Raw genomic sequence first — 62,068 nt, 5'->3', positions numbered from 1 at the left:
CAGCTACACCTGACTTCCTCATACAGTACCACAGTTCCTCTCTTGGCACCCTATCATTCTAAACATCTCCATACCTCCACAGGTATGTCATCTGGACCAACTGCCTTTCCATTCTTCATCCTTTTTAAAGCTGCCCTCACTTCCACCTTACTAATTCTCTGCACTTTCTGATCCACTATCTCTCCCCCCGTTGTCCTCCTCTCTCTCTCGTTTTCCTCATTCACTAGTTCTTCAAAGTACTCCTTCCATCTACTCATCACTCTCTGTTCACTCACTAGTACATTTCCCTCTCTATCCTTTATCAGCCTAACCTGCTGTACATCCTTTCCAGCTCTATCTCTCTGTTTAGCCAAACGATACAAGTCCTTTACTCCTTCTTTACTGTCCAGCCTCTCATACAGCTCATAGGCCTGAGCCTTTGCCTTTGCCACCATTCTTTTCGCTATGCGACTAGCCTCACAGTACTCCTGCCTACTTCCTTCATCTCTCTGGTTATCCCACTTTTTCTTAGCTGCCTACTTCTTCTGAATACTCTCCTGGACTTCCTCATTCCACCACCAACTTTCCTTGTCTTCTTTCCTCTGACCAGACGAAACACCCAGCACATTTTTGCCAGTTTCTCTCACCACCTTAGCTGTAGTTTCCCAGTCCTCAGTTAGCTCCTCACTGCCCCCAAGGGCCTGTTGCAATTTTTCCCTGGACTGCCTGCAACCATCCTCCTCCTCAGCTTCCACCATCTAATCTTTAATTAAAATGAACAATTTTTGAAACTGAATTTTTTTTCACTTGCTGTTGCATATATCCAATCTCCAAATGTTGTGCTTCTTTAAAAGAGATCTTCTCTGTGCTTTCCAAGCACTTCCATCAGTATTCATTCCACACATTGTAACTGAACTTCATTGAGTGTGTTTACCCTAATGGATTCATGTTTTACCACTGCATTTCTAATGTAACTTTGAATGGTGTTAATGTGAGAAATGAAAGTCAATTAAACAAAAAAGGATCCTTACTAAATATTAAATAATAGCTACTCTCCTGCTTCTCAACATCCTCATTTGGCCCTGTAGAAAAGTTCAGGAAAAACTAAGGTTCTTCCAAACTCAGGCACTCAACTTAGGTCTGCCTTTCATATGTTCCTGTCAAAGAAATATTCAATAACTGTTTTATTATATGCTTTCAGAAATAACACTGGCGTTTCAAAGTAAAAATATCTTCTAAAAGGAAGCACATGGAGCTGTGGTCGTATTCTCTGTGTATTCCGGCCTGTTACGTACTTTATCTTACATTAACCACAGTGACAGAATGCTTGGATGAGAGGAAATAGACGTGCATGTGTGTTTGTCTCACCAGCATTCATCTGAATGTGTGTCTGCGTATGTATGCGTGTATAATTTGAGTTGTTCCAGGTTCTACTAACGCTGAAACAGAAAACATTCTGCCATTGTGTGTACCATAGCTAAGGAAAGATGAAGTGTGAAAGCATTCCTTGAAGCCAAACCAACTGTATGAGCATGTGTGTTGTCTGCACAAGTGAGTGCATGTGTCTTGTAAATCACAATGGAGGATGATCGTATAGTTCTTCCTCCTGCAGACAGCATCCATAACTCATTCCCCTCTGCTGAACATGGCCCCAAACACAAAAGACAGACTCCCACTGCAAAAAAGGCCCTTCAAATGTTGTCCTAAATATAGACTACTTTAAGATATCTTCAAAAGTTTTTTGCTGATAGCAAGACTAGCCCAGCTAGCACATAGCAACACAACTAAAACACTACACTTTTAAAAAATGTATCTTCACTGCCATAGTACTGTAAAAGTGAATGGTCAGTACTTGATCTTTGAAAAGAAAAAAAGAGGCTAAAATCATGTAAATAAATCAAATATATAATTGCTGTCAGAAAAAAAAATGTTATTTTTTCTTTTTCTTCTCTTTTGACATAATTTAATAATTCATCATGAAACTTTATATATAATGGAACAATGGAAATGCTCTGGATATTTTTTTTTTTGCCCAGCAATGGCAATATACTTTTTTTTAACACTGCTGCTGTTCATTTCACAGAAAAAGAATACAAATAAAATGCAAAAACCAGATTGACTTCACAGGCATTTGTGTTTATTTAATGTTTATTCCTGTTGTTACAGTACAATATTGTTTGTGAGAGTAACTAGTGAACTGTTCAATTACAGTAAAAGACAGCATTACTAAAACAGATCTTTACAGATTTTTACCATAATTGAGACAACATGCTTTGAGTCTTACTGGGTTTTTTATTCTGGCACTCAAATTTATACAGTTTTATACAGATTACAGTGTACATAAATATGAAAGGCACAAAGTTTTAATGTTAATTACTGAGCAAATTAGTTCCAATCCACATTATTATTAATTAAAATAGCTATAAAAACTAACATTAACTTCAGCTCACGCACAAATGTCTTAATCAGAAACTTATTGTTATAGTAAAGTGAGGAAAGAGTGTTTTCATTATATGGGACATCTATATCCTAAAACACTGATTACCTTTTTCTGTCCCAAAGGTGAAGATGATGTGGACTATACCTCTGAATACGACTAAAACAACTGTCATTTTTTTCACCTGAGAAGCTTTCAAACTAGCTGGAAGTTTAAATCTCTCATGCTGTTTTTATTGAAAAAAATGCATATGGTTTTAGCCTGAATTCTAAATCTCATTTTCACTCTGATGATAGTGACTTGTTCAGTTCTCAGATGGAGGTGAGTTTCTCAAATCGATGAACTTGCTAATAATTTTCTTTTTGTCTAAATGGCCTGTTCTTTGTAACTCATCTGCTGACTGGCTTGTTGGAGGATGTGGAAGGCGATCTCTCAGCTGTAAACAGTGCTGAGTGTTTTTAGTGTCCACAGGCCATCAGTCAGACCTGCAGACAAACAGACTAGCTACAGTTTCACCAAAGAGAGAGAGAGAGAGGTAAGTCCATTACCTCGACAGATTAATGACCTTTCCCTGGTGACCAGGAGCTGCTGTGCAGTGTGAAAAAACTCAGTGCTGGATAGTGAAAACAAACTCTGTCACACAGACAGAGTTGTGTTTTTGGTGATAATAACTGTTGTCAGGTCCATAAAACAACAACTCATTGTTCACAGAAAGACATGCAGAACAGACAGGTAAAGTTTACTCAGTCCGCAGTGGTCACTCTGGACTCAGAATGCACTCCTGTGTAGTACTATTACAGTACAAAGCCATCTATACTGAAACATGACTTATAACTTAGGGTTAAATGGGTGGGGCTAAACTGCTGTAGGTTGAACAGGTGGATATGTTTGTTTTTGTGACTTCACAAAAACAGCACTTTCAACAGGCTATATTTTCAACATAATTTCCTCATATCATAACAAAAAAAGTAGCAGTTTATGTTTTGATATCATTTGAATTATGTGGCTGTCCTTTACATTGTCTAAAAATAATGAATGGACCAATGGGATGCTCTAAAATCACTTATTATAAAACCACTTTACATAAGCTTTTTTCTTTGGATAGCAAAAATATAGACTGTGGACAGAAATTGTAATGCACCAAAATGAATTTTCTTGGTTGAAACTGAAACTGAAATTCAAGACACACTGGGTTGAAAACTATAACCAAAAAATCTTATTATGAATGAAAACAGCATGAAATGAACTAAAGAAAATTATTACAGTATGTAAGCTACAGTACATGCCTATTATTTGCATAGTGTTTGGCAAGTTAGTCTGAGCCTGTGCAACAAAATTTTTCAGTGGCCAAAATTTTGGTTAATGCTTAGAATAAATTAAATGTTTCTAAACTGTAGTATTCTTTTACTTCAAAAGTCAAGAAAAGTGTTTTCCAATGATATGGACTCTGCTGATAGAATAAGATACAAACCACAGTGATCCCAAATCAGTTTGCTCTCATTCTGTGCAGTAATGGTAAGGTAACTCTATATATATATATATATATATATATATATATATATATATATATATATATCAATCATCACAAAAGACCCAGAACTATGTCAGTTGGGTTGTAAACATAGATTTATATCCATCATCACTTGCTATCTCTCTCATCTCACACACAATCAGCCCTCACTGTTTGTGCTGGATGTTGGAGAGGAGCTCTTTATTGCTGCTGGAGACACTAGAACAGTATATGTGAGCCAAAGGCTATTTGCAGAGAGAGAGAGAGAGGGGGGGGGGGGGGGGGGGGTGAGAGAGAATAAGAGAGAGAATACTTCCTTTTGGATAAGAGAAATAAAAAATGGAATTCTGAATGAAATAATCAGGTTATTTCAGCTTCATTTTCCTCAAGGTCTCAAATTTGTATGAATGCAATTTTTACTAAAGAATGATTTTACAGGTTTATTTTCTAAATAGTTCAAAATACTTAAACACATGTAATTTCCACAGATTTCCCTCCTTTTGACAAGTGTGGTCGATCAGGCATGGTTATGGTGATTAGACATAGTTGTATAGGGTTTCCCACTAATAATGTAGTATCACTCTAATATTTGGCCTAAAATAGGCTCAAAATGAAATTGTCATCATTTGTGATCATAACAAATGTGATCGTAACACATTTATGTGCTTAACTAAAGATGAAATTACTACAGGCATATTGCTATATAGTAAAACATTTTGTGATAACTAAAAGTGGTCAAAAATGAAATGTGGGAACCTAGTGACTGAAAACCCAGGGACACTGTGGTGGGCCTCAGGTTAAAAATGCATTAAAGCGCAGTGTCTACCACCATTCCTACTGCGCCCCAATGGAAATCTGTAGTTGTCACAGCAGGACCAGGCGAACAGGGCAAGTCACAGCGAACCTTAGAGAAGATGAGAATAATTCAGAGTGAAATTCATTCCTCTTGTGGCCTGCAGACTCAGCCTGAAGCTTACATAAGCTGTGAAGGATATTTGGGGAAATATGGAACCATATTGTTCATCACTGTTACCTACTGCAACTTTCTCAGAATGACAAATGACGTTCGGAAGGAGGGAGAGAGAGAGAGAGAGAGAGAGAGAGAGAGGGAGAGAGAGAGAGAGAGAGAGAGAGAGAGGTGCTGAGAATGGGAAAGATCACTATGTGACATTATTCTCCGATAAATCAGACATAATGCAGAGCTCGCTGAGTAGTTCCGCGTGGAAAGGCTGCTGTTCATTACTAAAACTCCCCACACTAGCCTGAGACACGCAGCCTCAGTCTGGAGCTCGCAGCTCGCTTGAGTTGGAGTGGGGAACGGGCTGATTTGTGCCAGTCGGCCATGTGGATGTGACTGTAGCGTGCGATCATGTTTTCCTCGAGCTTCCCAAACTGGAACTTCAACGGTGCAGGCTGGCCGCGCTGGAGCGCGTTCGCGGGCGCGGAGGGCTGATCAGAGATGAGCGCTGTTAACAGGAGGGAATTCTGATTTATCTGACATCAGCAGCTCCAGCAGAGCAGCCCAACCGTCCGCATGAGGCTCTGGACTCTCAGCAGAGCCGCAGTGGCCTTTCTGCTCACGTTCTGTCCACACGTAAGTCCCTACAGTCGATTAACATTGTTTAAGTACTGAGATTATATTGGGCAGTTTTATATGTGATGCGCTGAGAGATCAGACCAAACTCGACTTAACTTACCGCGGACTCGCTTCGCGTCACAGTACGTGGAGACTAGTGGTGCTAATCAAGAGTTTAACTAGAGGTTGTGGAGTTTATAAACTCGCTGTTGGTCAGTGTTTGTATAATAACACTTTCTAGTGTTCTAGCTCTGAACTCCAGCTCTGAACTCCAGCTCTTCATAATTGGCAGCAGCTGTTCATTATAAGCAAAGTAAGGATTATATAACGACGTGCTGTTCTTAGGCGGTGTTGGTGGGGGGTCTACAGCATATTAAACTCATCTATCCACGAGAAGGCTGATTCCTTTTAGTACATTAAGTAAACTGGTCACTTTGTTCTAGAGTCAGTTGTATCTGTCAGTGCCTGTTCTCCAAACTCCTGCAAGTGAGCTATAGATGTTTGTATATGGATGTCTAGCACATGCTTATACTTTGAAATGTATTCCTGAGCTGTTCCAGTTACAATTTAGGATTTGTTTCACATTTGTGAAGTAGTTTTATTAGGTACACTGGAGAAGTAATACATTGAATGTACTTAATTCAAATATTGCTGCTGTACAAACAAATGAATAAAATACCCAAAATGGTAAATTCATAGGAAAGGGCAAGAATGTTATTCTGTTTTAATGTAAGTTAATGTGGATTTTTGTAGTGGAGTTATTTTGGACCTATTGGTGTCTGTGGTCCATTATTTATGTAATTCTGACACAATAAAGGGCAGCTGCTGTGCTCAAATTATTTAGAATAAAAAGAGATATCTTTGACAGTATGTGTGAAAATATACATAACTTCCAGATAAATAAAGTACACTACATTACCACATTGTTGTCTTTCAGTTTGTTCACTTGTGGCGATAATTATATTAATGCAATATAATTTATTCACGTGGAAATTTTTGTAGGCTTTACATTTGACTCAAGTAAATTCAGTGCATCATTTGTTCTCTGCTGAACGTCTCATTTCTTTCTTTGATGTAAACAGTTTATTCTGATGCCTGCTGTTTTTAGACTTTAGGAATCTGTTTGATGGACTATTTCTGATAGTTTACATTATGTTTTGTTTTTCCATTCTTGTAATGGCTTAAAGTGCTTCATGTGCCCTAGTGCTTTTTGGCTTTATGTTGTCATATAACAAACAGTCTTCAAGAACAATCAAAACATGCCATTAAGACCACTTGTATATGTATATAGTTCATGTGATGTCTGTCTTAATGTGAACTATACTGTGTATTTTGTCTTTGAGATAAACATGGTTTTCTAAATATATCATGGATATTGTCAGTACTAAAAGAACACTGACTGAGTGCATGTTTCATGTATGAAGAACAATATGTAAATGTGGACTAAAATCATTGTGTCCACACTAAAATCATTGTGTCATTGAGTTTTTCATACCTGATTTTAAATGTACCAGTAGTGCATTATGTCTGTGTCTGATTAGTAGTACACTGTGTCCTGTAGTACACTAGTAGTACAATGTGTCGTGATAATATTTAAGCATTATGAGATGATACATTTGCCATAATACCCACCCCATCTGATTAATCAAATCCAGAATCAGATTCTGCTGTACTCTGGTAACATCAACACAAATAGAAAAACAGCTGCAAAGATAATGTATGAAATAGCGTAAGAATGTCTAGACGTTTGGTTTAAAAGAGGCGAAAGCAAAGAGTTCATAGCAGTCTAACACAAATGTGTATGCACTGTAGGTAAAAGCCATTCCTTCAGAGTGTGATCCAGAGATCCAGTGGCTAAAGGAGGAGGAGAACTGCTACAGCATCATCCACCAAGACAACCTCACACACACTGACTCCACAGGCGAGATTCTTTCCCCCTTCTCTTCTCTTCTCTTCTCTTCTCTTCTCTTCTCTTCTCTTCTCTTCTCTTCTCTTCTCTTCTCTTCTCTTCTCTTCTCTGCCTATCTCTCTTCCTTAATACATATGCACAGAGTAGAACAGAAGGAGAAAGTGAAACATGAGGTTCAGAGCTAGGGCACATAGCCTCTGGTCATACACATTAGTGTCCACACCTGCACGCATAATGTGTTTTTGTACACTTATTATTTCTTAGTGTGTTTGTTTACGCAGTGAGCAGTCTTGATTATTAGCATTTATCTTGGCTCCTTTAGAAGCTGTAATGTGATATGATGGGGAAGTATGACAAATAGCGTCCATGACCTAGTGCTAGCATAAATCACACTGTTATCAGATCACACATGTAACCCCCCCACCTCAGTCAGTTCCCACACACAAAAGTGATACAGTGGTTTCTGCTGCCTTGGCCAATGAGAGCCACTTTGTGCCAGTGAATGGTACATGCTGTATTATTTAAAACCCAACCTGAAGTTATTTACAGGGGAATTCCACAGATTTTTTGAGATGCATAACTCCATAAGTAACATGTAAACAAAGTCAGGGTGGTTTGATGTGAATTTGTTCACTGTAGTAAACATACCAGCTCAGATTTCTTAACAGTGGTGGTGACAGGAACCAGAACCAGGGGTTGCAATGTGTACAACGCAAACATAGCCATTTTAATGAATTACCAGTGAACCTACACTTGTCTTCTGAGTTGTTTATGTGATGTTGATAATGGTAAGGTAAAATATCTGAAAAATATTTTTTTTGCCTTAAACACGGCATATACATCTCTGCCATGAATGGCATTTAAGAAATACATATTAGGCCAAAACCTGATGTCAGAATCTTGTGAAACATTGTCTCAGGCATTAGGTGGCATAACTTTTTGTGTCACTCTTAAAAGTATTAAAAGCTTTGGACATTTGATTCCAATTACCGTCACTGTGAACAATTCCAGTTTGCACAGTCTCTCCAGAATGGTGCATTTCACATCACATTACTCTGAATAACGTTGTTCACACTTTAACAGTTCAACTATGCAGAATTTTTGAAAGATTGAAGAATTCAAGACAAGCATGAATTCTTACCATGGCTGTCAGTTACACTGAGCTTGCACACACACACACACACACACACACACACACACACACACACACACACACACACACACGCACAACAACAATCAATACTGACCTGCCAGCACAAGCAGATCAAAATGACACTGATATGCAGCCAGAGAGCTCTCTCTTTTCCAGTCTGCTTTTTGGTCCTGTCATACTCTATCAGACCATTTTTCACCTGGGACACTGAGAGCCTGTGCGAAAGAAACTTACAATAACAAGACAACTATGCCTTCCTGCCATTCATCAGAAGTTAGAGAGGCAGGGAGAGCGAGAGAGAGAGAGAGAGTAATGCTTAAGAGGACAGAATTCATCAGGCAAGAGGAGCATCTCCTCTGTCTCCTGACTGACATTGCATGTGCGTATGAGTGTGCATGGCTCCTGATTTCTCCTGACTGATTATATCACAGACCTCCTGCTTCCTCGATTACAGTCAGAGAGAGCAGCCCATTAAGTTCACATTATCCATTATCACGTTATTTTCCATGAGTAGTCACATGGGTTGGAGCCTCTTGCTTCTGTTTTTAACGTGGGCACTGTTGTAAAATATTTTTAGCTTAAGTGGAGATTTCCTGTGAACGTTACACATATAAACATTATGCACTTTTCTTATCATTCATCCATAAACCTATAGGCTAGGGAACATTTTGACACATGCTGTAAGGAAGACTATTGATTTAACTTTATCTTCTTCTTTTTCTTCTTCTTCTTCTTATGGCTGCTCCCTTTAGGGGTCGCCACAGTGGATCTGCCTCCATCTTGCTCTATCCACTGCCTCCTCTACTTTTACACCAACCATCTCCATGTCCACCTTCACTACATCCATAAACCTTCTCTGAGGTCTACCTCTTCTCCTTCTACCCGGCAGCTCCATCTCATTCTTTGACCAATATATCCACTATTCCTCCTCAACACATGTCCAAACCATTTCAACCTGGCCTCTCTGGCTTTATCTCCAAACTGCTTCACCTTCACTGTCCCTCTGATCTGCTCATTTCTAATCTTGTCCTTCCTTGTCACTCCCAACGAAAATCTCAGCATCTTCATCTCTGCCACCTCCAACTCAGCCTCCTGTCTTTTAGACAGAGCCACAGTCTCCAAACCATACATCATAGCAGGACACACTACTGTCTTGTATACCTTCCCTTTCACTCTTGCTGCTATCCTTCTGTCACACATCATCCCTGACACCCGTCTCCACCCACTCCATCCTGCCTGCACCCTCTTCTTCACCTCTGTTCTACACTGTCCATTGCTCTGGATGGTTGACCCAAGATATTTGAAGTCATCCACCTTTACGACCTCTACTCCTTGCATCTTCACCTTTCCACCTGCCTCCCCCTCATTCACACACATGTATTCCGTCTTGTCTCTACTGACCTTCATTCCTCTCCTCTCCAGTGCAAACCTCCACCTCTCCAGATTCTCTTCCACCTGCTCTCTACTCTCACCACAGATTACAATGTCATCTGCAAACATCATGGTCCATGGAGCCTCCTGCCTGACCTCATCTGTCAACCTTTCCATCACCATTGCAAACAAGAAGGGGCTCAAAGCTGATCCCTGATGTAACCCTACCTTCACCTTGAAACCATTTGTCACTCCAACTGCACACCTCACCACTGTCTCACTATCCTCATACATGTCCTGCACCACCCTAACATACTTTTCAGCTACACCTGACTTCCTCATACAGTACCACAGTTCCTGTCTTGGCACCCTATCATATGCCTTCTCTAGATCCACAAAGACACAATGTAGCTCCTTCTGACCTTCTCTGTACTTCTCTACCAACACTCTCAATGCAAAAATTGCATCTGTGGTACTCTTTCTGGGCATGAAACCAAACTGCTGCTCACTGATCTGAACCTCTCGCCTTAGCCTTGCTTCAACAACTCTTTCCCATGCCTTCATGGTGTGGCTCATCAACTTTATACCTCTGTAGCTACTGCAGCTCTGCACATCACCTTTGTTCTTAAAAATGGGGACCAGTACATTACTTCTCCACTCATCAGGCATCCTCTCACTCTCCAGGATTTTGTTAAACAACCTGGTTAAAAAGTCCACTGCCTTCTCTCCTAAACAGGTATGTCATCTGGACCAACTGCCTTTCCATTCTTCATCCTTTTTAAAGCTGCCCTCACTTCCACCTTACTAATTCTCTGCATTTCCTGATCCACTATCTCTCCCCCTGTTGTCCTCCTCTCTCTCTCGTTTTCCTCATTCATTAGTTCTTCAAAGTACTCCTTCCATCTACTCATCACTCTCTGTTCACTCACTAGTACATTTCCCTCTCTATCCTTTATCGGCCTAACCTGCTGTACATCCTTTCCAGCTCTATCTCTCTGTTTAGCCAAATGATACAAGTCCTTTACTCCTTCTTTACTGTCCAGCCTCTCATACAGCTCATCATAGGCCTGAGCCTTTGCCTTTGCCACCATTCTTTTCGCTATGCCACTAGCCTCACAGTACTCCTGCCTACTTCCTTCATCTCTCTGGTTATCCCACTTTTTCTTAGCTGCCTTCTTCTTCTGAATACTCTCCTGGACTTCCTCATTCCACCACCAACTTTCCTTGTCTTCTTTTCTCTGACCAGACGAAACACCCAACACATTTTTGCCAGTTTCTCTCACCACCTTAGCTGTAGTTTCCCAGTCCTCAGGTAGCTCCTCACTGCCCCCAAGGGCCTGTTGCAGTTTTTCCCTGAACTGCCTGCAACCATCCTCCTCCTTCAGCTTCCACCATCTAATCTTTGGCTCTGTCTTCACTCTCTTCCTCTTCTTTGTTTCTAATCTCATTGTACAGACAACCACCCTATGCTGCCTTGCTACACTTTCCCCTGGTACCACTTTACAATCTCCATTCTCCTTTAGGTGGCATCTCCTGCTAAGGATATAATCCACCTGTGTGCACCTCCCTCCACTCTTGTATGTCACCCTTTGTTCTTCCACTTCTGAAAATACGTGTTGAACACAGCCTATTTATTTCTCTTTGCAAAATCTACAACCATCTGACCTTCCGCATTTCTGTCTTTCACACCATACATATCCAGCACCTCTTCATCCCCTCTGTTCCCTTCACCAACATGTCCATTGAAGTCTGCACCAATCACTAATCTCTCCTCTCTAGGGACACCATCTACCACTTCATCCATCTTACTCCAAAATTCCTCTTTCTCCTCTAACTGACAACCAACCTGTGGTGCATATGAACTGACCACATTCAAAATCACACCATCAACCTCCAACGTCAGGCTCATGATCCTGTCTGACACTCTCTTTGCATCCAGAACACTTTTCACTTTTCCATTTCTCTTCCTCTCTACACCATGATAGAACAGTTTTAATCCACCTCCAATATTCCTGGCCTTGCTTCCTTTCCACCTGGTCTCCTGGACACACTGAATATCTACCTTCCTTCTCTCCATCATGTCTGCAAGCTCTCTGCCTTTACCAGTCATTATCCCTATGTTCAGAGTCCCAACTCTAACCTCCACACTCCTGCCTTTCCTTCTCTCTCGCTGCCTTCTAACCCGCCTTCCTCCTCTCCTCTTTGATGGTCTTCGACCTACAGTAGTCCAATTTCCACCGGCACCCTGCTGGTCAATAGCACCAGAGACGGTCGTTGTTAACCCGGGCCTCGACCGATCCGGTATGGCAATCATATTTGTGATCCGCCTGATAGTTTTGGCACAAGTTTTACACCGGATGCCCTTCCTGACGCAACCCTCACCATTTATCCGGGCTTGGGACCGGCACCAGAAGTACACAAAGTACACCCCTAATGGCTGGTTTTTTATTTAACTTATAGTAAGTAAAGTAAAATATTATAAAGTAAGTAATCAGACTGCCTTAAAATTTTGAGTTAATTGAACTTAAGTGAATGCAACAGAAGTCTTTATTTAACGCTCATTGAACTCAAAATTTTAAGGCAGTCTGGTTACGTTTTTTAGGGAAACACTTTTTCTCATAACCTTTTTAGTGTAGAAAAAGAAGCAAAGGTCATGTCAGAGCGGTTACATCAACATTTTGTGACTTTCACTGTGTATATCATATTTGAGGAGGAGTTAGGATGTTGACATGATTTACCTTAAATCTTTACCACCTGCAGGCTGCAGTGTATTATGGGATCATCTGAACTGTTGGCCACATGCCCAATTGGGGGAAACCGTCTCCCAACCCTGCCCCACATTCCTCAGGGTCAAAGGTGAACATCTCATTGAGCTATCTAAGAACAAGCCACAGGCCTATACATAACGATTTTGTTAGCCCAAAGCCAAAAAGATTAAGTTAGTAATTTGTGGCCCATCGGCCAGAAGGTCAAAGCAGTAAGGGGGTCAGCAGAGAATGTTGATTGTACAAAGTATGTAAGGAGTTATGTAATGCTTGGAGAGATATGTTGTGTACAAGACTATGTTATGCAATGTTCCACAGAACTACTGAAAAAAGTAAAGAGCAACATATGTTCTCTCTGATATTCAAGGCCTGACATGTTGATGTGGTTGCTTGTCTTTTTGTCTATTTTTATGATTTATTTATGCAAATCTTTTATTGACTTATCCACAGGGGACGTGATGAGGAACTGTACAGAGGCTGGCTGGTCAGAGCCTTTCCCACCATACGAGTTGGCCTGTGGATACACACTGAATAACACACTGCACTTTCCCCCAGACATTGTATGATCTGTTCAGCCTCACATACAATGTTTTTATACATAAAAGATTTCCAAAAGTCTGTAGACACCTGCTCATCAAATGCTTCTTAAAGGATTTTCTTAAATATCTTAACTATCACTGATTTTCAATGCTTCTGAAATCTGTGATATTATAAGGGCATTGTTCCTCTCTTTCCTGTAGTAACAGCCTCTACTCTTTTAGTGAAGGCCTTAAACTAGATGTTTGAACTAGCATTGTCATAATGGAACCTGGTCTCGATCTTGTCTGTTTTTGAATCAGCCTTGTCTCATTAGCAGAGAAAGTCAGAAATTGTTCTAGAGACCAACTAAGTGCAACTGTAAACTGAAAAATCGTAATGGAATATCAAGAGAATCTTCAAAAATATAAGACATAATAATTAATTTTTCTTTTACGCTGCAGGTTGAGGAGCTAATTAATATTTTCCATTATGACATAACTGGATATTATTTGTGTGTTGATGTTCATTGGTTCCAAAAGCCACTCCCAGATCGACGGATTTTAGAGGAGAAGCGACAGAGAATAACCTTACCATTATTTGCCAGGTTGAGATGGTTTGGACATGTGTTGAGGAGGAATAGTGGATATATTGGTCAAAGAATGTTGGAGATGGAGCTACCGGGTAGAAGAAGAGGTAGACCTCAGAGAAGGTTTATGGATTTAGTGAAGGTGGACATGGAGATGGTTGGTGTAAAAGTAGAGGAGGCAGTGGATAGAGCAAGATGGAGGCAGATGATCCGCTGTGGCGACCCCTAAAGGGAGCAGCCGAAAGAAGAAAAAGAAGATAAAGTTAGATAAATAATCTTCCTTATAGCATGTGTCAAAATGTTCCCTAGCCTATAGGTTTATGTTATAATATTATGATATAATGTAATGATATAATGATATATGGTAATGATATAATAATAAGATATTATATTTTTAAAAATATTTTCTAAAATATAATATTATTTGTTAATACATACTATATAATAACTGATAATTAATGCACAATGAACTAGAAACAAAATTCACTTTAGGTTCTGCTACTCCAGAGCACCCCATTCTATTTACAATGCTTCCCTGTGGAGATTACACAAACTATTCACAATTAACACCTGTGTGAGCTATAGATGCACCTTAAATATGCTAAATTCACTAATTAGAAAGAGGCGCCTGGATACTTTTGGACATATAGTCTATCTGATTTTTCATAAATATACATTCAGTTCTGATTTTATGATGGTATGTAAAACTAAAATAATTATCACATGTTTGGATTTATAAAACCCCATGAAGAAATCACCATTAGCACCCATTGCTGTTCCTTCTGCTGACAAGACAACATGAGAACAGGCTAAAAGAAAAGATAGGCTGTGATGAAATTAACTTTAAATAATGTTATGTATGTTTGTGTGTGTGTGTGTGTGTGTGTGTGTGTGTGTGTGTGTGTGTGTGTGTGTGTGTGTGTGTATTTGTGCAGATGCTGATGTCACATGAGTATTTCATGTGGGTAAGGATCATGTACTCAGTGGGATACAGCATCTCACTGATCTCCCTCATCTTTGCTCTGATATTGCTGTACATGTTCAGGTATGGTCTTAAACATTACTGTGCAAAAGTCAGAGACCACCCTTAGCTATTAAGTACACACACACACACACATATATATATATATATATATATATATATATATATATATATATTAGATATTTCTGAGGAGATTCTATATAAGATAATCCATGAGTGAGAGTAAAAGTAGAATAAGTGAAAAAAAGGAAAAAAATCTAGAGTTTATTTTTATTTATTTTTTTGACAGTTTGTATCATTTCTTTTATTGAGGAGGATGGCTTTTGCAAGAAAAGTAGGATGTCATCTGCATGTAAGCTAATTTTATGTTGAGTGTTTAATGTCTGAATACCTTCAATATTGATATTTTGGCTAATTATTGCAGCTAATGGTTCTATAAATATAGCAAATAAGTGGGGATAGAGAGAGCACCCTTGTCTAGTGCCTCTGTGAATAGTGAAACGCTGAAATATTATGCTGTTAGTGGTTACAGTGGCCATGGGTGAGGTCTTAATCTTAATCCATTGGATAAATCACTCTCGAAGCTAAACCTACGTATTGTGGCAAACAGAAATTTCCAATTTACTTTGTCAAAGGCTTTTTCTGCATCAAGGGTTACAATTGCTGTTTGTGATTCCTGGGCAGCAGCATATTGGACATTGCTGAGTAGCCGGTGCATGTTAGAGGAAGAGTGTCTGCCTTTGATGAAACCTGTTTGGGTGGATAAGAGATGGAATAACTGTTTCTACTCTATTAGCTAATGCCTTACTTATGGTTTTTATATCTGTGTTGATGAGTGATAAAGGCCAATAACTGGTTGGTATGGTGGGATCTTTGTTGGGTTTGAGGTGGAGAGAAATTGTGGCTATATTCATATCAGTGGGACATCTCGAATTCTGTTTGATTTCCATTGTTAATTTAATGAAGAGTGGTGCTAATAGAAAGAAAACCATCAATACTGACCTGCCAGCACAAGCAGATCAAAATTACACTGACAAAAATGTTTATAAAACTCAGCTGGGAAACCATCTGGACCTAGTGCTTTATTGTTAGGCATTTGGTTTAGAGCTTTGTAAAATTCTTCTAATGATATTGGTTCTTCTAGTGACTGCTGCTGTTCTGTTAGTTTTGGTAGTTTAATATTTTTGAGAAAAGTATTTATATCTTCCGGTTTTGGGTCATGGTCTGATAAATAAAGTTTTTAATAATAGTCTCTGAATGTGTTATTAGTTTCATCTGGGGTCTACATAATCTTTCCTGTTGGGTCCTTGATGGCTGGAATTATTGTTTTTTTCTCTATTTCTTTTAATGAGATTTGCTAAGAATTTGCTAGATTTATTACTATATTTAAAGTTTTCATATCTTAGTCTTTGCAGTAAAACGTTTCTCATTTATCAGTTCATTCAGCTGGAATTTATAATGCCTTAATTCTTTATATATTTCTTCTGTAGGTTTATTTACTATTGTATTTTTTAATTCTTTAATTTTTTGCTCTAATGTTGTTACTTTTTCTATGTTCTTTTTCTTATATGTGGAATATGATATAATTTTCCCTCTTTCCAGTTTCCCATAATATTGTAGATTGGATTTCTGGGGAATCATTTATTTCTAGGAAGGATGCCCTAGATTCTCTTTTGATGTAGGTTGAAAATTCAGAATCATTAAGCAAAGATGTATTAAAACGCCATCTTTGAACTGGTTTATGTTGTTTTTCTTCCAAGATGATTGAAACAAGGGCATGGCCGGTTATTGGGGTGGATTTGTGTATGCTTGATATTCTGATTGAGTGAATTGCTTATTAGAAAGTAATCTATAAGTGAATGTGAATGATGGACTAGTGAGTATAAGGTGAATTCTTTTGTGTTGGGGTGTTTTAGTCACCAACCATCGGCAAGACCAAAATCGCTCATGAACTGTTTTATTGTTTCAGTAGATTTACAATTACAAATTATTCTAGGGTTGGTTGTTATGTCTAAGCTTGGATCAACGACTGTGTTAAAATCTCCACCAATTATAATTGGAGAGTCTGAAAGATTTGAGAGTTGTTCAAAAACGTTTTCATAAAAGGTGAGATTATCAGCATTAGGGCCGTAGATGGTCATTGTATTGTTGTTAACAGTAATATTTATTATAATGAATTGACCTTCAGGGTCAGTGATAGTGGAATTGTGCCTGATTTTTTTTTTATTTATTAGGATGGCTACACCTCTTTGGAGTTGTAATCGGCTGGAAATATGTGGGTAAAATGGTGTGATTTCAAATTGTTTTGGTCTCTTTCTCTTAGGTGAGTTTCCTGTAATAAGCATATATCTGCATTTAATCTTTCAATGCTGTTATGTATCTTTTTTTTTTTTTCCTGAGATCCAATACCACGATCACGTCTCCTAACAACTATGATAGACCACCAAATCTGTGACCATCAGATAAATGGCACTTAAAACTAAATTAGAGTAAATTAGAGTAAATCAAGCTCCACTCTTCATATCTGCAAAAAACCCACAGGTGTTTCTGTCCGTCCTTTCACTGTGAGAAGACAACTCAGCACTATGAGTCTGAAAGACATCATTACTGATAAATGAAATAGATAAAAGTAGAAATGTTGCTGGTGTTCCCAGAACAATGGACTGGGCACCCCAGCCCTCAACATTACTGAATGTGTTTGGGATGATGAAAAGCAGAAAATGCAACTAACATCTAAATGTTTGGAAGTGTGAAAAAATATCCCTGCAGATTTCAACAAGTTTCACAAAAAAGAATGGGAGCTGTAATAAAAGCAAAGGGTGAATGTGAACAAGCTTATGTGTAATATTCCATTAAATATATGTGTTCTGTGCTTTTTATCTTGAGACTTAAAAATAAACTAATTTATTGACTGGAAATTGAATCAATTAAAGGTGGTCTCTGACATTTGCACAATAAAGTGTGTGCATTCCTCACAAACCTAAAAACATAAAAAACCTCTCTGGATGTTCTGGTCCTGAAGCAGAGTTTGATCATGTAAACTGCTGTCTTTACTATGAGCTAATTCTGGAAATGTGCTTTCCTCTCTCAGAAAGCTCCACTGCACGCGCAACTTCATCCACATGCAGCTCTTCCTGTCCTTTATCCTGCGAGCTGCTTTCATCTTCATTAGAGATGCAGTGCTGCACAACTCTCAGGACTATTACCACTGCGACTCTCATCCGGTACACATAGACACATACATGCAGAAATAGACACATTACTATTCCAGCATGAAACCAACATTTAATCTTAAAACAATTTTGTTGCAGATAGATGTAAAAAATGATAATATACAGAATGGTTTGTATTTTAGAATGACAATCAATTATCAGGACAGATAACATAATTATTATGAAAAGATCATTACAATACATTAATTTACATTTTACAGAATTTTTGGCAAAAATGTTGAATTAAATATTATTGCATATAGTAAGATTTATTTGTATGACAAGTGTTTCCAAACCAAAGTACATGATGATGAGCCAAAACATAATGACCACATAACACAAAACATAATCACCTGCATAATATGCTGTTAGTCCTCCATATGCTACCAAAACAGCTTCAACCCACTGAAGCATGGAGTAAACAAGACCTCTGAAGGTGCCCTGTGGTATCCAGCACTAAGACGTTAGCAGCACATCCATTAAATCCTGTAAACTGAGAGTTGGACATGCCGTGGATTGATAGTGCATTTACGTGCACTTAATAATCCAATAACTGCAGAAAATCAGATTTTGTCAGTAATCCGATCAACACTTTTACATGCTCTTGAGTAATCAGATAACGGGAGACTCTGGGTTTACATGAGTCAGGCAGTAATCAGATTTCTGCTTCACAACCAGTCAATAAACTCACAGAAGAAGACATGTTGCGGATCTAATGTAAAACTCAAACTTCATGCTGCGTTTTTTTTTTTTTTAAAACATTGCACCACTTTACCTGAAAATATCCATCCATCCATCCATTTTCCAAGCCGCTTGTCCGTCAGGGTCGCGGGGGGGTGCTGGAGCCTATCCCAGCAGTCTTCGGGCGGAAGGCAGGATACACCCTGGATGGGTCGCCAGTCCATCGCAGGGCAGACAGACAGACAGTCACTCACACACACACACACACACCTAGGGGCAATTTAGCACATCCAATTGGCCTGACTGCATGTCTTTGTACTGTGGGAGGAAACCGGAGAACCCGGAGGGAACCCACGCAGACACGGGGAGAACATGCAAACTCCACACAGAGAGGACCCCGGTCGCCCAGCCAGGGAATTGAACCCAGGCCCTCCTCGCTGTGAGGCGACAGCGCTACCCACCACGCCAGCGTGCCGCCCCTACCTGAAAATATGATGAAGAATATTTAAATCCTTTATTTTGTGTTTGGTTTTAGTATCTCTTCAAAAGTGTTTTGCTGCCATCTCACAACACCCATGCGTAGACTCTAAAGAATCTGATTTGAATACCATTTGAGTAATTCAATAACTGCAGAAATCTGATTATGATCAGATTATTGAGTGCATTTATATGCACTCATTGTTTCAGTACATTCCACAGATGCTCAAGCAGATCTGTAAAATTTGGAAGACAGGGGAACACCTTGAATGTGATTGTCTGCAGCCAGGGTTTACCAGCTGAATATTGCCAAGACCATCACACCAATTCTCCTCAGCTTTTCGTCTTCCCACAATGCATTGTGGTGACATCACTTCCCTAGGTAAATGGGGCACTTATACCAGGGACTCATCAGAGCTGGTCACCATCTTTCATTGTGTCAAGATCCAGTTCTACTGATCAATTGCTATAGGTACTTTTGACAATAGTTAGCGTGGGCTCTTTCACAAGTCTTCGGCTACACAGTCCCATACGCAGCAATGTGATGCACTATGCATTGCAACACATTCCCCTTGTAACTATTGTTAAAATGTATAGACTTGTGTGACAGTAGCCCTTCTGTCTTTGGCAAATGCTCTTTGTTGCCCTTGCGCATTGATAAGCCTTAGGTGCTCAACTCCCTGTCGTTTGTGATTGAACAACTGTCGGTAGGTACTCACCACTGCTGTCCAGGAACACCCCAAAAACATTGTCATTTCGAAGATGTTCTGACCCCATCAACTGGCAGTAATGGTCTGGCCCTTGTGTAAGTCACTCAGTCTTCATGCCTGCCCATTTCGCTCGCATCCAACATGTTGACTGTGAGAACTGATTGTTTGCATACTATATCTAGTAAATCCCTAATTTAATCCACCAACTTAATGCACCATTGTTACAAGATAATCAACACAGTTAGCTTCATCTGTGAGTGGTGATAATGTCTTGGCTCATCAGTCTATGTAAACATATAAATAAATATAATACAGCGGTCCTCTGATTCTGAGTAATTCTATACTGTGTTCTCAGCCTGGCTGCAAGGTGGCACTGTTGTTGTCTAACTACTGCATCCTGGCCAACTACAGCTGGTTGCTGGTGGAAGGTCATTACTTGCACAGCCTGATCCACCTGTCCCTTTACTCTCAGAGAAAACGCCTGCATTGGTACATCAGCCTTGGCTGGGGTAAAGTCTTTTTCACTTCTCTATCTCTATCTCACTGTAATCCCTGTAATCACTCATTCACTCACAAGCACATTTATCATGCACACAATAATACATGCACCCTATTACCCTCTTATGCACACATACACAGTGACAAATGCATACGCTCTCATACATATGTAAACATTTATTGGCAGGAAAGCTGAGCTGTTGGCAGTAAATGCTTCACAATGACATTTAACCATACTGTGTTTTCTTAAGAAGTGTGGCTCAATTTTGTGAAAAGTGAGTTTACTTAAGCTCTAGCTCTTGCCCTGTCCACTTAGGCACTCCTGTGCTCATCATCATTGTCTGGAGTGTGGCCAAATACCTGCAGGAGAATGAGGGGTGAGTTCACAAATACTTAAATATATTACATTTCCAGAAGTATCCAGAAACCCCTTCTAATTATTGAACTCATCTACTTTAAGTTCAGTAGCACCCATTGCTGACACAGACATTAAACTGTACACACACAAGAGAAAATCATTGCCAATAAAATATAAGGTCACCATACTAAGTAAAGCCCACTAGTATTGACCTGTGGAGGAATGGAACTGCAATGTCTGGAGTGATGGAGTTCCATCTGATATCTTTGGGATGAGTTGGAGTGCCATTTGTGATTTAGGATTAATCATCCAACATCAGTAGTTGACCTTAGCCCTTGTGGCTGAATCTACTCAAATCCTCACAGCAATGTTTCAACATCTACTTCCCAGAAGAGTAGAGGCTGTTATTGCAGTAAATGGGGAAAACAGTACCCAGTGAGGAAATAAAAGAACTTGTGAGCTTCACTGTCTTCATGTCATGGCAGCATATAACAACATATATCCAAGGTTAAAGACAGATTTAAGGTAGTTATTTAGATTTTTTGAATAAACAGTTATCAATTTTCAATCTACACAAATATGGTTACTGATGATAAAGATGGCATATTATTTTACACACTTTTTGTTATCAGACATAACAACTGACAGATTATAAAGCAATTACAGTGCACAGGATGCTGTAAACACAAAATAATCTTTGCTTCCTTAAACATTTGTCTGTGATGACGGGTTATATTTTTATATACGGTGTGATATATGAAAGACATCACAAATTTAAATGTTTATTATAATGTATGATGAGGGATATTGGGTATATTTGTAGAAAGCCCTGGCACATTACAACAACATGTGTGTGTGCAGGTGTTGGGAAACGAGAGGCAACAGCTGGATCTGGTGGATCCTGAGAGTTCCTGTTTTCTTAGTCATAATAGTAAGTTATATACAAACACACTTCAAACTAAACTCTCAGACTTTATAGATGTAAATGAAGGGTTTTGTTGAAAACACATTAAAGTAAGACTATCCTTATAAAGTGTTTATGCATGGTCTAAATTTAGTTTATTAGTGGGAATTAATTAGGTAATAAACACCTTAAAATCATCAATAAGCAGTTTTAATACATAAATACATGGCACCCTGTTATAGCTGATGCATAAAAATATCTGATGATACTGTTCTAATGCTGACTGATGGAAATAATAAAGTAAGATCTGATCTTTAACAATATAAATAAATGTGAGTGTAACGTGGAGCGATGTGGAGGCAGATGCATGTGCGGAGAAAAGCAAGATTTATGTGGGGCAAATCCAGGGTCATAAGTTCAATGGGCCAACACGGAGAGCAGGAGGGACGGACATAACGAAACAAACATAGAATTTAAACAATACTCTTAGAACAGATCAAACATCCAACATATCAAACATACAAATAATACATACATACAAAGACCAACACAGACCAGGGCAAACAGGGGCTTATATAGCACAAGGGATCACAAGATACAGGTGGAAAACAGGTGATGGAGTCATGAAACAAGGGGGCAGGACAGTGAAGTATCAAAACAAAGAAGCACGTGGATGACCGGGAAGGAAACACAAGGCATATGGGGGAGTGGGAGGGGCCAATCATGTCAGTGAGCAAGCAGTAGGTTAGTGTTGCCCTTTTTGTGTTATTATGGCTTATTAATTCTTTTAGGCTTTTTAAAAATAACTCTTTGATTATATCTAATATAATAATATCTCATTTTAAACCATTCATAAATACTTCATAAGAATAGTCTTATTGCAAAGTGGTGCCAAAAAATGTATTTATTGAAATGTTAATTATTCTCAAAGGCGTCAATCTCTTGAGACAATAACCAACTTTACTGGTTCACCAAAACCCACTCAAAACTAATTGTTGTTCAATGAAAACCATATATCTCCATTTTTGTTGATTTTTAGTTTTTACATAATTTCATCATCCTGTCCTTCACATTGTGTAAAATTTCATGGTGAATGGACCAATAGAAATGCTGTAAAATCACTTGGAACAAAATCTCTTTAGATTGACTTACATCGAAAGCTAAGAGTGTTTTTGCCTTCTCCTGTAAAAATTATATGTTGGAGATTTGGAGTTGGAGTTTCTTTTCATTGAATACAGCAACGATATATACAAAACACTTTTTAACAATCTGAAGAACCATTTCACCATGGGAAGAACTATTTAAACATTCAAATGTTTCTTTGAGTGTTCTATAGAGAGCCAATCACTACTAAAGAACTCTTGAAGGATCTTTTTAAGTGTGTAGTATGTTTGATAATTTTGCTACGTGAAATGTCGCCTAATGCAAACTGCAGTGTTAGTTGGATTAGCTGTTGTTTTACATTCTTTTCTGCACATCACAATTCAGGTGAACTTGGTGTTTTTCATGAGAATTATACGGACATTAGTGCGCAAGATGAGAGCTCCAGACATGATCGGAAATGAGTTCAAACAGCACAGGTAAGTTACCCAAGAACACTACATAAAAGTTACATTGTTCAGACAGATGCAGGAAAATTTTGTATTTCAGTTTAACTCATTTTTTAATGCTCTGTTCTTTTGCTGAGTATGAAGGAAGCTGGCCAAGTCCACACTGCTGCTGGTGTCGCTCTTTGGTGTGCAATATGCACTCTTCACTTTTTTCCCTGATGAAGTCAGCATTCTCACCTTCCAAATCTGGAACGCTATTGAGCTCGCTATGGCCTCCACACAGGTGATGACTTAGTATCGACAAGATCAATTTTTGATCATTTTACACAAGTAGGCAAAGGTGGTGTTAGGGGTCTTGCCCAAGGACTCTTATTGGTATAGTGTAGGGTGTTTGTCCTGGTGGGGGATTGAACCCCAGTCTACAGCATAGAATGCAGAGGTGTTACCCACTACAGACACAAACACACACACACACACACACACACACACACACACACACACACACACACACACACACACACACACACACACAGACCCCATAAATTTACGAGATGTAAAAGATAGACTTGAATAAGCTTTCGTCTCATGCATTTATTCAACCTCTGTTGATCTGCTATTTCTTTTTGGCCCTCTTGTCACTTCCTTGGCAAGTCACAGATGAGAAAAAACAGATATAAAAGATAGACTTGAATAAGCTTTCATCTCATGCATTTATTCAACCCCTGTTGATTCTGCTGTATCTTTTTGGCCCTTTTGTCACTTACTTGGCAAGTCACAGGTGATAAAAAACATACACTAACTTTGCAGTCATTTAAAAGCTTGGTTGTGGTCCAGGTATTCAGAGAGGTCAGTCTGACTGTGTGTGTCTGTTCTGTTGTGCAGGGCTTCATCGTAGCTCTCCTCTACTGCTTCCTAAATGGAGAGGTGAGTACCTCTCTCACTCAGTCACTGAGTACAGAGTTTCACCTTGTTATTACATGGATATTAAGCCTAGCTCTAAGATGCTTGACAGACTGAGCTCCATACATTCACTGCTCAATACATTCCTTTACAAAACTGATACAACCGTCTCATCATACATGTTTTTCAATTTCAGTTGACCCACAATGCAGTCATTTGCTCAAACATATTAGCATACATGACCTAATTTCCACCCTTACTCCACTAAAAACATTGCTGTATTTAGTTATATAATATATAGGTGATATTATATATAGGTAAAAGTGGGAGAAAAAAGCCTCCTTTAAGAACAGCGTCTATTGTCTATGTACTATTAAGCTAAATCTGTGTATGAAATAAAGGAAGTAAACAGGGAAATAAACCAGAACAGCAGTCAATTTTATTTTTCAATTAAAAAAAGTGATTCCACTTCATTGTAATAAACTATAATAAAAGACAAATGACAAATATTCAATTAATTAAATAGTTTATATATATATATATATATATATATATATATATATATATATATATATATATATATATATATGATAATTATTTTTTATTAGGCTAATATTATTAATTATTAAGACTATAGCTATTCAGTAAACGTGCTGAGATTAGATTTGTCCTCATAATTTTGTCAGAAGATAAAATAAGGGGAAGTATCTTACTCCGGGGGAGGGCTTCTTCCCTCAACTTGCACAAAATATAGTTTTCTTTACATATTATGTTCTTATGTTATGCTTCACCTAATGCTGGTTTTAAGTTCTTATTCTTTACATTTTGACAATACATTGTGACCTCTGACCTTTGGTAGGTTCAACATGAGATTAAGAGGCGCTGGAGAAGGTGGCAACCAAAGAAGCGTTTCCATGGCGATCCCAGAATGCACAATGGTTCCCTGAGTCACAGTGGCCTGCCACTCACACAGATTTCTCTCTTAGCCAGAGCTAACAACATGTCCTAACACACACACACACACACACACGCGCACACAGTGTCTTCTAAAACATACTGTACACAATATAAAATACACAACTGATCGGTATAACACACTGCAACCTAATATATGCCACAAAATCATAACAAATATATCAGTACTACACAAAATTTTAAAAAAGTAAAACATAATTAATAAATAAATAAATCACAGCAAGAAGGGCCTGTGTTTGAATATCTGGCTGGGCAAACAGGATCCTTTCTGTGTGGAATTTGCATGTTCTCCCTGTGTCTGTGTGGATTTCCTCCTACAGTCCAAAGACATGCTTTCAAGCCATTGTGACTGTGTATGTCTGTGTATCTGCCCTGTAATGGAATGGTGACCTGTCCAGGATATTTCTTGCCTTCTGCCCTTGGAGTGCTGGGATAGGCTCCAGCACCCCGTGACCCAGGATGATAAGTGGTTTAGGGAATTAATTAATTAATATTGGACTATGGTTTTTCTTGCTATTTGCATGACCCTTTCGCTGCAGTAACAGCCTCTGCTGTTCTGGCAAGGGTTTACACTAGATGTTGGAACATCACTGTGAGGATTTGATTGCATTCAGCCACAGGAGCATTAGTGAAGTCTGGTACTAATGTTAGATGATCGGTTCTGGATCACAGAAGTCACTCCAACTAATCCTGAGGGGATTCAGTGGTGCTCCATCACTCCATCACCTGTGTTAGTACGGGTGCACCTTAAAGCAGCTGAAGTGACAAATTTAGAAGGGATGTCAGCATACTTTTAGACACACAGTGTAGCTTCATCTGTCTACCGAAACACTCTACTGCTACTAAATAGAGGTATTTATATAATCTTTCATTTATGGCATTTGGCTGATGCTCTTATCCAGAGTGACTTACAATTTGATAATTTTTTTACACAGGTAGGTGAAGGTGGTGTTAGGAGTGTTGCCCAAGGACTCTTATTGGTATAGTGCAGGGTGCTTACCCAGATGGGGATTGAGCCCCAGTCTACAGCATAGAAGGCAAAGGTGTTACCCACTACACTACACTAATTGCTATAATATGGGTGTAAAGTTAAAATTTGTTTAATTTACATGGAAAAATAATAATTTCCCATAGCTTTATACATCAAACACATGTTTTCGCAACCTAAAAAAGCCCAAAAAGAATACACTCCTGCGTAAAAGTGTGAAGTGTAAATTTGTAAAGTGTGGTTTACTTTAAATTATATACCTGTCTGAGGATGCTCTATGTCAGAAACCCCAGTTGACCCAGGCACTCTCACCCAGAGTATGCTTCTGAACAAGATGGTTCTTTCCCCAGCTCAACAGTTTAAATAAATACTGCTTAGCTTGTTATGACTTAAAGTACAGAAAACCCCCAAGAAAATAACTTGTTTCTTTATATGTGTTTCTTTTTCCGTGCTGCTTCTTAGTTCATCAATTTATAAAGAACATTGTACCATTGTGAGTGTAATATACAGTAGATGCATATATAAAAGATGAAATTGTGAAAATAAAATGTCTTTATTGAGAAAAGATTCAAATTAATAGGACTGAATAAACTACCTGGATTATTTATTCAATGCTTAACCATTGTGATCATGTAAAGTTCTTTAAATGGAACCATAGCATATCTTCTTGATATATCTGCCGGTTGTACAGAACCACTGAGTGATGAATACAGAGTGGCCAATGCTTACGGTTTTCCCAAATGACCACTAGAGGGAAGCAGTTCTGCCATATTCTGGATATGCCGTGCTGCCATGCCATTGAGGAAGAACAGGAAGGTTGCAGTGAACTGGCACCAGAAGGTGAGAGTGAACCCCAGAGGTGTGGCATGCTCCCAGAACAGGAACACAAAGGTCGCAACCCCTCCAGCAGCCAACCCTGCAGCCAGCAGCACAAGCCATGCTCCCAGATGCCAGCGCTGGCTAGATGCCCGCCCCTCGCTCACCTGGGACATCACCAGCAGCTCCAGGCCAAAGATTGCACTCACCACAGCCAGAGAGACAACAGAACGACACACACACAATCCTGGATCCAGGCCCCCCCCAACATGCCTGCTGCAGTTGGGGGCCGCACCAGAGTCCTCCACCACACAGAAGAACCAAAGGCCAAACATATGTCGGTCAGACAACAGCCAGTGTCCATCACACACTGCGACGGAGGACAGGACAACAGAGAGAGCCACGCAAAGAATGATCAGACTTCGACACAGCACCTCCAGGAAAAGAGGGCGAGACTTCCCCTGGGCAGCAGGAGCCACTGCCTATGAGACAGATGAGTGGAGAGAGGCAGAAAAAAAGAGCATTTCATTACCCCATCATTGTAGAGACTACATTACATATCTGAGTATTTCATATGCTGCAAAAAGGGCTATTCCAGAAATTCTGGAGTCGTTTCTGATTCCAGTGCCTGATTCCCCTGTACATAATCACTTACCCAACTTAAGGGTTGTTGCTAGACATTTCATGTGTAAAGCACCATCTTGGTACTCACACTACAAAAGATTATATCTAAACAAGAGAAATCATCTTAAATCTAGTATGAATGTCTAATCTTTCTCATTCTAAGATGGTTGTATGAATAATATATGATTATTATTCTTATTTCTGGATGTTTTTACTCATTTATCTTTATCATATAAAATTTGGCTTGTTTCAAGGACATTTCTTAAAATAAGCAAAATTATCTGCCAATATAGTGAGATAATTTTACTTAATAAATTACTCAAAACACATACATATCAAGAATGTCTAGATATAAGTGAAATAATCTTATAAGTTCACAGCAATCTTAACCTGAAGAACATTAGATATAACGACTAAATTTAAGATCATTTCACTTTCCAAGATACCTTTTTTTTTTGCATTGCATTTAATGAGGTATAGAAAGGCATGTTTAGTATTGAATAAAGAAATGGCTCACCAGAGGGTTAATACACTCCTCAAATAATATTAGAAGATAGGCTTAAAGTTTAAACATTTTATAAAGCATTAAATGAAAATGCCAATATGTTAAATGCATGTTGTTTAAGCTTCAAATGTCTTAAAGTTAATTATTTAAGCCAGAGCTGCCATAAGTACCTTTAAGTGAGTGTATACTTCATCAAAGAGGAAAGAAAAGACAGTTTCTCTGCCAGAAAACAGAAAATAATTTTGATTCTGTCATGTATATTAAAGAAAAACACAACTTTATGGGTAACATTTATTCAGAGACTCTTCCCTAATTTTTAAAATGTATTTTATTATATGTGACCCTGGAGCTGTGGCTTTAGTCGTGCTCGCTCTGATGGCTTTCTAGTCTTGAATATGCTTATCTATGAATTCAACTCATGCAGGCCTTGAATTGTCCTGGACTAGACCTGCCTGTATATTTAGGTGCTTTCCCTCCTAAAACAAGCCATTCCGCTTAGAACAGGGAAACATTAAAATGTGCAGATAAGGAATACTCTGGAATGGATTACTGACTGGACCAGTTGGCCAATGCCCAGGGGCATCTAACTGCCAGGGGCCTTGGGAGGCTTAGACCACAATGCCTGTTGGAACTCGAATACTTTGGACAGTCCACTACAGATATAATCATCAGATTAAATAAACAGCCACTGAATAACTACAAATGACTACTTTTTTAAACAAATGAAGAAATTTTTTCAGGCTCTTCAAGTTTTATGTGATTATTGACCCATGGGATGTTTTTTGTTTCTTATTAAAATGTTTTAGACAATGTGCAATATTGATTTTATTGTTTGTCCTTCTATTTGTATATGACTACTTCTATTTTTTGCTTTGTTGGTTTGGCTGAAAAGAAAAAGATATCATGATTCAAGCTTGTCTTTAGACAAACAAATCTTACACAAACAAGACAAACTGGGCTGCTTTTAGTTGCTATTTATTTGTTATGTGTTACCCACAGCGTTTGGGGGGGATCTGGGGTTGCGTGTGCCCAGGAGCCTGACAAGACCACGACGTGGATACTGCATGAGAAGTGTTGGGAATCACTGACCTACTTCATAGATCTGAGCGCTACATCAGTCTATTTTGATCTGCTTGATGTCTTTGCGCTAATGATGTATAGTGAAAATACACTACTTACAGCTTGATTAAAGTTTTTTTTTATTACTATATTATGAAGACACCTTTCACTTTTCAAATGTTCACTTCTTAATGCACGCAAATAAATTTTCCTTCAGTCTAGAGGCAGACAGCCTACAAACATACCAGCGAGTAAAAGGATAGTTCAAAACTAACTTGCGTTAACTAAAGACTTTTTGCACAAACATAAATAACATCTTACACAAAACCTATGCAAAACCCAGTCTAGGTCCGCTCTCAAGAGTAACTCAAGTGTTGCTTTGGACCTCAAAAAATTAAACCCATTCCCTCACCCACTGAGAGATCAAACATATTTTATACTTTATATAGCTTATAAAATACATACATTTAAGTAACAAAATGCAATATAATGTTAAAAATGCATTTAAAGAACTTTATTAATTTTAGGACACTTTTTGAGTGGTCGTTTTAGATGAAACACTCAACGGACTAGGATTAGGTTTTGGGTTGAGGTTAAGGTTAGGGTTAGAATTAGGGGATTAGGTTTTAGGTTGAGGTTAAGTTTTGGGTTAGAATTAGGGCAAAGGTGAGGATTGGGTTTTGGGTTGAGGTTAAGGTTAGGGTTAGAATTAGGGGATTAGGTTTTAGGTTGAGGTTAAGGTTAGGGTTAGAATTAGGGCAAAGATGAGGATTGGGCTTTGGTTTGAGGTTAAGGTTAGGGTTAGAATTAGGGCGAGGGTGAGGATTAGGTTTTGCGTAAGGTTGGTTAAGATGGAAGTAACATATTAACAACACATCTACATAATATAAGTACAAGATATTTACTTCAATGTACTTCGATGCTGCAGTACTGCTACTTCACTGATGTGTTAATGTTACTGATAATCTGTTAAGAATGTATTAATCATCTATAAAGGACCACTAATAAAATGCTTCCCGATTTGAAACCTACCTGCCTTTCTTCACTGGTATTTTGTCTTTGGTTCTTGGTGAACCACAAGCGTTGCACTTCAGCACCCAAGGCAAAGTTTGTGCACCCCTGATTTATGCTGTCAGAATAATCATACTACCTGCCCCTTTCTCTCCTGTCCACCTTATAATTCATTTCAGACTCACTGATGGTCAGTGTTAATTGAGTCTATTGAAAGCAGCGGTGGACGAAGTACACAAATCATGTACTCGAGTTAAAGTAGAGATACCCAAGGTAAAATATTACTTCAGTAAAAGTAGAAGTCCTTACTCAAGACCTCAACTTGAGTAAAAGTACAAAAGTATTTGCCTTCAAATGTACTTAAGTATCGAAAGTAAAAGTACTAAAAGATTAATTATGACTAATGTCCTGTTATCATTTTTATAACAAGACTCACTTCATGAACTCATTTTAGGTGAAAATTCTCCAGTGTCTCTCTTGGTAAACCAGTCATTTAATAGAATGCCATTAATTAGCGATGCTGACGTCTATTAAATTGATCATAAGCACAAAACACAGAAGGCAAACAGTTTATCAGGCAGAACCGAGTGGCTCTGAAATCACTTTTACACACAAGCAAAGTTTCAGTTTAAGATTACTTTGTAAATTAGTTACAAGTTTAATAAAAACTTGCTTTAAACTCAGGATCACAAATAAGTTTCCTTTACTGTATTGATCTGTAGGTCTCTGATCATAAACATAAACTAACCAAAACTAATTTACTATAAAATCAAAGTGTTTGTATGAATTCAGAAAAAAAGAAACATGCCAGTCACGACTGCATATATGTACATATTTCTATATTGTGGTCTATTTACACAAAGTTAGGTTAGTTCATCATTTAGGTGACGTATGTGCTCCCAAGTTTTTACGCTGCTGCACTGATGTTGAACCGTGTGCTGCACTGGGTCGGTGTGATGCTTTGTGGTTCTTTTGTTTTGACGTGTTACATTTTTATACACACAGAAACCAAAAGGAACGACAGATTTCTCAAAATGTAGTGGAGTAAAAAGTCAGATATTTGACTTTGAAATGTAGTGGAGTGAAAGTAAAAAGTCGCCCAAAATGGAAAAACTTAAGTAAAGTACACGAAAAAACTACTAAAGTACAGTAACTAATTACATTTACTGAGTTACTGTCCAACACTGATTGAAAGTGGACCACAAACAGCACACTGACATCACGAAGCCCCTGTTTGTTTCCGTGCGCGCTCACGCACCACAACCGGGTGTCCCCCGTCAAATCCTCCATTATACGTTTCAGAAAGAGCGAAGTGTAACGTTACCCTCATTTTGATCGCAGTCATCCTGAATCCAACCGCGCCGAACGGTCCGCACGCGAAGTACGTCACGCACCCCGGTTTCCAGTCGAAAGTACACAAGTCTGTGATTTCTGTCTAACATTAACTGACAGTGCAGGACAACGAGGATCCACGGCGCTAGCAGCTGTCCGCTCTCCGCACAGCACACTGGGATGCAGCCTGGCTGCCGTTCGTTTTCTGGTCACGTTGCCGCCTGGTTACTAGGGAAAAGTTACTGTGAGAGAAAGAATGGACGCTTCATGTGGTCACTCAATGGGTTTCTAGTTATTTACTATGCGCTTTGTTCCACTAAAGCCACATTTGCCACATTTGCACATTACCGTTTAGCGGCTGCACGCAAACAAGCAGAGGGTGTTATAAAAACGCAAAGCTCTGCGTCAGTGAGTAGAGATCATGAGCAACACTAGAGTTACATTGAAGACTTTGCCTTAAACTGATAGGCCTCCTATCCGATACGGGCAATCAATAAAGCAATAAAGTAAGCCTGCTCTAAAACGTTCTCACGTAGTCTACCTCTCCATGAATATAAAGCCTGAAAGTGAATAAACAGTAAAGCACACAGTAGCAGCATCCTAAAGCATGTGAAATCTTAAGTGTGATTAGGTCTAGAATGAACAGATCTATGTATACAGGTCATATATGAATTGAGCAATAACTGTGTGCTCCATGTCTCCTGAACTTTATTCAACCCCAGTGCAAGACCTGGTCCATCTCCTTAACAAACGGTATATCTGATTCAGTCTGGCTGACTTAGAAAGTTACTGCTGTACATTTCTGTGTGTACAGGGTAAAGGTTACTGCTGAGTATGTAAAATTATAAACCACCATTGAACTGTCTTTCAAAAGGCTGCTAGCATATCACATCTATTTAGGTTGACTGTTTAACCCTTTTTAAAGGGTCCATACCATGGTTTCTTCACTTTATTGAAATAAAGTGGTTTGGTGTAGCATGCAATCACTGAAAGTTTCAATACTATTCACTTCCTGGCCCATGTAGTTCACACATGGAAAATAAGTTGCATAGACATTTTGAACAGACTGTTTTTGACTGTTAAGACCAACATATTTCCCAACCCAATTCCAAAACGTTGGGACTGTATGTGGAATGCCAAACAAACCTAGAAAGCAGTAATTAATACATTTTGTTTGGTAATAAATTGAAATAAGTACAAAATTGCTAATTCCAAAATTGATGCCTCCAACAGGTTGTAAAAAAGTTGGGATATGAGCATGTTTAAAACTGTGCTACATCACTTTCCTTTTAACATTTTTTTTTTCACTGGCCTGCAATTGTTGTGGGCCTTCATGTTGTACTTTTCACAAGTTTTCATTGGAAGACAGTTCTGGACTGCAGCAAGGCTTTCTGATTACACAACCATGCTGCTTTAACATGCAGAATGTGGCATGGCACTGTCATGTTCAAATACGCATGGACATCCCAGAGAGTCATCTAGAAAGCAGCATATATTGCTCCAAAATGTGTTCAGTGTTAATGATGCTTTACCCTACCATGACAGACCCTGGCTTTTCAACCTTAAGCTGGTACACCATTTCTGCTCTGGCTTAGAGAACATGGCATCCCTTATCTAAAAAGTTGGGAAAAATCTGAAAAGTTCATGTGCCAGACCACAAAACATGTTTCCAGTCCATTTCAGATGAGCTTGAGAAGCCAGCAGCATTTCTGGACATTGTTCCATTGTACAAAGTACAGTCTTTAATTTGCAGATGCAGTGAAGTATTCCTGAGCCCATGTGGTGATATTCATCACAGAAGCATCCCACTTTTTAATGCAGTGCCATCTTAGGGCTCAAAGGTCACAAGCACTCATTTATGGTTTTTGGCCTTTGTCTTTACTCACCAATATTTCTCCCGATTCCCTGCATCTTTTAATGGTAATATTATGCACTTTAGACGCTGACATACCTAAAATCTTTACAATACCTGGACCAGGCCTGTTCATTTTATACCAAAGCATAATTGCATCATTTGATTAAGATGTTTTGTGAACATTTCACAATATTTCTAGTCTTAAATTCCCACTTGTCTTAACTTTTTTTAACTTAACATGTTGCAGGCATCAATTACAGAATGACCATGCACTCACTGAGCACTTTACTAGGTACACCTACCTTGTATCTACACTCATTGTCCACTTACTACATAGGTGCACTTTGTAATTCTACAATTACAGACTGTAGTCCATCTGTTCCTTTGCATAATTTGTTATCCCTCCTTCACCCTGTTCATCAATGGTCAGGACCCTTAGGGGACCACCACAGAGCAGATATGATTTGAGTGGTGGATCATTCTCAGCACTGCAGTGACATTCACATGGTGATGGTGTGCTAGTGTGTGTTGTACTGGTATGAGTGGATCTGACACAGCAGAGCTGCTGGAGTTGTTAAACACCTCAGCGTCACTGCTGGACTGGGAACAGTCTACCAACCAAAAACATCCAGCCAACTGCATCTTGTGATCACTGATGAAGGCCTAGATGATGACTAATATAAACTATGCAGCAACACATGAACTATTGTCTCTGACTCTATAAGATGGACCAACAAGTGTGTCTAATAGAGTGGACAGGGTTTATAAACTCCAGCGGCACTGCTGTGTCCTGATCCACTCGTACCAGCACAAAATACACTAACACACCATCACTACAACTCTGAGAATGATCCACCTCCCAAGTAACACCTGCTCTGTGGTGGTCCTGACAAATCATGAACAGGGTAACATCGGGTACACAAATTGTTCAAAGAGAGGGACTGAAGTCTGTTAATGTAGAAGTACAAAGTTCATCTATATGGGTAAAAAGAGCTGGACAATGAGTGGAGATACAAGGTAGATGTACTTGTAAGTGCTCAGTGTGTGTATGCTCCCAAAAGACAAACAAAAAGTTGATAAAGTATAACATTTCATATCTTTTTTTTTCTTCAAATACAGGTCAAAGTAGATTTATAAATATCACTACTTTCACTTTTTTATTTACAGTGCATCCGGAAAGTATTCACAGCGCTTCACTTTTTCCACATTTTGTTTTGTTACAGCCTTATTCCAAATTGAATTAAATTAATCTTTTTCCTCTAAATTCTACACAAAATACCCCATTGTGACCATGTGAAAAACGTTTTCTCGAGAGTTTTGAAAATTTATTAAAATTAAAAAACAAAGAAATCATATTTACATAAGTATTCACAGCCTTTGCTTAATACTTTGTAGAACCACCTTTGGCAGCAACTACAGCCTCAAGTCTTTTTGAATATGATGCCACAAGCTTGGCACACCTATCTTTAGGCAGTTTTGCCCATTCTTCTTTGCAGTACCTCTGAAGCTCCATCAGGTTGGATGGGAGACGTCTGTGCACAGCCATTTTCAGATCTCTCCAGAGATGTTCAATCGGATTCAAGTCTGGGCTCTGGCTGGGCCACTCCAGGACATTCACAGAGTGGTCCTGAAGCCACTGCTTTGAGATCTTGGCTGTGTGCTTCGGATCGTTGTCCTGCTGAAAAATGAACCGTCGCCCCAGTCTGAGGTCAAGAGCGCTCTGGAGCAGGTTTTTATCCAGGATGTCTCTGTACATTGCGGCATTCATCTTTCCCTCTATCCTGACTAGTCTGCCAGTTCCTGCTGCTGAGAAACATCCCCATAGCATGATGCTGCCACCACCATGCTTGACTGTAGGGATGGTATTGGCCTCGTGATGAGCAGTGCCTGGTTTCCTCCAAACATGACGCCTGGCATTCACACCAAAGAGTTCAATCTTTGTCTCATCAGACCAGAGAATTTTGTTTCTCATGGTCTGAGAGTCCTTCAGGTGCCTTTTTGCAAATTCCAGACGGGCTGCCTTGTGCCTTTTACTAAGGAGTGGCTTTCGCCTGGCCACTCTGCCATACAGGCCTGATTGGTGGATTGCTGCAGAGATGGTTGTCCTTCTGCAAGGTTCTCCTCTCTCCACGGAGGAACGCTGGAGCTCTGACAGAGTGATCATTGGGTTCTTGGTCACCTCCCTGACCAAGGCCCTTCTCCCCCGATCGCTCAATTTAGACGGCCGGCCAGCTCTAGGAAGAGTCCTGGTGGTTCCGAACTTCTTCCATTTACGAATGATGGAGGCCACTGTGCTCATTGGGACCTTCAACGCAGCAGTAATTTTTCTGTATCCTTCCCCAGATTTGTGCCTCGAGACAATTTTGTCTCGGAGGTCTACAGACAATTCCTTTGACTTCATGCTTGGTGTTTGCGCTCTGACATGCAGTCAACTGTGGGACCTTATATAGACAGGTGTGTGCCTTTCCAAATCATGTCCAATCAACCACAGGTGGACTCCATTTAAGCTGTAGAAACATCTCAAGGATGATCAGTGGAAACAGGATGCACCTGAGCTCAATTTTGAGCTTCATGGCAAAGGCTGTGAATACTTATGTAAATATGATTTCTTTGTTTTTTAATTTTAATACATTTTCAAAACTCTCGAGAAAACTTTTTTCACATGGTCACAATGGGGTATTTTGTGTAGAATTTTGAGGAAAAAGATTAATATAATTAAATTTGGAATAAGGCTGTAACAAAACAAAATGTGGAAAAAGTGAAGCGCTGTGAATACTTTCCGGATGCACTGTAAATGTTACCTACTGTCCCAACATTTTGTAACTGGGTTTGTACTTATATCCGCAGGTCAGCCCTTCTTTACCTGTTCAAGTTAGGAGTGTTTCAGCTTAGACTGCTTTTTAAATGAGGAGTAATAAAGGACAGTAAAAGTTTTTTTATAAACATAAATCAGTCTTAAGGGATAAAGAGAGGATGGAAATTGTCATGTGAATTGAAGAAAATTATTATTGACTATTCATAAAACCAAACAAATGGCATAAAAGGACAACAGGAGGGAAAATTATATATAGAAAATGATATGTAGAAAAATGCAGGTTATGAACCCTTCTTCTTCTTTTGGCTGCTCCCTTTAGGGGTCGCCACAGCGGATCATCTGCCTCCATCTTGCTCTATCCACTGCCTCCTCTACTTTCACACCAACCATCTCCATGCCATACCTTAACTACATCCATAAACCTTCTCTGAGGTCTACCTCTTCTCCTTCTACCCGGCAGCTCCATCTCCAACATTGTTTGCCCAATATATCCACTATTCCTCCTCAACACATGTCCAAACCATCTCAACCTGGCCTCTCTGGCTTTATCTCCAAACTGCTTCACCTTCACTGTCCCTCTGATCTGCTCATTTCTAATCTTGTCCAGCCTTGTCACTCCCAATGAAAATCTCAGCATCTACATCTCCGCCACCTCCAGCTCAGCCTCTTGTCTTTTAGACAGAGCCACAGTCTCCAAACCGTACATCATAGCAGGACACACTACTGTCTTGTATACCTTCCCTTTCACTCTTGCTGCTATCCTTCTGTCACACATCAGACCTGACACCCGTCTCCACCCACTCCATCCTGCCTACACCCTCTTCTTCACCTCTTTTCTGCACTGTCCATTGCTCTGGATGGTTGACCCAAGATGTTTGAAGTCATCCACCTTTACGATCTCTACTCCTTGCATCTTCACCTTTCCACCTGCCTCCCTCTCATTCACACACATGTATTCCTTCTTGTCTCTACTGACCCTCATTCCTCTCCTCTCCAGTGCAAACCTCCACCTCTCCAGATTCTCTTCCACCTGCTCTCTACTCTCACCACAGATTACAATGTCATCTGCAACCATGGTCCATGGAGCCTCCTGCCTGACCTCATCTGTCAACCTTTCCATCACCATTGAAAACAAGAAAGGGCTCAAAGTTGATCCCTGATGTAACCCTACCTTCACCTTGAAACCATTTGTCACTCCAACTGCACACCTCACCACTGTCTCACTATCCTCACACATGTCCTGCACCACCCTAACATACTTTTCAGCTACACCTGACTTCCTCATACAGTACCACAGTTCCTCTCTTGGCACCCTATCATATGCCTTCTCTAGATCCACAAAGACACAATGTAGCTCCTTCTGACCTTCTCTGTACTTCTCTACCAACACTCTCAATGCAAAAATTGCATCTGTGGTACTCTTTCTGGGCATGAAACCAAACTGCTGCTCACTGATCTGAACCTCTCGCCTTAGCCTTGCTTTAACAACTCTTTCCCATACCTTCATGGTGTGGCTCATCAACTTTATACCTCTGTAGTTACTGCAGCTCTGCACATCACCCTTGTTCTTAAAAATGGGGACCAGTACACTGCTTCTCCACTCATCAGGCATCCTCTCACTCTCCAGGATTTTGTTAAACAACCTGGTTAAAAAGTCCACTGCCTTCTCTCCTAAACATCTCCATACCTCCACAGGTATGTCATCTGGGCCAACTGCCTTTCCATTCTTCATCCTTTTTAAAGCTGCCCTCACTTCCACCTTACTAATTCTCTGCACTTCCTGATCCACTATCTCTCCCCCCCTTGTCCTCCTCTCTCTCTCTCTCGTTTTCCTTAATAGGTTATGAACCCTATAAATCCTTAATGTATAATCTTATTTTTTTCTTAACATACTGAAATCTAAGTCTGCTGTAGGATTCAGTGACTTAAATAAGCCGCATGTGCTGATGCAATTGTCTCATGTAATCCACAATTCAGTGGACACAGAGACATAAAGGGAGTCACTGGTTATGTTGGTTGATCATGCTGATAAAATTCACCAGCTTATTTAATTAACATTTTATTTCCAAATGCTGTCAAATCACTAATAAAAAAAACTACAAACACAAAGTACTTGTAATGGTACAGAATTTATGATGCTTGTCAGTCGTTTAGCAAAGGTTTCACTACAAAGTTGCTGGTGGACGATCTCTGTAGGCCAAACAGGCATGCGTGTCCTGTATTCCTGGGGAGAGTCTTTGTGGCACCAATATTGTATCAGTGATATGTAGTGTACACAAACACCACAACACATAAGAATGCTTAAGGCTTTTTACAGTAAAAGTACTGACTGGCCAGAGGATGGCACTAGTGACCTTACAGTCCAATTAACACTTTAGATTCCATATTTTCCTTTCAGCTCCTCCACTTTGCTGATGTAGGCCTTCACAGCATCCTCCTTACTCATGCCTAGAACATTGCACCAAGAAAAGAAATATTAACCCACTAAATACAGATTATACAGAATATTCAATTGTAGATGTAGAGTAAAACCTAGTAATATTTTGATAAGATTAGTGGAATGTTTTTCAAGTCAAGAAGCATTTTAAACAAATGTCTAAATAGGAAACAATGATGCTTCAGAATGCAGAAAGCCTGGGAAACAATAAACTAATCAAATATCACCCCTGAGAAAACACATACAATTGACTGTCATACCATTTGTCACACTCCCACAGTAGCATATGAGCAAATGACTCATAGGCTAATATGTAAATAGGCTAATGTATTCACATCCATAGCAGTCATATTTATCATACCTCTGAGTAGGAGTGCTGTGCCAGAAGCAGTTATTGGCTTTCACTAAATGTATGTGGAATTTAATTAATTAACAGACAGTAGACAGTTGATTAGTATTCGTGTGTCATTGACACCCTCTAGTGGCCAGCTGAAGGAACTGACCTTTCTTTGCATCCCAGGCATCCCATTTGGCTTTTCCAGTGAAGTCCAGCATGCCAGGTCGAGCTACAGAGAAAGAAAAAAAGTTATCGTTTTATTACATTTGTAAGCACCTGAGTTCTAGAATAGCACTATGTAAGTATTGTGTGTTGTTATATTATTATGATTACTCTGTGCTACAGAACTATGATAGTTGAAGCTGTGGGCAGAGGAGAGTTAAAGCATACCAGTGTTGACATCCCCTACGGTGGCCTGTTTATACAAACTGTAAATCTCCAGCATCTCAGCATCAGTTGGCTTTGCTTTCAGCTGCTTCACCTCCTCCGCGGCTTTCTGAAATGCTTCCTGTGAGAGTAAGTGAGTGAATAAATTAATGAATGAGAGAGAGACGCTGAACAAGTGAGTGAGAGAGAGAGAGAGAGAGAGAGAAAGAGTGGTCATTTGAAGTGTAATAACTGAAATCATTTTGCTTATAGCATTAATTTCCTCACCCACAAGAGAGAGCACTTCAAATTATGCACAATAAATGCTTATAATGCTTATGCACAATAAAGCTTCGGTTCTGCAGCAGCAAAGAGCATTTCTTAATGATCTGATTATGTAACCTCCAGAAAAGTGGTGAAACAATATGAGCCCCATGCAGTTAGTAAATCTCTGAGGGCAGAGTTCATTTCCTTCCCACAAGTGTTGTCCGCTGTGCCCACCTGCTCAGAGGCGTAAACACGCCTCTGGTGCTAAACGTCAACTATAATATTAACCGCGGAAAAGCGTAAAGTTCCTTTTTTTCACTTACACGGCAAGGACAGATCTCATACTCCGACATATATCTCGGAGAAATCTTCAGGTTGATCAAGCGCCTTCCTCATCACTCTAACACGCCTCTGAACGCTGGACCCCAGCGGGAAACACGGGAGTCCACAGTTAATTCTGTCAGTTCTGAATGGACGAACCGTAAAGCTGAGCTTCGCCTCTCCTACAGCCATTCATTCTTGGAGGCGAGTTGAATGCACGATTACTTTAGCTTAACAGCACAATTACACTCAGATGGTACTTTAATACATCTATTATCCGATTCTACCGCGCAATCAACAAGATTTGTCATTAATATTAACATGAACTGTCACAACATCGTAAGTGACTCTGTCGGGTAACGTTACTGTAACTACTTGGAGTAACAGTTCGCGAGACCACACCCCAGCTTTTACAACTGCTCGGTGTCTTTTACATCGACCATTTTCTACATCTTTATGCTATGAAATGAAACGACATGCTAGTTAACCTAAATTACACGTCCTAGCAGCCATCGAGGATCCTTCCCGGCTTTTCAACAGTTAGCTGACGTTAAGCAGCTCGTTCGCCTCCAGCCTTTCAGAGCCTTCAGACACACTCCACTGTGGTTTGGTAACGTCAGATAGCTATGGTAGGTTAGCCAGCTAGCTAACTGAGGCGACTGTCTGAACTCAGTAGCGTTACAAACCCCTTTCATACACATTTTACACAGATCAAACAACCTATTTACACCCTGGAGGCACTTACAGTTAATAGTTAATAGTCGCACAGTGGATGTAGTTAGCTAAGATTACAGCATAAAAGCGCTAGTTAGCAAACCTCACCCAGAGCTCTGATAAAGATCTCTATCAAAGGCTTTGACTGAGGCTCGACTAGCAACTGTCAGTGCCAGCAGGCCTGTTAAGACAAAGAAACACACACACACACCGATTAATCAAAGTACTAACCTCAGACATGATTTGGGTGTTTTGTATGTAAAGACCAGCCCGTAGACCCACAGCGACTCTCCAGCAACGCCTTCTGCAGTCACTTGTGTGCAGGCTTCAGTGGGTCACCCAGGCCACGCCTCCTTCATCTTACTGGCCTTTTCAGTATGTAGTGAGGAAAATGATCCAATCAGGTTCGCGATGCTGGACAATGAGTTGCCCTCAGAGATGTGTGGCGTTAGCTCATCGTGGGTTGGACGTGTGCTAACTGGGGCACAGGGCAAAGACATGCAGAGCACAGAGCGCTGCCAGGGTCACCAAGTTGAGTGTATTGGGTGCTGGAGCCTATCCCAGCTGTCATCGGTTAAAGAGCACAGATTTTGCAAAATGTCTGCATAGTGCAATCATTGCAGATGTAAAGACACGCATTCGGAGTGGTTTGGTGTGAAATGCGCCAAATTAGAGAACCTTGCCGTGTCAGATTTATTTACAACAGTGGTGATTAGACATCTGAAGCGTCTAAGGGCTGATAAGTAATAATTAAATACTAAAGAAATAAAGAAAGTCATCCAGAGCGTTTTGATCTGAAACGTTCCTTTCTAGAAACACTGACCTAGTCCGAATTATTCACAGTGGTGGTGATAGGAACCAGACTTCTGAAGCGTTTAACCCCCTTTCTCACCAGAGACCTTTCTCACGGGAAGTTGTTAAATGAAATGGTTATCAGTACACTGTCTGATACATGAGAGAAATCTGATATTTGAGATAAGGTTTGGGTTTAAAACCTGATTTTTGGAAATCCATTCAGGGTGTTAGAATAGTCCCCTATATAGCCACTGCCATTTTAAAACTGCACTGTTTTTAACCTGCAATTAATTGATCAATTTACTTTGGACTTGAAACCATGTTTATCTTCACGGAGACTTGAGCAGTGAGGTGGTCATTGACAAGTGTGTGGCTGTAGGTTGAGCAAGATTCGTTTTATCAAAGCGCTCTTTAGTCATTTTTGGGCTTCTTTTATATAAAGAAGAATGAACTCTAATAATTAAAGCAATACATTGGAAGTAAACCCGAATCTGTATGTATTCCAACTATTTTTCGGCGAACTTTTTATTTTCTTTGCATGAGTTTAAGGCTTTAGAGTGGATCGATTATGCAGCTGCGCTGTTGCTTTGGGCTGAAGCATCAGTTTTCTCATCAGTGCGACTACTCCAGCCTGACACTACATGAACTAAAAGCAAAGCATGTTTCTACACGATTTCGGATTTTTAAATCAAGTTAGTACACAACCCGTAACCACGCCAGTATTCCATATCATATATGGTCTTATAAACTAAGTGCTTAGTGTAGAACCTAGCTAGTAACTAGTTAATATAAATAATAAACCCACAGAGAGAGATAGAGAGTGAACGTTAGCCAACAGCAGTTAGCTTGATAGCTAACGCTAACTAACTTGTTCCTTGTTTCAGAGCAGCAGTAAACATGTCCTCTGAAGCTGTTCTTACTGTACGCCTCGTTCGCTCCTTTGAGCATCGCAACTTTAAACCTGTGGTGCTCCGAGGTGTAAATTTAGACCAGAAGGTGGAGGATTTCATAGCTTTTGTTAAGAATGGTAAGATATTGTTCAGTGGCTATATAGCTGATTTTGGACAGTTCTCAATGCTATGGTAATATACAACAAGTGTTTCTTATGTCTATGCTGCTTATTTAATTTGATATACTCTTTTCGATATTTAGATGTTTCTACAAGATCTGGTTTGCCTCCACCTTTCAAAAAATTTGACTATGGTAAGTAAAATCTGTACTTAGTGATGTAATGCATGTTAATTCAAGGTGACCATATTTCTGAAAATAAATGTTTAAATCTGTGAAATAAAAAAGGGAACAGTTCCAGTTTAATCTATTTTTCATCATGGTAACTGTTGGCTGACTTATTGGGTACTAAGTACTTTGTAAACTTCTTTGTAGTTGGCCAAACTAGCAGATGCTGGCAAAAACAGGCACGCCGAAACACTGCCCATCTGCCAGGTCTTTCTTAAGACCTGTGTTTTTCATTTACAATTAAAGATGGGGACGTCTGCTCACCTTATGTTTACCGTTTGATAGTAGTTTACAGGAATGACCGGCCCTTCTGATTTTCATGTTAATAGACACAATGAAGATCATCCATCAAGCACATGGAGCAAAGGTATGGGTTTGTCCTGTGTTTGGCAGTGTTATATTTTACATTAAAACATAACACTATTAACAACTGTTTAAGAAACATAATTTATTACAATGCACAATTTTTAAAAAATTGTTTCTTTCAGTAGCCAATGTAGAAAAAATAAATTTCCCCTTGTATAATTAATAGCTTGACTAGATGTACATTGTTGTGTTTAACTGCACTTAAGTCATTAAAATGGGCAAAATAATTAAAATATTGTTTTTGATTTCAGACTAATGAACTGGTGATGAGTCTAGAGGATGATGAAAAGCTGATTCTGCGCAATGGCCTCGATTTACGGTCATGTGGCATAGGTAATAATTATGGATATCATGTGGGAAGTGCACAATTAAAATATGAAAAATAAACCACTTAAAGACAGAGACACCACTATTTTTGTGCATTGTATCATAGGTATGTTATTTTACAGTGTGCCTTATCACGGTATACTGGTACCGATGTATCACCCAGCACGATCACGATTTGTCAAACTGCATGGTGTATATTTGCAACATACAGCCTCATAATTTGAATGTAAGCCAACACTTTTTGTCTGTGATTAGATCTCTTTGTATTTCTTGGTCTGCCTGCACTGTGCGATGTTCATCTTGGTTGGAAACACCTGATTCAGATCAAGAAAGATTTAGACAGTAATATAACTCGGATGCAGAGAAAAGAACATGACATGCATGTGGGCCCTAAAACTAGGAAACAGTACAATAAACCATACAGACGGTTGACAAGAACAGGAAGGAAGCAACAACATCAATTGTCTCAGTTGGGTGTTGCCCCACTATAAGCTGCCAGAACAGCTTCAGTGCACATTGGCATAAATTCTACAAGTCTCTGGAACTGTACTGGAGGGATGGAACACTAATTCCAAAGATATTCCCTCACTTGTTGTTTTGAGGATGATAGTGGAGACCACTGTCTAACACGTCAGCCCAAAATATTCAATAGGTGTTTAATTACAATTACACAGCACAAACCAAGCATTGAACCCTGTACCATTCTCTTGGTATATGCCACACTTGCATCCACCCATTATGGAGAATATAGTAAAGGATGATTCATTTTTCCCCCATATATGTAGCTCAGTGCCTGTGGTTTTTACACCACTGAACTCTCAAATACTGCTCAGTGTTTTTAATACATGCCAGAGTATGGTAGGATGCTAACTGCTAGAAACAACTACACTTATGTTTCTCCACTCATTTGTTTTTCCTTTAGTTTGTCACCTGTCTGTAGGTTTTGGTTGTAACTGTATTTGCTGTATCAAACAGGTAAGAATAAACCAAGCTGAAATGTATATTCTCTCCTTCTAGCCAATGAGACGGAGTTGGCCTTCTTCAAAATGGCTGACTACGAAAAATACAAGGCCAATCCCCAGACTGTGTGGTGAGACCTAGGAAAGATACTGTGCTGCGTGACAGAATCCTGCTCTTTTAATTTACAAGAAGTGGGGAGGCATCGGAGAGCCGTAATTCCAGTTTTTACTAAAACCTCCCATCGTGAAAATTTTCAAGAATCAACCATGCCTGAAATGTTGTTTTAGTTTGACCTTTTTGTTTTAAATCAGTTAACATGCTGGATCATGGTCCAAATATTAAGATGTATTCAGTAGAGAAAAAAATGCTGTGAAAACAGTATAACTGAAGCGAATGTTTGAGTTCAGAAATGTATTGTTTACCAGCATTTCCATTCTAAGTTCTTACTACACTGCTTCCACACAATCTGTTTTATTTTAATTAACTGAATGATGCCTGTTGCTGAGATTGTGTTTATATATTTAATAAACTTTAAATTTGCTCTTCAGTATGATTCAAGTATGTTTTGCACAGAGTTGAACTCCAGAAGTGCCCTTTGGAGACTCATTAATGGAATAGACAAGTGCAAGAATGTCACTTTTAATCACAGTATTCTTCCCAACATAGTAAAAAAACATTTCCCATGATCTGAATCGGAGCACTTTAAAATGTGAAACAGCTACTGATCGTCAGTTGTCTAATATACATTAATTGTCTCCAATGACTGGTAAACTTTTGTGGTCTGTGATAACAGGAATAGTAGGACGAGCAGTGCGTCCTCTATAGTGACAATTTCATGAAGCTCAGTCACCCTGCCATCTTTAATTAGCTATTTGTAAAGAGTAATAAGCTCGTTTTAAAAAATGCCAGAGTATATAATGTACAAAATTATGTTCTATTTTACTTTGTTTTACATACTTTGTGTGCTTTACATACACATTTTTCTAAAAGATCATGAGTAAGCACTTGCATATCCAAATAAGTAACAAACATACAAAGAGCATTTGTTAAAAAGTATATGTATTTTAATTATTATTTGTTTTACATTATTGTTTGTGTTCATTAAGGAGTGTACCAAAAGGACAAGGATTAAGCATAGTCTTGGACTCAACTACAGTGTCAATGGTATTTATCCTTAAAATCCCATTTAGTCCAGAATTAGGTTTAACCAGGTTCTACAAAATTGATCCATCGTGTAACAAAGATAGTTTTTGTTTTTTTTTGCATTGAGAAAACTCTGCTGCTAGTAAACTGGGAATAAAAATCATAGGCATCCTGACTCAGATAATGGATTATTTAACTGATCCTATCTTAAAGTCCAGCATCTCCAAGAAAGTCATCTCATTAAGCAGTAATTTGATTGAAAGAGACCTGAGCTAGGCTTGTTGATGGAGGTGTCTCTGCCTCCAAATGACTAGTCATCTTAACTGCTCTTCTGTTATATTTGCATGTTTTACAGCATGACATTTTTGCAAATATCAAAAACATGACAAAACTCAATAAGCTTTTATGAGTATTTCTTTTTCCTCTCAAGCATTTCTTTTAAGCGATTTTATGTAGCTCACTTAAGGTATTGAGATGCTTAAGTCAAAATTCACTAAAGATGTTTTCTGCGGTCTTAACTGTACACAAACGTTCCTGCACAGCTTCAATATAACCATTACTATGAGCTCTTTCTGCAGTAAAGGTAACTTTACTGGCTGTAACAAATCTACAGAATGTAGGCGCAGTTCAGTACTGGAGCTGACAGAGCTGTCCGAGGTTCTTAGGAAACACTGCTAAAAGGCTGCTTGCTATGAAATGTTTACTGCATGTGTGCAGGCCAACAAAGGTGCTGTGTTTAAGAACATCATCACAGGAACTGGTGGTTTGCTAGTTCAAATTCAGTGAAGAGCACAACAGATGTTAACAGCACTGAAGGTGTGCAGTCTACTTTTTCCTTCTCATGATAAATCATGAATCATAGGTCTTACATCTCATGCTTAATCTTATGTTTCTTTATCCATCTGCACATATGGACACCGTGCTGCACATATTGCACTTTCTGCATACCTTATTGCACATCTTGCAGATCTGGAAACTAGAAACTTTATTTGGTACCAGTATCTACACATATTTATTCGTTCAGTATGTTTATTATATGCCGTTACTTATACCTCCGCATACAGTCATTTTGCACTGCATCTTTCATCTCAGGTTATAGATATTACAGATTGTTGTATTTTTCTATTTGTATATATGCCTGTATATAGCATCTTTTATATGTATTCTTCCTGTTATATTGTCTACACCCTTATGGCTATTGCTGGACGGTGTTGTGCGTCTGCCATCCATCCATCCATCCATCCATCCATCCATCCATCTAAGCACTGCAACTGTGTGCTTGAGAAAGGCATTCACTGCCACTGCTACATAGGGCTGGGTATTTAAAATTCAATGTTCTTATGGTACCAACCAAATTACCTTTAATATTATTTTCAAGTAGTCGATCTTGGCAGTGTCAGTGAGCCAATAAGCAAGCTAGTGATAGTGACTGGCTGATAAGCATCTCATTGTCATCAGCAGTCTGTTAAAAAATTACAAATAGCAGCAGTGTCTCTGAATGCTCTCAGCACACAGTCTTCAAAATCCTGACCGTCACTGTAAGACACTGTAACTGGAGCTTTTGGAATAGATTTAAAGTAACCGATTTAAAAAGGAAAACAAAAAGCGTATGCATGTTGTGGGCTGGAGGTTAGGGAACCGGCCCTGTGACCGGAAGTTTGCCGGTTTGATCTCCAGCGCCAACAGTCCATGACTGAGGTGTCCTTGAGCAAGACACCTAACCCCCAATTGCTCCCTGGGTTTTGTGGATAGGGCTGCCCACCGCTCTGGGCAAGTGTGCTCACTGCCCCCCTAGTGTGTGTGTGGTGTTTCGCTTCATGGATGGGTTAAATGCAGAGGTGAAACTTCCCTGTTTGTGGGATTAAAAAGTGTCACTTACTTCCTGTCATGTAATTTTCTTTTTGTAATACTATTTAGAGAAATGTAATGTTTAATATATGTTTTTTATTCATAATAAAGTTCTTGGAAAAAAAAATACCAGTCAGGTGTCAAAGTATCAGTGTTGAAAAATTCTGCATAATACTTAGCCCTACTCTTCAACTCATCCATCCAGTATGCCAGTGTTTAAAAGAGCAAGACTGCTCAATAGCCCTTGTGTGACAAAATAAATAAACAACTTGAGCTACAAAGTCCTATGAATCTTAACATTAAGCTTTGGAAATAGGAGTGATACTGTCCTTATATAAAGGATGTATTCATACCAAGTAACAAACATGGGTAACACTGGATCAGGAAAGCTCCCTCAGTCTGACCTGACCTGCTTTCTTACACTTCTGGACATGTACTGTTAGCCACCACATGGTGGTGCTGCGAGACAGGGCACTTGCGTTTGCTCTCCCAGCCCCGTCGTATGCGTGCCAGCCTGCCAGAGATACACGGCAGCAGCAAGAAACAGCGGCACACTAGCACGGCACATGGCAGAGCTACAGCTAGCATGTAGCTGGGCGGCATGTAGAAGGCATATGCCTGGGCAGAGAAGGCGAAGTTCCAGCCAAACACCAGTGTATGCGTGACAGAGAGTGTCAGAGCAACATAACCCAGTCCGGACTGAGGGGAGAAAACAGGAGGAAGTATTGTGAGATTTCAAGTACAAGCATGATTGGCTCTATTACACATGCAGTTATTTTGCCTTGTGGTTTCCAGGCAATATATGCTAAATAAAATGATTTTACTTTAACCGTTTTACATGCTTGAGTAAGCCTATCTGTAGGTTCACAGTAGCGTATTATTCTGGGTTGTCCTTTCACATTTTTTAAGAAGGACATTTAAAAGATGAAGTAAATATAAAATATGTGCAAAAACAGAGCTATACAACATATCGATAAGCCTACCATATACTATATACACAAACTAAAATGCATGTGGCAACTTTACTGGGCCTGGCAAAAATGGTGCTGAATGTTTCACATCTGATGCATGAAATGTTATACGTATGAAGTTCATGCAGTGATGTAGAAAGGCTGTTCTTTACACATTTCTCAAGTGCTTTCCCATTTACTGAAACTTAACAAACATTCCAGACTCAACAACTTAACAAGCCAATTCAGCTAAGTAGGGTGACCTTAGTGTGTTCTGTGCTATACACTCACCAAGCACTTTATCAGGAGCACTATACTAATACAGGAAAAGGCCTAATTTTGCTCTCAAAACAGCCTTAATTTCTCATACCATGGAGGCCAAGATGTGAGAAACATTCCTTTGAGATTCTGGTCAGTGTTGACATGACATTTTTCGGGTGCACTTTCATGCAGCAAATCTCCTGTTCTACCACACCCCAATGGAGTTCTACAGTATCTAGATCTGGTGACTTAGGCCACTGAAGAACAATAAACCAGTTGGAGATTACTTTTGCTTTGTGACATTATCATGCTGGAAGTAGCCAATATAAGATGTAAGATATAATTTTTCAATCCATTCTTCAGTGACCCCTCTTATCAACAATACGTTTCCGTCTGCAGATGCTTACCACATGTTTTTTCTTTATTGCACCATACTGAGTAAACTCTAGAGATGGTTGTGCTTGAAAATCAAAGGAAACCAGCAGTTACAGAAATACATTTTTTTTCACATCCTGATGCTTGATGAAAATATTAAGGCTGGAAGTATCTGCATAATTTTATTTTAGTGTACGTATGCTGGATTAACTTGTGGCATAGTGGTATAAAGGTTTTGAAAAATCTTATATCTTTAGAAGAATTTCAACCAACCAGTTCATCCCACTACTGCTAGCAATCAGCAATTAAAACTGAAATAGATGTATCAGAATACGAAGAACATACAATCTTGTTTCCAAAAATGTTGGGATACTATTTACAAAATGTAAAAAAAACAGAATTAAATTATGTACAAATCCAACCAATATTGGCTGGCCATGATCTTTGGGCTCTCAGAATGAATTAGAATTAGACATGATTCTGTTGTAGAAATCACTGCATGGGCTCAGGAACATTTCTGAAAACTGCTGTGTGTGAACACAGTTTGTCACTGCAACCACAAATGTAAAAATCTACCATGCAAATAAGAAACCATGGCATGGGTGACTCGACATCTGCCATTCAGAAGTCATCTTTATCAAGGAAGGTCTTGCTTATTTCAGCAAGACAATGCCAAACCAATTTCTGAACATATTACAACAGCATGGCTCTGTAGTAAAACAGTCCAGGTACTAAACTGTCACCCATTAAAAACATTTGAGCAATTGGTCTTCTCAGTTCCCAAACACTTACAGAGTGTGGTGACAGAGGGTGATGGAACACAGTAAATATGCTCCTGTCTCAACCTTTTTGAAACTTTTTTGCGTTGCTGGCATCACATCCAAAATAGGCGTACATTAAAAAAACACTAACATTTATCAGGTTCAACAAGTGTCGTCTTTGTTCTATTTTCAATAAAATATAGGGATTTGCACAACATTGCATTCTTTTTTATTTACATTTTGTACAGTATCACAACTTTTTTGGAACATGGCTGTAATCGTGCATGTCAGGTATGCTCCAGGACCAGGGCTGAGGACAACTGCCTTAAATAACTCTGTGCTGCTCACCTGAACAAAGGTGAATTCTCTCCAGGTAAGGATGTTCCCCACTGCAGGGAGAGAAGTGACAGCTAACAGGGAGAGGACACTCAGACCCAGCACTCCAAATGACAGGTAGAGGTCAGAGCGCCACACACCTAATTCATCCCACGGTTCCTCTACACCTGCCTTCACCTGGGACATTAACACAAAAGCATAAAAACTCAGACCACATGACTAGAGCCATCAAGTAAATTTAAATATTGTATAGTTTCTGCATGCAAAAGAAAGACGATACACCTTGTTACAAATGTGTAATCAAGTCCTTTAAGATAGAATTATTTTAGACAGAATTGCTAAGAAGCAGTACCTGTGTATATGCAGCATTGATGAGTCTGTACTGTGCAGCAGTGCGCAGCGGGAGGCAGAGGCTGTACACTCCGTGCAGAGCAGCACAGAGGAAACTCAGCAGGCCCAGCTGTTTTCTCCGCAGGAGCCAGCCCTCCAGCCAGCAGGGGAAGCGCTGGTACTTGGTGCCCCTCCACAGCTGAAGCCAAGCTGCAAACAGACCTGGCAAATACACCAGTGCTAGGGTGACCAGAGCCACAGCTGGCAGGCTCTCATTCACTAGGTCAAAGGCAAGGCGGTAGAAGGCATTGCGTCCGTTGGCCAGGTATGGGAGCAAGATGCCTCGAATAAACCCATAGCCGTAGAAGAAGAGGAAGAGAAGGAAGGTAGTGAGAACAGGTCCACGCCACAATGGGAAGAGACCCAGGGGCACACTTTCAAGGTCTTGGGCAAAACGCAGGCCCCCTAGATCCACTGGGTGGAAGCCCATACGGCGGGCGAGTTGGGCCACTTCGTTCTTTCCCTCCACACTGTCACTGCACAGCAGCACCTAAAGCAGGTTAAAGGTCACAGAACAGTCACTGAACTGATTATATTTTGGCTATACTAAGCCGAGAATGGAAAAGCTGACTTTTTGGAGTTAATGACATAATATATACCATGTTTTTTTTTTTTGTTTACAGTAAATTCTAAATTAGTTGTTTTTTGCATCGTACTTTCTACATATAGAATGCAAAGATTTAGATCTTAATGGTACGCCTTGAAACTTAAGTGTTTACATAGTACATCAACCTGTTTTATTTTTTAAAAAGCAATGACATCAACTGTCCATGATAAACCAGCCAAACCTAGCCAATCTAGGGAATCACAGACCTGTCTGTTGCCGTCTTGTGCACCGGTCTGCAGTGTCCAGGCGGAGATCACATTAAACCCTTTAACCACCACACTCTCTGGGAACATCTCAGCCAGCTGCTCCGCATTAGATAGCCTGCTTCTGCCCAGCTTCACGGCATTGCTCACATCTACAAGGACTTTCCCAGCTAGTGAAGCCCTCAGGCCCAGCAGAGAGGGGTAGTGCTCAGGGAACAGAGCCAGAAAGACCAGCCGATCAGCTCTTGCTACTGCTCCTTCTTGGTCCTTCAGTTCCACAGCATCAGGAAAAAGCCCAGGAGCAATGCGCTTCACACAGCGACTCCCCACCACCACGCTGACACCACACGCCACCAACCGCACAGCCAGAGAACGTGAAAAGTCACCAGACCCCAGTATGGCCACTGTGGGTCGGCCAGGAGCCATGAGTGGAGGGGCATCAGGGGCGTCCGCATTTGGGAGCAGGGCGACACTCATTTCATCTGACATAGCTACCACTGCTATGGAGGAGAGAGACATGTGAGGGGGGATGACTTTAATCAGCAACTTTAATATTTCTGCCTGAATGCTCTGAAGCACCCATATTCTACATTTTTCTTTTTCTTCATTTTTCTCTGTCCACTTATGACACTTGTTTTATGGAGTACAAACAGTCATAATTCATTTTAAAATAATCATTTACCATCTTATATTTATCCAATAGGATAAACAAACTATTTTTGTTACTATGTCTTTAAGACTGATATATGTAAATGAGCTCAGTTCTTAATGGCTACCATGTATTGGCTGCCTTGGGTTGAAACACTCTTTATAAATTCAGCATGAATGGGTGGTGCTAAACCACTGTACATGATTATCGCTGTTGTTCGGAAGAAAGCCTTGTGTTAAAATGTTACCATTTTGGAGATACAACGTTTTCTCATCTCCTTTACAGGAGAAGGAAAAAATACCTACTCTATTTTTAATGTAATCAATGGAACCACACTTTTGTTTTAGTCCCTTTAGTCCAAATTTTAGTCCAAAATTTACATACAATGTAAAGGGTAGAAGCCCTGTGATGGACTGGTGACCTGTCCAGGGTGTATCATGCCTTCCGCCAAGTGCCCGCTATGATGGGCTCCAACTCCCCCGCCTCCCCCAACCTGAATGAGAAGCGGCTCAGAAAATGTGTGTGTGTGTGTGTGTGTGTGTGTGTGTGAAACGGGTAACAAGTATTTTCAAATTACGCCAAAAACTGAAAAATGTCAAAAATTTAAATACAACAGCCATGTATGTGGAGGTATGCAAATGTGATGGCTTTTGTGACATCACAAAAACAGTGAGTTCTGAAAGTTTTTTTAGCTTAGTTTTTATATATGGACTGTATAGACTAGATGATGAATGGTACATTTTGAAAAAGTGAGGACAATTCAGTTTTCCATAACACAGGCCCTTAAGCTAAATATATACTGACACCATAATATATAGTCGCACTCACAGTGCCTCCTCTAGCACAATACACTATAACACAATAAATGAAGCCAGGACGTAAAACTGCACTTTGATCCTGTGACACGTCTCACGGGAATCTGTATTTTTGTCAGTGCCACAGAGGAAAACATCTTACATCTGGCAGCAGTCTTACCATGGATCACTTCGACTATGTCATTTTAATACGAGACAGGAAATTTTGGATACAGCCGTCCAATGAAATCCAGACGGACAGTAAGTTTCATTTCTCCTCTAATGGGGGAGTGGGAAGCATAGACGACTCAGAGCTAGTTCCATACGCACCAGTAATAAACAAGAGGGAGAACGAGAGTCTGAAGTGCAGTCCTCCATAGTGACGGCCTCTAATATGGATATTAACAGTCTAAGTCATTTTAATAACATCTCACTCACTTTCCGCGCTGCTGCCGCTGGTCCGCTCCGTGTACTGCATGTGTCTGTTTCTGCGAGCAGCCTACTCTCCGCCCCTTCGCGCTGTGTGCGCTCGAGATACCGACCGTGCAGAAAAGCGGACCGTCTACACAACACACGTCTATCAGATTACTCTGTATTTATTAAATTACATTAAGGACAAACCCCTATTCTGAGTATAATCCTTTAACATCTAGTGGTGAAGTTTAAGCTCAACTCGACTTTGCTGTAGCGTTTTCAGAGGAACGGACAGTAAACGGCCAATACCGTAAACAACCGTATGGGGGCGCGTTGCAGCTCTATCGGCCATAAGGGACGACAAAACGAGCAGGGACTCATTTATGCGGGTTAAATGCTGCATTGTATTCTATTATAACTTCATACAGCTTCGTTTTGCTTCTTAAAGAGGATTCCGTCATGTCGTGGTAGCAAACGGATCCCCGGAGTCTTGGTTCTGTAACGCTCGCGGCATCAGCTAATCGGCTGAGGGGAGGAGGTCATGAACATCTGCAGCTACACGATAACAGGGGATGCGCGAATCGAGAGACTTGCTGAGCAGCGAGGCGGTTTCGCCCAGCCCCGAGTCAGCACGCTGGGTTAACTGCAAGTCAGTGTGTGTGTCCGCTGTGGCTCTATTGGTTCTCGGTGTCGGTGTGCTGTCCGCTCTGGCCGTCGGACCGCTCCACGCCCAGTGCTCTGTTATGTGGTTGGTAGACTGACCTGCTGTCTTTTATGTCCTTTACATTAAGGATCGGGTTAAGACTGCTTCCTGCAACCAGAATGCCTGTTTAATCTAGAAACACGCTGTCCAAGAGTATCCAATACACCCCCTTCTAATGAGTGAATACGGTTACTTTAAAGGGGAATCCCACCGAGTATTCTGAATTTCTACATAATTAATTATCTAAGTGGTTAAGGTGTAAACAGCCATCCAGAGTGGTTTGGTGTGAAATACCATTCTGAGGAACATAATGGGGCGCGATGGCTCTTATGTTATAGGAACCAGGCGTCAGAGGAGTTCCAAGCCTCAGAAATCAGACAAAGTTCCTACATGAATTGAATTCATGCTAAGATATTGCTTTGCAATAGTTTTGAGATTTTTTTGAAGATAAGTCACATGGATAGTGTTGTAATGTAAAATATCACTGTTTTACCACTGACAGCATTACATATAAAAACCAAGAAGACACTTGGGATCAGTGGCTGGTTTGGATAGCTCATAAAATGGTGTTCATATGTGCAATTATAACAATTGTGTGTGCAATAATTCAGAGGGACACAAACTTAATTTAAATAATTTAAATAATTGTAACTGCTTTATACCTGATGTTTCATATTACTATCACAATCACCGCCACCTTACTATATTCATAAGTACTTAAATCTTGTGTACATACTGTAAATTTCTCTATATTGTCTTAAATTATTAGTAAAGTGTTTATTTTTACATAAATGGCTGCAACTATAACAACTGCAATTTCCCCCTGGGATCAATAAAGGAATCTGAATCTGAATCTGAATATTTTGAGTTGTAGACATGGCCCACTGTAGTAAAGAAATCAGATTCTTCCTCTACAATGAACCACTTCACATCTAACAACTCTGAACGACTTTGTTTACATCTCAACAATTCAGTTATGCATACATAAAATTATGCAAAAATATAGGTGTTAATTCCCCTTCAAGGTGCACCTGTTCTTGACAGCTTGTATAATCTTCAGGGAAAAGCGCTGCCAATAGAATAGACACATATGAACCTAAGGTCATTATGCCCAATGCTAAGCGTCGGCTAGAGGGGTATAAAGCTCCAAGCAGTGTGTTGTAAAGAAGTGAGTTTGCTTGTTCTGGAGTGATGAAGCACCATTTAATACTTTTGGGATGAGTTGGAGTCGTGTTTGTGATGTGGAACTTATGATCCAACATCAGGAGCTAACTTCAGTAATGCTCTTGTGGCTGAATGCAATCAAATCCTCACAGCAATGTTCCAATAGTAAAGCATGTGCAAAGACTTATTAGAAAAGTAGAGATGGTTACTGCAGCAAACTCCCCATAAATACTATTGATTTCAATAAAATTATTGGATGAGCAGGTGTCTACAGACCTTTGTGTTTACAGTGGACAAGAACACCACCCCTGTTGTATTTGCATAGGGGCACAGAAGTAAAAATAGCATAGCCCAGTTGTTTCCCAGGTCTAGTCTTGTAGACCAGATAGCTATTTTTACTGTAAATAAGTTACATCTTTAGCTATTCATGCTTCATAAGCTAAATAAGAGCAGGAATGAGCAAACTTAATGAATTGGGTCTTGTTTGTTTACCCCTTTTTGTAAATCACAATGTGAAAAGATGTTGACAGCTGGTTTATGAGGAGAATGGCCTCTTTCTATTTCTGCAACTACAACCCCAATTCCAGTGAAGTTGGGACATTGTGCAAAACATAAATAAAAACAGAATATGATGATTTGCAAATCCTTTTCAACCTATATTTAGTTGAATACACTACAAAGACAAGATATTTAATGTTCAAACGGATAAACTTTATTGTTTTTTGCAAATATTCACTCATTTTGAATTTGATACCTGCAACACGTTATAGGTTGAATATAGGTTGAAAAGGATTTGCAAATCATCGTATTCTGTTTTTATTTATATTTTGCACAATGTCCCAACTTCATTGGAATTGGGGTTGTATATCAAAAACAGGACTGCAAAATGCCAGAGGCGCCCGTGAGCGAGTCTTCAATAAATTTGAGAGAATGGAGCTAAATAGCTAAAATTGAAAAGTTAAAATAGTTTCTAAAGCGCTTAAAAATATAACTGCATTGCGGAAATGTTTTATTCTGTTCTGTGTTCAGGAAATTAATGTATTCTGTTACATTAAAATGTTTATTAACTATGATTTTGCTTAAATGCTCCATCTTAACCCACTCATTTTGGACTCACTTGTGAGCACCCTCTTGTGTTTGAAAAACCCAGAAGACATTAGAGAGTGGTAATTATCCTCGCTGCAAATTTTCTGATGTCATCTCTAACTTTGTATGTAATGTGCTCTCTATCCACAGGAGCATCCACATTCCCTGCTTTGACGCCTCCTCTCTCTTGGTCAACCAGATAAAAGAGTGGACCACAGAGTCCTGTCCTCCTAAGAGCCAGAAGTGTCTGTACTCTGTGAGTATATATAAAGAGGGTGCTGATCAGAATAGAACTGGAACTTTTATTAGCGGTTGTTATTCAAAGGCCCAACACAATGAAACCATTATGGTCAGATGTGTATCAGTCAAAGCAAATTTTAGGCACTTGACTGATAAAATGATGTTCCATCTCTCTGAGGTAGCTGGTGGCTGTAAATGGTGATGACATCGTTGCCACACACACCACCCCTGTAATGAGGTTTGTGGATGACATCACCTTTAACTTCAGCAGCTCAAATGCAGACAGCTGTGAGATCAAGGTGTGTCTAGCTAACAGTAGTAAAACTATTTTTTACCTCCCAGGGGAACCATTCTGTATTATCCATGTCTGCATGTAATTTAAATTATTTTTCTTTACTATTATTTTTTTTTACTATTATTACTCTGATTTTGATGTAATAATGCAATTCTCTCTCTGTTTAAAATGCTCCACAGGGTCACTCTATCTCTCGTAGCTGGTATGCTATATTAGATTCAGGAACCAACTACCTAAACATGTACAACCTTATGAGAGGTGAGTTCAAAATTCTGAATGTTTTTGAGTAAAATTCTGAGTAAATGAGTTCTTCATTTAACCAGACATACACAGAAGCAGAACGACTAGGACATACAGTTCACACATAGCTACAGCAGCCCTGTTGGGTCAGCACAGCACCTTGGAGTCACAGTCAGAAACTGTTTCCAGACAACACTTAGAGAAGTGTGAAACTGTCTGCTGCAAGACAACCAGCCTCCTCGCACAGGTCTTTCTTTTAGAATCAGAAGCACTTTATGTGTTTCTGATTTTACAATGCAAATTTAAGTATACTTTGACTCATAAGTACAAGTAATGTATCGCACATAAATTGACAAAACAATAAATAGTAAACAGAAAAATATAACAAACGTAGACACAATCTAACTAGTCTAACTATCTAATTTTCATATAAGATAAAGACGACATGAGTAATCACAAAATGCAGCCTTTAAATGCTCATTCCATTTATTAAAAATATTTATTCAAAACCTATTTCACCCATGTGAAAAAGTAATCACCCCCCAAACCTAATAACTGGCGTGCTTCAGATCATTCCCCTGCTGCCAAACCCAACTGAGCTTTAGCTTTAGGTCACAAACTGACAGGTGGACGTTCTCCTATAAGACTTCCTAACAGAGAGCAGAATTAATGGTTCCATCAACTATAATAAGTCATCAAGGTCCTGAAGAACTAAAGTAGCCCCAGACCATCAGACAACCGCCACCATGTTTGACTGTTGCTATAATGTTCATATAGTGGAATGCGGTTTTTGCTTTAAGGCACATGTAACTGGACCTGTCTTTCAGAAAGTTCCACCAGGTCTTTTTGTTCTTTTTGGTCATTTGGCACCTTACAGCTCTCCTATGGATACCATTTTTACCCAGGGTCTTTCTTATTGTGGAATCATGTACATTGACCTTGACTGAAGCATGTGAGGACTCTCCAGTTGTGGATAATGGCTCTCACTGTGGTTCACTGGAGTCCCAAATCCTTAGCAATGGTTTCATAACCCTTTCCAGACTGATAGATTTAGATGACTTAATTTTGCATCTGTATTTGAATCTGTGTAGAACGTGGCATCATGTTCTTGAGACACCAATCCCAAACTTTTGAACAGTAGTGTAGATCAGGTGAGGTCAGACAGTAAGAGACGTAAGTGTGCAATATATCATTTTCATTATGGAGATAAATGTAAAAAAAAAAAACATTGTCGACACATTGTAGACACACATATATGGTGAACTGATGATGCTTGCCTATACACTCCGTCTAGTACACTTCCTTGTATCTACACTCTTTCTTTCTCTGCAGGCAGTGGACTCTCCTCTTCACCAACTTTCATAGAGTCAACAAGTGATCGTGTGTGTACACAGTACTCCTCTACCAGACACAAACTGGACCCATAAACAACAGTACCTTCTCACACTTACTACAACCCTGCTTTTAAACCAAACTTCTAAATGCCATGACTCACAACAGCCTCTTTAAGACACAGAATTATTTATTAACCCCCCCCCACTTTTTTGCCAAAATTAAGTTGCTTTAGGTAGAAATCAGCTTGTCCAAAAACAATATAGATGAATGAAATCCACAAATGGAAATCTTTTCAACAACAGCATAATACCTATTAATAAAAAAATACCTAGTAATAAAAAAAATTGTGTTTTTTCAGCCTTTTTTCAGCCATCTGAAGACAACAAATAGTGTACTTTGATTATTCTGATTAGACTGTATTTTATATTGGATTGTAAAACCAAGAGAAGGTAAAAATTATATGGATTTTGAAACACCAGATGTTTGACAGAAATGAAAAGTCATTAAATAGTGTAAATGGATACTTTCAGTAAAGGGAGGTATAATAGCAAATATAAAATCAAATATATATATTTACAGTAAACATTTTTCATTGCACATACATATGAAATTGACAGAAATGCTGAAATGCTGTATGCATGTTAACTCTGATACTAAAGCAATACTTGAATACTGCTTCAGTCTTCAGAAATATATTACATGCGATGCACTGATGGGTAAGAAAACACAGAGTGTAGTCAAATAGGTGCAGACGGCCAGTGAAAACATCATTTGTTTCAACTCAAGTTTGTTTTAACTCTTCAAGCCCAATAAAGCCTGTGTCTTTCAAAAACATTTGTGACTGCTTATTTTTTCCACCACTGAGTGACGCACATTATAATAATTCATTGTTCATCAGTCAGTGATGGAATCGTGCAAAATCTTGTTTCACTTGAATTTATGTTTTGTTGTGTTTCAGTGATTACATTACCTGCAGTAAACTTAATCCTAATCAATGTAATCTACTTTATTCTTAAAGTGTAATGACATGCATTAGGGAAGATGTGGCATAATAAAAAAGTAATACAAATTTTTTCTGCTTTATTTATTTTACTTTTAAATTGATTGTAGTGAAGCATGTGGGTGTGGGTCCTTGAAAATGCTGCTTAAGTCATAAAGTTGTACTACGCCATTTGTGCCATCTTGAAAGACCAATTTTAAAGACTACTATAAAGAAACTGTCATGATGTTGTAGAGGACAAATGTCCAATTTTAACAGGCACAAACATGTTAGATATGTTCAGGACTACTCTTTTGACTACAGGTCAAGCAATTCTGATTAAAAATCAAGATTGGGAAGCCATCAGAATAGAAAGGACTCTCATGTTAGAATCATTATGACAGGTTAGGGTACATTACCTAAAAACTCGATTAAGGTTTAGCTCTTGTTTACTTTTGTACAGCAATACAAATAAAAAATAAACAAAACTTGACACAAATAGTCATGAATTTGTTTGAAAATTTGCTTCTGGGAATTTGCATAGAATACTATGTTTGTTCTGGAACAAACCATTAAAAATAAAAGCCCATTGGACCCAAGCTTTTGATTAGTGAACTGCTCCTTTCCAGTTATTTTAGTAGTCTGTTAATAAGAGATTTCATTATGATTGCCATTGGCTCATCTCTGGACTTAAACACGCCTACACATTCATATGGTCTGTGTATAAAAGGAAGCAACGATGATCTGAACTACCAGGCCTGGGCCACAGGACATCAGCCCCAGTGTCCTCCCTCACACCTTCACTGTGGAGCTCTGGAGAAGAACAAGGAAATCTGGACACCATGAGACTGTGAAGAAAAACTCAGCTTCATCTGTTTCAAAAAATGAACACTAGACTGAACAAATTTCAATTGCACTCTTAAGAATAAAGATGCCAAAATAGTTGTATTTTGGTTCCCCAAAAACCTTTCATTGGAAAATTTTTGAATGTTTGAATGTAAAGAACCCCTTTTAAATTTGAAAGAACCTCCACCTAATGAAACATTTCTGGAAAAAAACTCATCGATTGGTATCAATAACCTTTACATTGTATCTTTATCAAAGATGGCTATTTAAGGAACCAAAAGTGGTTCTTCTGTGGCATCATTCAAAGAATGCTTTGTGGCACATTTCTTTGAAGGAAATGTTGCATAAGTAATCAGAATAAATAATTATAAAAAATAACAATACATCTCTGTTTCCACATCTTGTCTATGAAAGTATGTATTTTAATGCTGAATTGAATAAATATGCTGAATATAATGCTAGAAAAGTTGAATACCTTCAAATTCAATAAAGTTGTAAAGAGGCTACAGTTCTTAATGCAGCTACACATAGTTCAGGGATGTGATACCTGTCTCTGTGTTTTTTATGATCACATACTTCTCTTAGAAAAGCAGTGTGACATGCATGGTCTCTAGTATTTTTTAGTTTTCAAAACTAGTATTTTTTAAGGATATCATGTATGATTCCTATTCAAGTAAATTAGTTTATTTTGTTGTTACAGTATTTGTAGGTCACATTGAAAAAAGTATATTTAGAATATTTAGGGGAGGCAAAGAGACAAACCATGGTTTAGTTGTGTGTCTCAGTAAAAAAATAAAGGAGAAAATACAATGTTCATAGCCATTGTGGTACTTATCATATGTCTCTATGGACTGTCAATGTGTGCACTCTTATAAATAATGGTTCCTTAATGGTTCTTTGTCTCATAGAAAAAAAAACACACCTGCAAAGCTAAAATATAGAGGTGTGATTTTTTTTAACGATATACTGGAAGAACTGCTGGATGAGAATGATTAACAGCAGATGATCGTAAGGGGACTCAAGGGGTGCAGACAAAAATGTAATGTTACTTTGGCAGAGGATGGACATATGCAAAGTTTGACCACTCCCAGTCACATGATGTAATTTGTTGATCCTCTACAGACAACAAAATTTAACGTGGCACTTTTCTGCAAAATTTTGGGGAAAAAATAAAGCATAAAATCACCAATTACTGCTCTCAGCACAGCGGTGATGCCAATATGCTGAAGGCTTGTTAATGGTTGTTGCTGGTAAAAGTATCAGACACAGCAGCTTTACAGACAGGGTTCCAAGCAATAAAAGAAGCAGGGGACCTGTGAGTTCATTTTATTTTTAGTCATCTGATAAAAGGCAGGACATATTCTTATGAAGACATCATAACTTTGGTTCCAAAAACAAAGAACACATGACAAAAGCATGATATGCATATTACTTAATCACAGCTTGTACTTGAACTTATTGTTATTCATATGATTTTATTTATTCCAGTTAGTGTTTTGTTTTATTTGCAAACATGAGTGTTTATAAATTCTATTTTATGTGTATATTGTAAATATTAGTTTACTGTATTTACCTTATAATCTATTGCCAGGACTTTTGGAACTTTTAATTATTTTTCATTCTTATAGTTCTATTCTTATATTCATATAGTCATATATTCTTATTTATAAGTAAATACAACAAAATATCAATATCTTTCACATCTCACTTACTAAGTGGTTCTTTAAAGAACCATCCTTCCCCTGTTCCCCCTGCTATTAATACCTAATTTAATAATTAAACTAATTAAAATGCAATCCCTGAGTGTGTTACAGCAGGTAGAACACTACAACATGCAGGACTGGGATATCCCAGGACTAGGACTAAGAATCGCTTTCTAGGGTATCGTTCCAAAGAATTCTTATGAATTGTGTCATTCTAGAGAAACATACATAGTCAAAAATGTGCACAGTGATGCTGATGGAAAGCTGTTGTCAGAGTAGTTTAATGCCTTTAAAAAGCTCCTTCACTGAAAGTTATTGCAAAAAACAAAAACAACAACAACAACAACAACAAAACGCTTATGGATTCATTACCTGAAGCCTAAGGTATTGGTTAATGATAGTTTTTTGAGGTAAGAATCTGGCTTAAAATATATTTGTGGTCTATACTTACCACTATTTTACCATGATCACAAGTACATAGAAAAGCTCAGAAGACACATGTAGGCTCATTAGTCATTTTAGATAGTAAATTAAAAGGCTATGTTTGTGGTGTGGACTTATGA

At 39.1% G+C, this 62,068-nt stretch overlaps 5 protein-coding genes across 9 annotated transcripts; 2 read left to right on the top strand and 3 right to left on the bottom strand.

Annotated features, from left to right (window-relative positions):
- Window positions 1–5,077: 5,077 nt before the first annotated feature.
- LOC108424260 (secretin receptor) lies at window positions 5,078–25,328 on the top strand. 2 transcript variants are annotated; one of them, XR_001857613.2, is made up of 13 exons: window positions 5,078–5,520; window positions 7,315–7,423; window positions 12,696–12,791; window positions 13,151–13,260; window positions 14,741–14,850; window positions 17,879–18,011; window positions 20,223–20,376; window positions 20,682–20,742; window positions 21,585–21,654; window positions 23,116–23,207; window positions 23,315–23,460; window positions 24,060–24,101; window positions 24,937–25,025. XR_001857613.2 is itself a non-coding variant. In XM_017692167.2 (13 exons), the coding sequence occupies exons 1-13, from the start codon at window positions 5,461–5,463 to the stop codon at window positions 25,084–25,086; spliced, it is 1,326 nt and encodes a 441-aa protein (XP_017547656.1). In that variant the 5' UTR covers window positions 5,078–5,460; the 3' UTR covers window positions 25,087–25,328. The 2 variants fall into 2 exon arrangements, 1 of the variants encoding a protein (XP_017547656.1); XM_017692167.2 differs by having other exon boundaries at window positions 23,322–23,460; window positions 24,937–25,328.
- A 44-nt stretch (window positions 25,329–25,372) lies between these two features.
- On the bottom strand, window positions 25,373–31,616 carry tmem37 (transmembrane protein 37). The gene is made up of 2 exons (XM_017692166.2): window positions 31,380–31,616; window positions 25,373–27,338 (listed from the first exon to the last, which is right to left on the bottom strand). Exons 1-2 carry the CDS (start codon window positions 31,398–31,400, stop codon window positions 26,766–26,768), a joined length of 594 nt encoding a protein of 197 aa, XP_017547655.1. The 5' UTR covers window positions 31,401–31,616; the 3' UTR covers window positions 25,373–26,765.
- Window positions 31,617–38,103: 6,487 nt separating this feature from the next.
- Window positions 38,104–40,868, bottom strand: dbi (diazepam binding inhibitor (GABA receptor modulator, acyl-CoA binding protein)). Its single transcript, XM_017692165.2, has 4 exons — window positions 40,731–40,868; window positions 39,222–39,339; window positions 38,998–39,060; window positions 38,104–38,505 (listed from the first exon to the last, which is right to left on the bottom strand). The coding sequence occupies exons 1-4, from the start codon at window positions 40,737–40,739 to the stop codon at window positions 38,432–38,434; spliced, it is 264 nt and encodes an 87-aa protein (XP_017547654.1). The 5' UTR covers window positions 40,740–40,868; the 3' UTR covers window positions 38,104–38,431.
- A 1,041-nt stretch (window positions 40,869–41,909) lies between these two features.
- c6h2orf76 (chromosome 6 C2orf76 homolog) lies at window positions 41,910–44,730 on the top strand. The gene is made up of 6 exons (XM_017692228.2): window positions 41,910–41,986; window positions 42,179–42,321; window positions 42,447–42,497; window positions 42,860–42,897; window positions 43,148–43,229; window positions 44,241–44,730. Exons 2-6 carry the CDS (start codon window positions 42,192–42,194, stop codon window positions 44,315–44,317), a joined length of 378 nt encoding a protein of 125 aa, XP_017547717.1. The 5' UTR covers window positions 41,910–41,986; window positions 42,179–42,191; the 3' UTR covers window positions 44,318–44,730.
- A 2,490-nt stretch (window positions 44,731–47,220) lies between these two features.
- On the bottom strand, window positions 47,221–53,082 carry steap3 (STEAP family member 3, metalloreductase). 4 transcript variants are annotated; one of them, XM_017692162.2, is made up of 5 exons: window positions 52,939–53,082; window positions 51,061–51,554; window positions 50,210–50,737; window positions 49,870–50,034; window positions 47,221–47,873 (listed from the first exon to the last, which is right to left on the bottom strand). In XM_017692162.2, exons 1-5 carry the CDS (start codon window positions 52,976–52,978, stop codon window positions 47,592–47,594), a joined length of 1,509 nt encoding a protein of 502 aa, XP_017547651.2. In that variant the 5' UTR covers window positions 52,979–53,082; the 3' UTR covers window positions 47,221–47,591. The 4 variants fall into 4 exon arrangements, with proteins under 4 accessions (XP_017547651.2, XP_017547650.2, XP_017547652.2 ...); XM_017692161.2 differs by having other exon boundaries at window positions 51,061–51,557; window positions 52,939–53,081; XM_017692163.2 differs by lacking the exon at window positions 52,939–53,082 and adding an exon at window positions 52,831–52,925 and having other exon boundaries at window positions 51,061–51,557.
- Between the last annotated feature and the right edge of the window lie 8,986 nt (window positions 53,083–62,068).

The sequence above is a fragment of the Pygocentrus nattereri genome, chromosome 6 (genome assembly GCF_015220715.1).
Source record: "Pygocentrus nattereri isolate fPygNat1 chromosome 6, fPygNat1.pri, whole genome shotgun sequence".
NCBI lineage: Eukaryota > Metazoa > Chordata > Actinopteri > Characiformes > Serrasalmidae > Pygocentrus > Pygocentrus nattereri.
Note: the sequence above shows the minus strand (reverse complement) of the source record. Positions and strands in the feature narration are given on the sequence as shown.

Bases quoted from the DNA above. Each gene is read 5' to 3' on its own strand.
- LOC108424260 (XM_017692167.2), top strand. From the start codon at position 5,461: ATGAGGCTCTGGACTCTCAGCAGAGCCGCAGTGGCCTTTCTGCTCACG. The intron at 13,261-14,740 runs GTATGATCTGTT...GTATTTGTGCAG, and splicing joins TGCACTTTCCCCCAGACATT to ATGCTGATGTCACATGAGTA. The intron at 24,102-24,936 runs GTGAGTACCTCT...GACCTTTGGTAG, and splicing joins ACTGCTTCCTAAATGGAGAG to GTTCAACATGAGATTAAGAG.
- tmem37 (XM_017692166.2), bottom strand. From the start codon at position 31,400: ATGACTGCGATCAAAATGAGG. The intron at 27,339-31,379 runs GTAACGTTACAC...TCTGTCTCATAG, and splicing joins TGACTGCGATCAAAATGAGG to GCAGTGGCTCCTGCTGCCCA.
- dbi (XM_017692165.2), bottom strand. The intron at 39,061-39,221 runs GTATGCTTTAAC...CTTTCTCTGTAG, and splicing joins CGTAGGGGATGTCAACACTG to CTCGACCTGGCATGCTGGAC. The intron at 38,506-38,997 runs GTCAGTTCCTTC...GCAATGTTCTAG, and splicing joins TGCCTGGGATGCAAAGAAAG to GCATGAGTAAGGAGGATGCT.
- c6h2orf76 (XM_017692228.2), top strand. From the start codon at position 42,192: ATGTCCTCTGAAGCTGTTCTTACTGTACGCCTCGTTCGCTCCTTTGAG. The intron at 42,898-43,147 runs GTATGGGTTTGT...TTTTGATTTCAG, and splicing joins ATCAAGCACATGGAGCAAAG to ACTAATGAACTGGTGATGAG. The intron at 43,230-44,240 runs GTAATAATTATG...CTCTCCTTCTAG, and splicing joins TTTACGGTCATGTGGCATAG to CCAATGAGACGGAGTTGGCC.
- steap3 (XM_017692161.2), bottom strand. From the start codon at position 52,978: ATGCAGTACACGGAGCGGACCAGCGGCAGCAGCGCGGAAA. The intron at 50,035-50,209 runs GTACTGCTTCTT...TTAATGTCCCAG, and splicing joins TCAATGCTGCATATACACAG to GTGAAGGCAGGTGTAGAGGA. The intron at 47,874-49,869 runs GTGAGCAGCACA...TTCTCCCCTCAG, and splicing joins GAGAATTCACCTTTGTTCAG to TCCGGACTGGGTTATGTTGC.